Source organism: Oryx dammah, unplaced genomic scaffold (genome assembly GCF_014754425.2).
Source record: "Oryx dammah isolate SB20612 unplaced genomic scaffold, SCBI_Odam_1.1 HiC_scaffold_12, whole genome shotgun sequence".
In the NCBI taxonomy this organism is placed as follows: Eukaryota; Metazoa; Chordata; class Mammalia; order Artiodactyla; family Bovidae; genus Oryx; species Oryx dammah.
The window spans coordinates 69,609,905-69,672,906 of record NW_024070196.1 but is presented as its reverse complement, the minus strand read 5'-3'; the positions used below and the strand labels follow the sequence as shown (position 1 = coordinate 69,672,906).

General features: G+C 46.1%; 1 protein-coding gene across 1 annotated transcript; it reads right to left on the bottom strand.

Moving 5' to 3' along the window:
• Positions 1 to 6,441: 6,441 nt before the first annotated feature.
• On the bottom strand, positions 6,442 to 61,361 carry SLC5A1 (solute carrier family 5 member 1). The gene is made up of 15 exons (XM_040251156.1): positions 61,056 to 61,361; positions 57,512 to 57,583; positions 38,991 to 39,095; positions 38,080 to 38,139; positions 36,609 to 36,713; positions 27,055 to 27,160; positions 25,965 to 26,045; positions 24,552 to 24,772; positions 24,170 to 24,305; positions 22,837 to 22,944; positions 20,309 to 20,459; positions 12,683 to 12,851; positions 11,386 to 11,601; positions 9,581 to 9,686; positions 6,442 to 7,505 (listed from the first exon to the last, which is right to left on the bottom strand). The coding sequence occupies exons 1-15, from the start codon at positions 61,188 to 61,190 to the stop codon at positions 7,282 to 7,284; spliced, it is 1,995 nt and encodes a 664-aa protein (XP_040107090.1). The 5' UTR covers positions 61,191 to 61,361; the 3' UTR covers positions 6,442 to 7,281.
• Between the last annotated feature and the right edge of the window lie 1,641 nt (positions 61,362 to 63,002).

Here is a 63,002-nt window from a genome sequence, read left to right as displayed (position 1 = left end):
CTCAACCAGGGATTAAACTTGGGCCCTGGCTGTGAAAGCACCGAGTCCCAGCCACTGAACCACTAGAGAACTTGCATGATTTTTAGACTACTTTTTAAAATAGTTTGAGTCTATTTTTATCGATTTTTAGGCTACTTTTTAAAAATAGTTCACATAATTCATCTATTTACAATTAAGTGTATTTTAGACTAGTCAGAGTTGTGCAATAATTACCAAATCTAATTTTCTATATTAACAGTAATTCTTTACTTGCTTTGTTACTGGAATATGTCTTTCTCTGTATTTGTTTTGACACTGTGTGTTGTTCCGTGACTGACTTTTCAGCATAAAATTTATCTTGGAGCTCTTCACCTATTAGTACATATAGGTATCCCTCATTCTTTTCAGTAGCACATTATTCCATAAAGTCATTTACCATAATTTGACCATTTTTCTACTGAGAAACATTCACATTTGTTTCAATTACTTGGTATTATCTATAGTATTTGACTAATGCGTGCATGCTAAGTCACTTCAGTTGTGTTCAACTCTTTATGACCCCAGGGACTGTAGCTTTCCAGGCTCCTTTGTCCATGGAATTTTTCAGGCAAGAATATTGGAGTGGGTTGGCATTTCCTCCTCCAGGGTGTCTTTCCCCCTTGGTAACCATAAGATTGTATTCTACATCTGTTTCTGTTTTGTAAATAAGTTCATTTGTACCATTTTTTAAGATTCCACGTATAAGCAATATCACATGATATTCGTTCCTTTCTGGCTTGCTGCTGCTGCTGCTAAGTCGCTTCAGTTGTGTCCGACTCTGTGCGACCGCATAGACGGCAGCCCACCAGGCTCCCCCGTCCCTGGGATTCTCCAGGCAAGAACACTGGAGTGGGTTGCCATTTCCTTCTCCAATGCATGAAAGTGAAACGTGAAAGTGAAGTTGCTCAGTTGTGTCCGACTCTTCTCGACCCCATGGACTGCAGCCTTCCAGGCTCCTCCGTCCATGGGATTTTCTAGGCAAGAGTGCTGCACTCAATATGACAATCTCTAGGTCCATCCAGGTCAGTGCAAACGGCATTATTTTGTTTTTGTTGGTGAGTAATATTCCACTGCATACATGCACCATGTCTCCTTTATCCTTTCAGCCACTGATGGATATTTAGGTTGTCTCTTGTCCTGGCTATTGTAAATAGTGCTGCAATGAGCAGTGGGTTGTGTGTATCTTTTCAAATTATGGTTTTCTCTGGAGTGGGATGCCGAGGAGTGGGATTGCTGGATCATATGGTAGCTCTATTTTTGGATTTTTGAGGAACCTTCATACTGTTCTCCGTACTTGCTGTACCAGTTGACATTTCCATCAACAGTGTAGATAGGTTCCTTTTTCTCCACATCCTTTCCAGTACTTATTGTTTGTAGATTTTTTGATGATGGCCATTCTGACTGGTGTGAGGTGATACCTTCATTGTAGTTTTGATTTGCATTTCCCTAATAATTAGTGATGTTGAGCAACTTCTCCTGTACTTTTGGCCACCTGAATGTCTCCTTCGGAGAAATATCTATTTAGATCTTCCACCCATTTTTTGATCAGCTTGTCTGATATTGAGCTGCATGAGCTGTTTGTATATTTTATTCGTTGTTAAATGGTGTACAAGTCCATTTGTTTAGTGACTTTCCCAGACTATTGTGGCAATGCCCATATTCTTTATTGATGTGGCCATGGAAGTCTTTTTTCCTTAGCTTCTGTTCAGTTGTTTTGATAGAGATTTCCTTGAATTCCAGGAGTTCTCCCAGTTTTCCAGACTGACTATTCTGAGGTCCTTCTTCAGCTCCTAACTAGGCTTGTACTGGATCTGACCCAGATGAAAGCTTAGGGTCTTCTCAGGCCTTTTCTAAGCATGTGTCTTACCCTGGTCTTTCTAAACATGGCTTTCTAAATTCCCCAGTATATATAGTTGCTTTTGGATGTCTTAATTTCCCAATGACATCTCCCCAAGATTCTGTCTTAAGCAGTCTATGCTATACTTTTTGTTTTTAGGCCATGCTGCATGGCATGTGTGATCTTAGTTCCCAGACCAGGGATGGAACCCATGCCCCCTGCCTTGGAAGCACGGAGGCTTAACCACTGGACCTCCAGGGTACTCCCTGTTGTATGTTTTGAAATAACAGGCCTCTGCGGCTGGTTAGTTTGGCTTGCAGTGTTTTCAAGCTTTCTGGCTCTGGAGTCCAGTTAGGTGAAACAAAGCGCCACCTAGTGTCAGTCCTTCAGGTAGCCACCCAGGGAGGAAAGAGAACAGGCTTAAACAGTAATTTGTGAACATGTCTGCTCTGCCCTCTCCGGACCTAGGGAAGTGGTTCCACGCTGGGAGCCTGGGCTACCCCTCCTCTAAGACTGGTGCCGCTTAATGACAGATGCTGTTCTACGACTGCCACCACAGAGACGGTGAGGGAAAGGAGTAAGAGTGCCGCAAAACCTTCCAGCCACTTTGTAGTGACTTTTTCTTGCTTCCATGCTTGTTTGTTTGCTATCAACTTTCATAAACCATTTTCGAGAATTCTCACAAAACTGGTTCTGACAGTTGCTGTCCAACTTTCCATGTTTTTATTGGAGGATGAGAGTATGGCGTGGCCTCCTCCACCATACTGCAGACGTCACCATTTTTTAATGTTTGTGTATTTATTCTTGGCTGTGCCGCGTCTTCATTGCTGAGTGGCTTTTCTCTAGTTGCGCCACGCGGCTGCTACCCTCTAGTGGGCTTCTCGCTGCGGTGACTCCTCTCGTTGTGGCGCACAAGTTCTGGGGCGCCTGCGCTTCAGTAGTTGCGGCATGTGGGCTCAATAGTTTCAGCTCCCCGGCCCTGGAGCACAGGCTCAGCAGCTGTGGCTTAGTTGATCTGCGGCTTGTGCTTGTGGGATCCTCCCAGATCAGAGATCGAAACCCATTTTTCCTGCATTGGCCCCCCAGGGAAGCCCTAGACATCACCATTTTTAAAGCATTTATTTTCTAAACTTTATTACCTGGGGGCGGGGCGCCACACCAAATGGCATGCGGGATCTTAGTTCCCATGACCCCTGCAGTCACAATCTGAGGCACTAGGGAATTAGACTTAACCAAATGAATGAGTGGGAGAAGAGAACACAATTAAGCCTACAGCACAGGTAAAGTCAGTTCTGCAGCTTATGGATTTCCAAGTCATAGTTTCCTGTGGAAACAATCATCTGACGTGGATGTCATACAGCAAAAGGAAATAGAATTACACACTGAACCCACAGGGCCTGAGGGTGAGAGAAGGCAGGTGGGGCAGGGCCTTTGGATGGCAGGATCACAGAGGTTTTCAACAAACAGTGAAAGAGAAAGCATCGGGGGCTCCCAGAACTCCAGCACCTTGACTCCGGGACTATCAGAAGATACAAGCCAGGCGTCAGAATTCTAATCTGACTTTTTCCAATCTGAAGCATCTAATGTTTAGTTTGGGCTTTGAGTGTGATTTAGGAACACAGGTCCACACAAGGACCAGCTCCTCTCAAGCTGGCTGTGCCCTAGAGCCAGTCAGCATCGGCACGTGGCAGCATCAGCCAGGCAGCACCTGTGTCCTGGGAGTCTTGGGAGAGCCCTCACAGAAGACCAGAAGCTAATGCGACAGAGAAAAGCTGGCTGAGTTATGGATGCAAAGTGAAGCTCAGGGCCTGAATAACACTACCCTGAACCCTCCAGAGCCAGCAAACAATCCCGCCCTGTTAACCTCACCCACATCACCTTAATTCCATCCCCACCAAACCGGCAAGGCAATAGCACCTCATTCAAAACCTTGGTTCCCCGAAATCCAATTTGAAGGTTAGAAGGAGTATTCTTGGGACTGGGTTGGGGGTAATGTTAAAAAAACAATCTCTCTCCTCCAGCTAAGCACACATGTGTTTTCCTTCCAAGGCTTGCTTTTGTGAAGCAGGACACACTGTAGCAGATCTTTCAGGAAATGGTGATTTCAGTACTAGTAGAAAGTGAGAGCTCTAATGAGTTTCAAAGGTAGAAATTTGATTAACAGTAGCACTGACATATACACACAACCACGTGTAACATAGCTAGCTAGCAGGAAGCTGCTGTATAGCTCAGGGAGCTCGGTTCAGCGCCCTGTGACGACCTAGAGGGTGGGATGGGTAGGGTGGGAGGGAAACTCAAGAGGGAGGGGATATATGTATACTCATGGCTGAGTCACAGTGTTGTACAGCAAAACTAACACAACATTGTAAAGCAATTATACTCCAATTTTTAAAATAATTTTTTTAAGGTAGAAATTTTTCCATGTAAACACCAACGCCTGACTCAGTTGTACAGAAGTAAGAAATGCTACCAGGTCTGTCAAAGGCCCCAGGACCAACATCATTCTGCACAGAAGGAGCTTTGTCTTCTCATTTTGAGAGATTCCCTTTAAAATGGTCCTCCATGTGTTCAGTTCAGTTCAGCCGTTCAGTTGTGCCTGACTCTTTGCACCCCCATGGACTGCAGCATGCCAGGCCTCCCTGTCCATCACCAACTCCTGGAGTTTACTCAGACTGATGTCCATTGAGTTGGTGACGCCATCCAACCATCTCATTCTCTGTTGTCCCCTTCTTGAGCCCTCACCTCCCCTCCCCCCCCCCACCTGGCCCAAAGGGTACACCCTTCAATCTTTCCAAGCATCAGGGTCTTTTCAAATGAGTCAGTTCTTTGCATCAGGTGGCCAAAGTAACAGAGTTTCAGCTTCAGCATCAGTCCGTATGTAAAGAAGCTCCATACATAAAGAAGCTTTTTTCCTGACAGGGCATGGTATTTCAGTTCTATAAACTAACATTAATGAGCAATCACTCTGCCCCACAGCACATGCCTTCCATCTGAGGAAAGAAACATCTCTTTCCTGCATCCCTGACATCATTCTAATACAATTTATCACTTACTGGGCCCTGGTTACCCAAGTGGTTCTCATGGAACGCTGCATTGAAGGTAGAGTGACTCACCTCGTCTTTACTCGAGGTTTTGAAGTTGAAATCCTCTCCAAACTTTGCTACATGTGGTTAACTTGCTCAAGATGCTAGATTCTATTCTCAACTTTCCTGGCTTCTGCTTCCTAATCTGGATCTTGTGTCAACTAATTCTCACCACAGACATAGTCAGTATTTGTCTAGAATGGCTAGAAAACAGGATATCAAGATGTTATGGCTTTTCAATGGTTTTATTTTTTTTTACCAAAGTAATAAATTTTAATGAAAAGGACTAAATGCAGTTTAGTATAACATCTGTTGGCATTCTTCATGTATGAAAGAAAGATGCCACCCTCTTTTCACTCATCCACTTTTCAAAGTGACCTCGTCACACCTAGAGGAGGTAGGTATATGCTGTAAGCACCAAGGTCCTCATTTTTTCAAAGAGAAAAATACACAGTTGAGAAAAAAATAATTTATCACAATATACACAGAGGCTCATTGGCAAGGCCAGAAACAGAATCTAGGACAATCTAGATACTTAATGCCTGCTCCATCCACCAGCTTTCAGTCATCATTCTTTATCCTCTCTGAGCTCAAAAATATCACAAACTCCCCACAAAGCTGAGTACTCTGAGTAACACTGGCCATGTGAAATTCTCCACTTTTCCCTCCTCTCTGCCTGGCTTAAGGGGAATATGAGGGCACACCAAATATTTTCTTTTCCTTTCATAAGAACAAGCCATTCTTTACCTGTTGAACCATTTTTACACCCCAGGAACTACTCTCAGCTGCTCCACAAAACCTCAGATCCCACCTATTTGCTAAGCTAGCCTCAAATCAGTCAATACAAACATCATGACTTCCACAGGATTATATTACAAAATGATTAAGATTTCACAGGTGGAACCAAAAGGATTAATCAAATTTAAATTTAATTTTTAAAATTTCTCCTTAGGAAAGAGGTACAACAGAAAATAAAAATGTTGAACACTACCACCTGGAACAGAGACTGCCCACGCTAACCTTGTTCAATGGATGATCACCAATCAAGACACATAAGGAAAAAGAGCTGTGGCCATCTGAACTCATAGGGAGGAGGATCTTGGGCTAAAAGAATCAGTGTTTCAGGAGAGTCTGGCTGCTCTGAGATGACAAGTGCCCCCAGAGGCCTGTTTGCTCAGTATGGGACACAGAATCAGTTACATCAGCGCCGCGAGGAAGTGGAGCCTCTGGAAAAGGCGCCCCGATTCATTATAGTCACCAGAGAGTGTGCTCTGTGCAGCCACAAGGTTGACCAAAAAGAAAAATGAAGTCGCTCAGTCGTGTCCAGCTCTTTGTGACCCCATGGACTGTAGCCCGCCAGGCTCCTCTGTCCACGGGATTCTCCGGGCAAGAATATTGGAATGTGTTGCCATTTCCTTCTCCAGGGGATCTTCCCGACCCAGGGATCAAACCTAGGTCTCCTGCACTGCAGGCAGACTCTTTATCATCTAAGCCACCAGGGAAGCCCAAAAAGAAAACAAGCATTTATTAACAAATACACATGTCATCCATTATGTCCACAAACATTACTGAGTGGCTAAGATGGTCCAGGCACAGGAAATGCCAAAATAAATGAAATCTCAAACCCAGGGAACTGCCAATGAACACTTTCAAGAAAGCCAGAAAATCCTCTTGGCTCAAGATTATCTGCTCTCCCCCCTGGCCCGAGGCTGGTGCTTGGATCCCTCTCATTGGACTGATACTGCCATGTCCAAGCCTCTCCTTCAAAGAGCAAACACCCAGGACACAGACCCCATCAACCTCCCATCCTCAGCTTCAATATGTTCATCAATTTATCGGGTTGATTTTTCTCATGCCAGGAAAACTTGACAAGGATTTCATGAGGTAGGGTGATGCTTTCTTAAAGTAAAATAAAGTAAAAAAAAAAATGACGGGGGATGTTAGATAGAGAAAGTGGTAGTAACCAAGGGACCACAACTCTTTAAGCAGTATTTAAGGATCACAAACAATGTTAACATGCTGAATCTACCTGAGGAAAATTTGCATCAGACATCACAGGGCTTCTGTATCTTAGCCTGCCTTTTCCTAGACACTAGGATGAGTGGGATTTCCTTCTGCAGCTCTGATATGTACAGATGACTGTACCACACTGGCCTCAAATATATAAGTTAACAGCAGATCAGTGATTTTTCTCTAGCTAGCCTGTAATTACAAATGTACACATTTATCAACAGGGCAGTTTACAACTGGCTGGTGTCCCTTCAACACCACTGAAAGGGACCAAAGAGAGACAGAGTGAAGACTCCAGCCTCTGCAAGCACAGCCTGCAGCAGAAAGCAGGACTCAGGCAAAGTAGGCATGGCAGAAGACAGCCACGGCCAGCAGAATGATGCCATTGATGTTCACTACCATCCGCCACAAACGCTTCTCCGAGGTGTCTGTCATCTTCAGCTTCATGGCTGCCTCCTCTTCCTTCGTCATTTTGGGGCCCTTCTGCTGGTCCAGGCCACAGAACATGTCATAGGCCCGCCTGAAGCATCCTTTTTTCTCCTCAGAAGCTTCTGTGTCTGGGGAAAGGAATAAAAGGACTGTTGGATACAGAAGCAGGAGGTACTAGAAAAGATCTCCAGAGGAGAAAGCAGGCCGTGGCACATCTGCCACTTTGCACACAGCTCCCAATTTTCTTGTTTGCAGGAATAAAAATGGTGCAGATTAAGGTTTGAATAAATGTAATTAATTATAAGATGATGTTAACAGATGGATTCTACATAATATACTATGGTGGTATATTTTACCTCTGTTGGGCCCAAAGGAAATACATTTTGATTTCAGACACTCAGAATCAAACAAGAAATAATAGCTTATGAGAGAGAAATGTTAACCATTGACTGGGGGACTGTGACACGTGAAGAATGTGGAAAACCTACCTCTCAACCAGAGAAACCCATATCTGTTTGCCACATCACTGAAAGCAATGAGTTTGGCATGACTCAAGAGTGTACTGACTGCACCTGGAAATCCCAAGGCTTCACAACAGATCCAGTCATGTGGCAAGGATTGGTCTGTTCAGTCCCTGATCCAGGGCAGCAAGTGAGCAACACTTCAAGGGCTTAAGATCTGATACTGCTGAGTCAAACCATTCAACTGACCTTGCCACTAAAAAGTGGATGCCCACCAAGGGAACTAATTCTGTCCTCTGAGCCCAAGTGTGGCATTAAAGGCGAGCAGACCTGGGTTAGAATCCCAGGTTTGTGACTCACTAGATATGAAATCAGAGAAGGCAATGGCACCCCACTCCAGTACTCTTGCCTGGAAAATCCCATGGACATAGGAGCCTGGTAGGCTGCAGTCCATGCGGTCACTAAGAGTCAGGCACGACTGAGTGACTTCACTTTCACGCATTGGAGAAGGAAATGGCTACCCCCTCCAGTATTCTTGGCCTGGAAAATCCCAGGGACGGGGAGCCTGATGGGCTGCCGTCTATGGGGTCACACAGAGTCGGACACAACTGAGGCGACTTAGCAGTAGCAGCAGCAGCAGGTATGAAATCAAGCCCACTGTGTTTTCAGCACCATGGTCAGAGACCACTGCCCTCCCCTCTCCAGCCCAGTACCAGTAAACCACACATGACCTTGTGCTTCCACACCTCTGCACAGCACACATCACCATGACCATCCTCCATGTGTGTACCCCTCCCATGTAGGGAGGAAAAGCTCCAACACAGAAATTGAGGAAAACATTGCTCCATGATCAGGATAAGTCTCTAAGCATTGACTAAGCATTATCTTAGAGCTCTGAAGAATTGATGCTTTTGAATGGTGGTGCCAGAGAAGACTCTTAGAGTCCCTTGGACAGCAAGGAGATCAAACCAGTAAACCCTAAACAAAATCAACCCTGAATATTCATTGGAAGCACTGGTGCTGAAGCTGAAACTCCAATACTTTGGCCACCTGATATGAAGAGCTGATTTATTGGAAAGACCCTGATGCTGGAGAAGATTGAAGGCAAAAAGAGAAGAGGATGGCAGATGATGAAATGATTGGATGGCATCACCAACTCAATGGACATGAGTTTGAGCAAACTCCAGGAGAGAGTGAGGGCGGGGAAGGCTTGTGGGCTGCAGTCCACGGGGTCGCAAAGAGTCAGAAACTACTTAGCGACTGAACAACAAACAACAACAAGCATTATCTTAGTGGACTTGCAGGGAAATCTGATATTTTAAACATGATATGGTAAGCCAGCAAGACACAAGACCCTAAGAGCCTCTGTCTCATCCCCCTGATATCACTAGAACTGACCATAGCTTTGGTTCCAACTGCTTTCAGTTTATAAGCTAGTGTCTACCCTTGTCCCTAGCCAAGCCCCAAACCAAGTCAGGGTGGTGAATATCTCACCTGTGCTTACTCACTGAGCACTGTAAACCAAAAAGGGAAGAGCTGGGATGATTCTGCATCCTCCTCCTCCCCTTGACAAGGCCTTGATTAAACTGCCCCAAACCCATTTATCCACCTCACCCATACCCCGCTCCTCACTCCCCTCCAGAAGAGAGATCTGAGTTTTGAAGGCACTTGGTGAAAGCTTCAGGAAGGTGGTCTTGTGGTTAGAGGAGTAACTTGGGAATAGGCTCTGAGCCACAAATCACCTATTTCTAGGGCATCCTCCCGGGCGTCCTGAATGTCCTCGTCTTCTGCATCCAGGTCAATACGCTCCTCTTTGCTGTTGCGCAGGCTCCAGCACAGGCGGTAGAGCTGTGGAGAAAGCAGAACAGGTTAGCAGGGAGATCCAAGCAGTGTCCTGGGCCAAGAAGCTGGGAGAACAAAGAGATGTGTGTCGAGAAAGGAAAAGGAATGTGGCTCTCAACTCCATCAACAACACAGATAACAGTTCCTGTCCACAGCACTCTCTCTGAATATGTTGGGAAAGTGGATATAAATCATATACATGCACATACCATCCCCTAGGATATAGGCATATTCGGAGGCTGAGACTGTCGTGAGCATAGAAATGTTTTGAATAAATGATCTCTTGTTACATATGATAAATGAATTTGTTCCTTTTAGCATTCAGGCTAGGAAAGAAGGCCAGGCACCCATTTATCCAGACCAGCAGTGTAAGTAAGATCAGATTTTTGTACCATATTAATTGTAGATTCATGAGCCAGTTAGAATAGGAAGAGCTAGAGGTATACTTTCTATTGACGTGAAACCAGAAACTACTTTATTTCAAGAAGCATGGAACTAAATGTGTTTAGGGCTACAATATTTTAAAAAACTGAAGCATCAAGAAGCAATTAATACAACATAAAGAGAGTCTGTGACAGATTTGGCCAATAACTGTGATGGCAGTTCTGCTGCTATAAAAGCAATCTTTGTTTGACATTAAGGTTAGTCACAGTTTTGAAAATTTGGTGGTGAGGTTAAAGGTCTGTTAGGGATTCCTATTTTTATGTATGCATGAGAAAGGGACCAACAAAACCCTTTCTCTTTATCTTCAGACAAATGTGATCTTGGGTTAACTCTCTAGCTCTGTTCCCTGGAAACCTGAAAAGGGTAGAATGCTAGCTGTGCTGGGTTACCAGACTTCACTGCTTATGGTAAAAAGTGACCCATAATTGGTAATCTTCATCTGCATTGGGAGGGCTGCAAACATTCCCTAAACCAAGGGCGACATCTAGAGCTAAAGAAGAGTACTTGTCATCTTTGAAGTCTTGAATCAATTAGACTTTGATACTGTTTGAAATTTCTTAAATTCCATGGGCAATTGTTTGGAGGCTTCATTGGGGAAAAAAAAATAAAGGGTATATCATGCTTCAGATTTCCCTCAGCGTGGTGATTTTTACAACTAGGTATGTCCCTTGCTGGGACCTTTGGAAGCTATGACCTAGAGTCTGTTACAAGAAATATGCATTCCTATCTGGGAAATAAGCATCCAAGCTGGGGTAACCCTGTGTCAGCCCATGTGATCTCATTGCCGTGCACCTAAGCCATCACTCGGGCAGCAGGATCCAGAGGACAGTCCCTTGGGCTGAAATGCAGCCTGCTGAAGATACTCTTGACACTGCTCTGCTGGCAAACCGCGCTCCCTGTCCTGTCCTTCTGTGCATGCTCAGTTGCTAAGTCATGTCCGACTCTCTGCAACACCATGGACTGTAGCCCATCAAACTCCTCTGTCCATAAAGTCTCCCAGGCAAGAATACTGGAGTGGGTTGCTATTTCCTCCTCTGGGGCATCTTCCCGACACAGGGATAGAACCCAGGTCTCCTGCATTGCAAGTGGGTTCTTTACCACTGAGCCACCTGGAAAGCCCATGTGTCCTTCATGTGACACCAGAGACGAGGACAGCCTATTTTAGAGAGTAAGAGGCCTCTAACTGAGCCAAAGCAATCAAGTTGAGTGCTGCAGCATGAACACAAAAGCAGGCAGGACAGCCTCCTATATGGATACTCACATGCACATCTGCAATGGGCTTGGTGAAGAGGGAGACGGCCAGGATGACAATGATAGTAATGACAAAGAGGATGATGGCAAAGTACAAGTAGTGCACACCACAGATAATCGTGGGACAGTTGCTGGGCTCCATGCAGCTCCCGGTTCCATAGGCAAACTCGGTAATCATACGGGACACCCCGATCAAAAATCCTATGATCAATCCCCAAAAGGCTCCCTGTGAAAGAAAAGCCTGGATGATGAACACTGTATTTGGGAAACAGCTGTGCATTCACTGGGGGACAGAGACGAAAGGATAACAGTGAGAGAAATACGAGCTCCGGGCCATCCGAGACAGGAACACTGGGGTTCAGAATACGACTGGGGATGTTAGGTCAGGCCTTCAGTGGCTCTGTTTACCACCTCTTAGGAACTCGACTGGGTATTTGAGTGTTCTTAGTTGCTCAGTCATGTCCAACCAGCTCTTTTGCGACCCCGTGGACCTGCCAGGCTCCTCTGTCCATGGGCTTTTCCAGGCAAGAGCACTGGATTGGGCTGCATTTCCTGCTCCAGGAGATCTTCCCAGGGGAGGGACTCGACCCATGTCTCCCACATCTTCTGCACTGGCAGGTGTATTCTTTACCACTGAGCCACCTGGAAAGCCCTGGGTTAGAATAGCACCCAAGTTCTCAGTACCAAAAAAAAAAATCCCTTTAACTTTAAAAATACTTTGAATTTCTCTACCTGCAGCTACTATTACCATCAGACTCCAGATTTAGGCACATTCAGTTATAACACAATTACTTGTGAGCTAATCTGTATTCCTTGAAGACATTGAAAGAAATTGGGTCTTTTAGAGGAAGCGGAGAAAGGAACTTTCCCATCAGCCCCTTTTATAGATCCAAAGTCCCCTCATCCTTATCCCTATCTGGCTGGAGTATCACTTCTTGGTCCTTCACTGGGCCCTGAGAAATGCTGACTGGAAAACCTAGCCCCCTGCAGAACCCAGGAGGTAGCCTGTGCTAGCAATTCCCATGGAGCTGTTTGCCCAGAGGCTACAAGCTTCCCAGAGAGAGCCACACAGTGAGAATCACCCAGAGTAGATGGAAAACACACATCATTACTTGGGAATTAATTTAGAACCTGCAGCAAGGGGAAGGAAAGTCCCAAGGTCCCTGGAGGATTTTCCATATGAACCCTCACCAGCACCTTCATTCCTGCTCAAGATCTCTGGAAATAGAATTCCTCCCAAAGAATATACAAATCCAGATGGGAATTTCTGTTCCCAAATGACTTTTCTAGACATTCTTGATACCTACCGGCTCATTGACTCTCTTGCAGAAAATAGCAAGCAGGAAGACTGCTGCAATGGGTGGTCCCAAGTAACTGGTGATGGACTGGATGTAGTCGAAGAGCTGTCCGCTTTGGGCTGACTGCACGATGGGCACCCAGGCGATGCTGACACCGATCAGTACCAGCATGAACAACCTGAAATCAAGCCCCACAGCAGGGCGTCAACAAACGGCAACACTGGAATAGTTATAGACAGAGAAACTGCCTGCAACACAGGAGACTCAGGTTCAATCCCTAGATCAGGAAGATCCCCTGGAGAATGAAATGGCAAAGTACTCCAGTATTCTTGCCTGGGAAATTCCACATACAAAGGAGCCTGGAAGGCTACATTCCATGGGGTCACAACGAGTCAGACGTGCTGAGCGACTGAGCAACAGCAACAGTAAAGATAGATAGATAGAAAGGTTTATATGACCAGAGCAGGGAAAAATAATTAGCAAATTCATTGAGACTCTTTTCTTCTGTATTCTGCTCCTTCAGCGGCTTCCCTTGTGGCTCAGACAGTAAAGAATCCACCTGCACTGTGGGAGACTTGAGTTCGATCCCTGGGTTGGGAAGATCCCCTGGAGGAGGGCATGGCAACTCACTCCAGTATTCCTGCTTGGAGAATCCCCATGGACAGAGGAGCCTGGTGGGCTACAGTCCATGGGGTCACAAAGAGTCGGACATGACTGAGCAAATAAGCGCATAGTACTGTTCCTTCAGGAAAATCTTCTTTGCCTGTAAGTAAAATGCACTTGATTTTCCATAGTAAAGTCAACCCACTAACTCCCAGGAAAGAATCCACTTTGAGAGGCAATGGAGTTTAGGAACAAAGGTGTGGACTTTGGAGCCAGTCTCCTTTTTTGGGTTTTTTTTTTTTGGCCATGCCTCGTGACTTACGGGATCTCAGTTTCCCAACCAGGGATTGAACTTGCACCCTTGGCAGTGAGAACATGGAATCCTAACCACAGGACCACCTGGGAATTCTCTGAAAGTTAAAGTGAAGTCGATCAGTTGTGTCCGACTCTTTGCAACCCTGTGAACTGTAGCCCACCAGGCTCCTCCATCCATGGGATTTTCCAGGCAAGAATACTGGAGTGGGTTGCCATTTTCTTCTCCAGGGGAACTTCTTAACCCAGGGATTGAACTCAGGTCTCCCACACTGCAGGAAGGAAGACTTTATTATCTGAGCCACCAGGGAATCCCTAGCTCTCTTCCTTTTGAGTTTTACTTCAAGTCCTGAAAAGACAGGATGCGTGCTCAGTTATATATGACTCTTCACAACCCCATAGACTGTAGCCTGCCAGGTTCCTCTGCCCTTGAGATTTTCCAGGGAAGAATACTAGAGTGGGTTGCCATCTCCTCCTCCAGTGGATCTTCCTGACCCGGGGATCAGACCTGAGTGTCCTGGAATTTCTGCATTGGTAGAGAAATTCTTTACCACTGAATCCCCTGGGAAAGATGCGAGGGTTCCTTTTAACCTCTTGATTTAATTAGAAAGAAGGAAGTGGTTCTCTTATCTCTGGAATTTAAGGCAGAAGAGTCTTAACCTAACCTTCACAAAGTAGTGTTCTTGCTCACGTATTTCTCCCTCTAATGTACCCCTCCCATTGCCTCCCATTTATTCAGATCCTATCCACCATTTAGACATAGATTGGGGTCTCCCTCCCCCAGGAGCCTTGCTCAGCTACTGACTAGTACAGTCATCTCTCCCTTCTCTGAGCCTGTGATTGCTCTTACAGGCACCACAGCACAGTGTAGAATTGTTTCTTGTAACTGTAAGCTTATTGAAGACAGGGACAAACCCCAGAGCAGCAATCATTGGATGCACAAAAAGTGTGAGCCCCAACACAATCTCAGGGCCAAGAGATCCAGCCCTGAGTAAAGCAACAAAATGATTTTCTTTCCATGTTGCATCTTGAGTCTTATACATAGCAGAGAATGCCAGTAACCATCTTTCAGAGGAAAACCCTGTCAGGGAGCCATGCTGCTTCCTGTGAAGCAGAGGGCAGACTCTGGCCCAGTCTGACCTCCCCTGGGTGCCAGGTGTCTCATCGCCTACAAGGGGCCTGTCATGTTCCTTTCCTTCCTTTGCCCCAGTCTTGCTCATGAGATTTAGGAGGCAGCAGCACTCCCCGGGAAACTTTCCCTGGACAGACATCCCAGGGAGTTTTTCCCCTGCCCTGAGGAGGCTGGCCTGCCTTTGCCCCCGAGAGAGACACAGCAGAGCTTCTGCTGATCCTCTTCCCAGAGCCTCTGCTCCATGGATAATTGAGATAATGGGCACACCTGGCCCACAGATCCATACTTACGGGGTCCAGTATCCTGTTGTGTCCATTAGCCCACTTGACAATAACAAGTGTGCACAGAGTATGGTGTTTTAGACTGTGCAAAGCACATTCACAAGCATAGTATCATCTGACCCTCACAATGGTCCTGTAAAATGCTACAGCAAAAGGTCAAGGCATTGGAGGCACCTGGGCCTAAAAGACGCCCAGAGAGGAGAGTTGCAATGTGCAGGCCTGAGCAAGACAGTGTGGTGCTGGGAGCCAGCATGAGGAAGGAGGCTTGGCATATGCAAAGGCATGATCAAGCCTCAGGAAACCCCATTCCCGAGCATCTACCTCCAAAACCAGAGTCTATCTACTTTACTGTTTCATGCTCTCGCCTACACCTCTGACTTTATGGGGGGCTGTTCCCCCCCAGTTCTCTTGGAGAAGGAGTAAACGTGCAGCTCCAAGTCAATAAAAATTCCTGGGCATGACAAGAGTGTTTCAGCTTACGGACTCCTCTGAAGGTTATCTAGCCCACCTGTATAGGTTCCTCCGGCCACATGTGATTGTTTACAGCCTCCCAACCTGAGAGGCATGGGATGTATTAGACTTACTAAAGGTAAATTCTTTTGGGAAATTGTCAGTATAGTGGGTTGGTTAGGAATTATATTGGTGAAGGGTTTTTCATTTGTTGTGCCAATAATTGCTGCTAATTCCCTGCCCTGGGTGTGACAAGGGTGTCACAGGTCAAACCTCTCTGCTGACAGGCTACCTTGTGTGACAGGAATATTGATACTCCTGCCACTACGCACATGACTGTTTCAGTTCAGTTCAGTTCAGTCGCTCAGTCGTGTCTGACTCCTTGCGACCCCATGAATCACAGCACGCCAGGCCTCCCTGTCCATCACCAACTCCCGGAGTTCATTCAGACTCACGTCCATCGAGTCCGTGATGCCATCCAGCCATCTCATCCTCTGTCGTCCCCTTTTCCTCCTGCCCCCAATCCCTCCCAGCATCAGAGTCTTTTCCAATGAGTCAACTCTTCGCATGAGGTGGCCAAAGTACTGGAGCTTCAGCTTTAGCATCATTCCTTCCAAAGAAATCCCAGGGTTGATCTCCTTCAGAATGGACTGGGTGGATCTCCTTGCAGTCCAAGGGACTCTCAAGAGTCTTCTCCAACACCACAGGTCAAAAGCATCAATTCTTCGGCGCTCAGCCTTCTTCACAGTCCAACTCTCACATCCATACGTGACCACAGGAAAAACCATAGCCTTGGCTAGACGGACCTTAGTTGGCAAAGTAATGTCTCTGCTTTTGAATATACTATCTAGGTTGGTCATAACTTTTCTTCCAAGGAGTAAGCGTCTTTTAATTTCATGGCCGCAGTCACCATCTGCAGTGATTTTGGAGCCCCAAAAAATAAAGTCCGACACTGTTTCTACTGTTTCCCCATCTATTTCCCATGAAGTGATGGGACCAGATGCCATGATCTTCGTTTTCTGAATGTTGAGCTTTAAGCCAACTTTTTCTCTCTCCTCTTTCACTTTCATCAAGAGGCTTTTTAGCTCCTCTTCACTTCCTGCCATAAGGGTGGTGTCATCTGCATATCTGAGGTTATTGATATTTCTCCCGGCAATCTTGATTCCAGCTTGTGTTTCTTCTAGTCCAGCGTTTCTCATGATGTACTCTGCATAGAAGGTAAATAAGCAGGGTGACAATATACAGCCTTGACGGACTCCTTTTCCTATTTGGAACCAGTCTGTTGTTCCATGTCCAGTTCTAACCGTTGCTTCCTGACCTGAATACAGATTTCTCAAGAGCCAGGTTAGGTGGTCTGGTATTCCCATCTCTTTCAGAATTGTCCACAGTTTCTTGTGATCCACACAGTCAAAGGCTTTGGCATAGTCAATAAAGCAGAAATAGATGTTTTTCTGGAACTCTCTTGCTTTTTCCATGATCCAGTGGATGTTGGCAATTTGATCTCTGGTTCCTCTGCCTTTTGTAAAACCAGCTTGAACATCAGGGAGTTCACGGTTCACGTATTGCTGAAGCCTGGCTTGGAGAATTTTGAGCATTACTTTACTAGCGTGTGAGATGAGTGCAATTGTGTGGTAGTTTGAGCATTCTTTGGCCTTACCTTTCTTTGGGATTGGAATGAAAACTGAACTTTTCCAGTCCTGTGGCCACTGCTGAGTTTTCCAAATTTGCTGGCATATTGAGTGCAGCACTTTCACAGCATCATCTTTCAGGATTTCAAATCCAGCTCCACTGGAATTCCATCACCTCCACTAGCTTTGTTCGTAGTGATGTTCTAAGGCCCACTTGACTTCACATTCCAAGCTGTCTGGCCCTAGATTAGTGATCACATCATCAGGTTTATCTGGGTCGTGAAGATCTTTTTTGTACAGTTCTTCCATGTATTCTTGCCACCTCTTCTTAATATCTTCTGCTTCTGTTAGGTCCATACCATTTCTGTCCTTTATCGAGCCCATCTTTGCATGAAATGTTCCCTTGGTATCTCTAATTTTCTTGAAGAGATCTCTAGTCTTTCCCATTTTGTTGTTTTCCTTATTTCTTTGCATTGATTACTGAGGAATGCTTTCTTATCTCTTCTTGCTATTCTTTGGAACTCTGCATTCAGATACTTATATCTTTCCTTTTCTCCTTTGCTTTTTGCTTATCTTCTTTTCACAGCTATTTGTAAGGCCTCCCCAGACAGCCACGTAGCTTTTTTGCATTTCTTTTCCATGGGGATGGTCTTCATCCCTGTCTAGTTCATCAGGCACTCTATCTATCAGATCTAGGACCTTAAATCTATTTCTCACTTCCACTGTATAATCATAAGGGATTTGATTTAGGTCATACCTGAATGGTCTAGTGGTTTTCCCCACTTTCTTCAATTTAAGTCTGAATTTGGTAATAAGGAGTTCATGATCTGAGCCACAGTCAACTCCCGGTCTTGTTTTTGTTGACTGTATAGAGCTTCTCCATCTTTGGCTGCAAAGAATATAATCAATCTGATTTCGGTGTTGACCATCTGGTGATGTCCATGTGTAGAGTTCTCTTATGTTGTTGGAAGAGGGTGTTTGCTATGACCAGTGCATTTTCTTGGCAAAATTCTATTAGCCTTTGCCCTGCTTCATTCCATACTCCAAGGCCAAATTTGCCTGTTACTCCAGGTGTTTCTTGACTTCCTACTTTTGCATTCCAGTCCCCTATAATGAAAAGGACATCTTTTTGGGGTGTTAGTTCTAAAAGATCTTGTAGGTCTTCATAAAACCATTCATCTTCAGTTTCTTCAGTGTTACTCGTTGGGGCATAGACTTGGATTACCCTGATATTGAATGGTTTGCCTTGGAAAAGAACAGAGATCATTCTGTCGTTTTTGAGATTGCATCCAAGTACTGCATTTCGGACTCTTTTGTTGACCATGATGGCTACTCCATTTCTCCTGAGGGATTCCTGCCCACAGTAGTAGATATAATGGTCATCTGAGTTAAATTCACCCATTCCAGTCTATTTCAGTTCGCTGATTCCTAGAATGTTGACGTTCACCCTTGCCATCTCTTGTTTGACCACTACCAATTTGCCTTGATTCATGGACCTGACATTCCAGGTTACTATGCAATATTGCTCTTTACAGCATCGGACCTTGCTTCTATCACCAGTCACATCCACAACTGGGGGTTGTTTTTGCTTTGGCTCTATCCCATCATTCTTTCTGGAGTTATTTCTCCACTGATCTCCAGTAGCATATTGGGCACCTAATGACCTGGGTAGTGCTTCTTTTGGTATCCTATCATTTTGCCTTTTCATACCTCTCAACCATAAACAGCACAGAGAGTTTGGAGTATTTTGAAAGTATTAATTAGCATAGGGCTTTTCTCATTGTTGAATCAATGATTGCCACCAGGCCTCCATATCCTTAGGCACCTGGGAATATATTAATCAATGTATTTGGAATATAGAAAAGGAAATATAGTAGTTTTTAAGGTTAGCAATACTAGACTTTTTGAGTTAATGAATTTTCTCTTTTGTAATAGATCACTGTACTTTGTTATAAATCACTGTGTCCTTGCTATGTAAAAATGTAACTTTATCACTATCTTAAGACTAAATAGATCTTAAGGGGAACATTGGTGAAAGGATTTTCATTTGTTGGGCTGATGTTTGCTGCTGAATCTCCATATTCCCTGCCCTTATAATGAATATAACTAACATATAGGAGAAATAAGTATTAACCTTTAAGCATATAGGAGAAATAAGTATTAACCTTTAAGATTAATCATGTTAACCTTGGGTTAAATAAATTCCTTTCTTGATTGTAACTCACTACATCCTCACCCTATAGGAATGCAACTTTATTTGGAGGGTGGTGCCTGGTTTGACAAAAAACACCCTTGGAAAAAATAAGTTTTTTGGTTATCAGAAAGAAAGGGTCATAAAATGTCAGCAGGTCTCATGGCCAGAAGATGATGTAAAACCCCTAAGATCTTTTTTTATGTAAAGCACCTGATTTTGATACAGGTCAGGACTGCTGACCCCCGGGTGACTCTGTATTCATCCCTATGTGTAACAAAAGGTATATAAGCAAACCCCAAAATAAAGAAATCGGATCAGTTTCCGGAAAGACTGATTCCCCCATGTCGTTCTTTCTTGCTCCCTGTTTTTCTGGCCGAATTCCCATCTGGTGCATGGGTACTCACCAAGCCTACTAATTTTGCCTGGGCTTCTAAGATTGGACCGGGGAGGCCTCAGTGCCTCCTCTCCTTCGAGAGAACAGAAAGATGCCTGTGGCCTACGTAGGTGGTGATTGGTATTCCATGTAAACCAAGTTATTCAGCCTCTTTTTCTCTGCTAATTTTCTAATCCCTCTCTATCTATAATTAAATAAGTTATTTCCAAGGACGCTGACTCCATCCCCCACTTCGAATCACCCTGGATCCACTGGGGCTGGACCCCAGCAGTGTGAGATGGTATACAGTGCCTAGACAAGGACTCAGTTGGCCATGGGTTCCAGTCCTGGTTCTGCTGCTGTCCAAACTTCTTATTTAGGTATGACAAGCCTCATTTTGTTCACCAATGAACTGAGGTTAGATTAATGATCCCTGATGTTGTTTTGTGCTCCAGATTAAATGATCTCTGATGTCATTTCATGTTCCAGAGAGACACTGTTTCAATGATCTTGGATTTAAAGTTAAATGCCACTGAGAGCAATATAACTTGCCACGGTGGTTACTCTCATTCTACCCAGCATCTACCAGTCTTCCCCATCTAGAGGGAACCTCTCTGGTCATTCAGGTTTTCATGGGGCTTAACAGGGGTAGCTGTACTTACCGTCCTGCAATCATAAGCTCTTTCTCAGATGCTTTCTTCCGGATCTTGGTGTAGATGTCCATGGTGAAGAGGGTGCTGGCACTGTTGAAGATGGAGGTCAGGGAGCTCATGAGAGAGGCCAGCATGACCGACAGCATCAGGCCTCGCAGTCCTGGAAGAGAAGGAGGTTCTGAGTGGTACCTGCAGCATTTCAGCTCTTTTGTGCTTGAAAAGTGTGACAACTCAAGGTTTTTTGCCTTCTGACACCATGCCATATTATTTGATTTATCTCTCCAGGGAGATTAGATGTTTTAAGGGAGGGACTGTGTCTTTAAATTATATTGGAAGTCCACAGCAGTCAACAGAGCTAGGGACAAAGTATACATGCAGAAATGCTTTCCAGTTGGATTGCTGGTGGTAGTGGTAGTGATGGTAGTGTGTGTGCATGTGTGTGTGTGTGTGTGTTTCCATCTGAGCTTTTATAAGGTCTCTCATCTGAAAGATTAATGAAAATGGAGAAATATTTAAACTAGGATTCAAAAGATGAGGTTTCAAGAAAGTGAAAAGACAGCCATAGAAAGGGAGAAAATATTTTCATATATCTAATAAGAGTTTTGGAAAACTATTCTATCATCCTCTAGGTATTGTATCTGTAAATAATTTTATAGCTTTATTTTAATCTACAGACTAACAAGAAGAAAAATAAAGGTTGCCTATTCTGATCACTTTGTCATGTGTTGGGAGGGTTTTTTAATGGTTCCTTTTGAGAGTCTATCATGTAGACTACAGACTATAGGAGCTACAAAGATCACCCAACTTTCTCATTTTTCAGTAATAGAATAAAATGTCCATTTCAAGGAATTAGTCTGTAGGGCTTCTAGTCTTAGTTCTGCCCTTTGCTCAGAGTAACTCACTGGTTAATTGCTAAGCTGGGCTATAGCTCTCTCCTTTTTGTATTACCTCTTATCAAGCTCAAATTCATTTATTCACTCGACAAATATTTGTCGAACACAATTTTACAGCAGTCCAGGAAACAGATAATGGCATATTAGAGTAGCATGATGGAGACAAGAAGAAGAGGTAGATGAATATAAGGAGATAACATTAACAGACTTTGGTGAGGGATTGGTGGGGTGATATTTACCAGCTAAGTGAAGAAGGCTGAATCCGCAAACAAGATTTAAAAGGAATAGCTGGAAAGGATGAGGAGAAAACAGGAGAGGATAGTATTATAGAATCCAAGAGGAGGGAATAACTCAAGAAAGAGGAGCGATCAATAATGCTGAATGCTACTGAGAACATATGGAAAATATCTATTTGATCTAGCATAGGGAGGTCACTGGGGAATCTGGTGTTTACAGAAGCCAGGTTCCAGCCAAAAAGACTGGCAATGGTTTGTGCAGACACAATATTTTGTCTTGCATGCCACGCAGCTTTCTATCATGCACAATTCACTCTGTTGTAGTGTTCAGAGCTACCTCACTCAAGATCTGCAGGTCTAAGGAAACAGCATAAACACCCCAAAAGAGGCAAGAATCCCAGCCAGAACTCTAAAAGAGCCATGATTCTTGCTAACTGCAACCTTAATTAATAAGCAGCCCAGCTCAGTGGAATTGTTAACTATTACTCCCATTTTTATAAAAGTTGAATAAAAATGATTTGCCCGAGGTCATATATCAAGTCTGTGGTTTAAAAATATATATACAAATTCCTCAGTTCTCACCTTCAGCAGAGTTAACCATGCCAGACACTGAGTTACTGAGTGACCTTAGAAAATCACTTTCTCTGTGTAGGCCTCAGTTTTCCCAACTGTAAAATGAACAGGTTTGCCTAGATGATCTTCATGTTTCTTTTCAGTAAAAAAAGAAGTTGTTTATTCTAAATTTTCCTGATGAATACCTTTGAATTTTTGGTCTCCTGGGGCCCCTAACCTAAAGAGATTTCCATGCCTTGAGCCAGAATTAGATTTTCAGTCAACATGAAGATGAACAGTAAACACACAGGTCTACCCCAAAACTAACTATTCTGGACTGTAAGTCCTCACTCTCCTGGATTCCACATTCTCTATAGTGAGACATCCCCTTGTATCTGATCTACCTACTGCCTTGAACTCCCTCATTCTAGAGCTAAAATTGCTCTTTGCCCTTCTCTCCATGTTTTTCCTTGGAAAAACCTAGGAGTCAGTTCATTCTCCAGGTAGAATTCCATTTAGTTCAAGCCTCATGTTAATGTCTGTTGGAGAGCATCAAAAGACCTTAGAGCATGAAAAAGTTGTGTTTTTTTCCTAACACATTTTCAGATGGTCTCCTTCCCTTGCCTGACTGATGGATGAGTGCCAGGACTCACAGAGCCCAACCAAGCCAGAGGCCTCCTTCCCACTGAAGCAAAGACAAGTTCAAATATTAAGGACCCCGGAGTGAGACTCTCTCTCCTAGACCCCCAGGCTTAGAAACAGCTTTGCCCCAGAAGGCCCACAGACAGTTACGTAGATAGAGCCCAAGTCCAATCAGCCTCCCAAGAGAGACCCTGCCAGCCAGGACAGCTCTCACCATTGGGCATGAGCTCCACCACCAAGGTCGGGTAGGCGATGTTGGTACAGCCAACCTTGGTGCCGCAATATTTCTCACACTCTGAGGGGACGGTGCAGGCAACTTTCTCTGAGGAGAGATGAAGAGTCGTGTCAGCAAGCAGACATCAGAAATGTTTCCAGGATTCACCTTGTTAAGCAGGCGTGCATGCTAGGTGCTCACTCATGTCTGACTCTTCGAGACCCCATGGACTGTAAACCAGCAGGTTCCTCTGTCCATGGGATTTTCCAGGCAAGAAAATCATTGGTAGCCATTTCCTTATGCAGGGGATCTTCCCAACCCAGGGATCTAATGTGCGTCTCCTGTATCCGCTGATTGGGCAGGTGAATTCTTTACCACTAGCGCCACCTAGGACAGCACTTCAAACAGGACATTCCTGCCCACAGCCCTGAAGTGGTTTCACAAAGAATGCAGCCCCCAAGAAGCCCTCCTATGCCATCCCCCCACCTTGCCGGTCCTGACCATCCCAAGCTCTGCCTGGGGAGGAAAGACAGCTGCTAGGCAGAGGAGGGAAAAGCAAAGAAATGCTTAGGGAGGAAAGCAGAGGGAATAGTCCCCATACTTTAGCTAGCTACAGATGTGAGAATCAGACCATAAAGAAGGCTGAGCACCTTCAAATTGTGGTGCTGGAGAAGAGCCTTGACAGTCCCTTGGACTGCAAGGAGATAAAACCAGTGAATCCTAAAGGAAATCAACCCTGAATATTCATTGGAAGGACTGATGCTGAAGCTGAAGCTCCAGTACTTTGGTCACTTGATGTGAAGAGTCAACTCATTGGAAAAGACCCTGATGCTGGGTCAGATTGAAGGCAAAGGAGAAGGGGGCGACAAAGGATGAGATGGTTGGATGGCATCACCAACTCAATGGACATGAGTTTGAACAGACTCTGGGAGATGGTGAAGGACAGGGAAGCCAGGCATGGTGTAGTCCATGGGGTCGCAAAGAGTCATACAGGATTTACAAGCAAACAGCAACACACGCCATAACCTGGCGGTGGGGGGGGGCGGACACAGAGCAAAAGATGAGTAACCGTTAGCCAGAAGAAGCCTTGACTAGAGGCACGTCATGACTTCAGAGAATCTGCAAAAGGGGAAACTGTAACTGTCCGTGTAAAGAACCAGGGAACACAATTACACAAGTTCTGTGACCTCAAGTCACTCAGTGTCTGGGGCAGGGGGACAATAATGCTTTGTAATCATGGCAAGAAAACAAGAGGGCAGAAAAAAGGAAGAGGGAGCCATGGGGGTTTTTGAAGTGGGAAAGAGAGGTTGGCGAGTCCAGCAGGAGGTGTCACCTGTGAACAGGATGCGGCTTATCATCCCTGGCATCACCATGAGGAACATGGGCAGCAGCTTCATGTACCCACACATGATGCAGCCAGCCTTCACGTGTGACATGTTTTTGGCGGAGAGGCAGCGCTGCACAATGACCTGCCAGGGAAAGCCCAGTGAGGGGGGGCGGTAAGCAAGAGACCCCCACAACATGTCCTGACCACCCCAGCTCCCACCACCACCCCGGGTCATCAGCCTGGCGCTCCCACATCACCAAGACTCAGCAGACCTCAGACCACAGGAGCCTGCCCTGCCTTCCCCAACCCCACAAGCTGCACAAAAGGCAGGAGGCTCTGCAGCACCCTGGGCAAGACCCTCTCATCCCGGGTCCAACAGCATGGGTACCTGGTCTGTGCACCAGTACCACAGGGAGATGATGGTCAGCCCAAAGATGAGCCCAGGCCAGGGCAGGTCTCCCTTGAGAGGATCGCGGAAGATGTGGAAGGAGTCAGCCCTCGGGGTGTAGCACTCTTTCTTGACGGTGGTGTTTCCATAAGAGGTCACAGTTGGAATGGCGTTCATGTATTTTGTCACAAAGGCACCGTACCCTCCCACTTCGTGGAAAGCTGGAAAACATTGGTGGCAAAAATCAACTTCCTGAAACTCTCAGCTCTTCACAGCAGCTTCTTCTGCGGACACCCGAGAAGCCCACAGCCAGCACTTGCACTGCGCAATCTCGTCCCATTCTGGGCCTCAGCTTTCTCATCCATAGAATGGGATTATTAACCCTGCCCAGCCCCATCAGGGACTACTGTGTGGGTCCAAAGCAATAACCCGTGAAAGTACTGCAACCACGAGCTTCTTTACAAAGGGCGAGTATTTGAACTATTAAAAGATAGACCTTCGTTTTGAACCAGATTCCGAGATTCTGCTTTGCCCCTCACCACCTGCTATCTGCAGTGGCCTTTGGGGTCCTGGACACGGACTAGGCCTCTCCCCACATCCCAGCAGTGTGGTGGGATGGAAAAGGATGGGTGAGGAAGTCGGGGGTGCTGCTGCACTTTGGCTGTGGGAAGAAGGTATTCCAGCCCCTGCCCTGCGGAATAAGGCTTTTCTTTCTCCTCCCCCAGTCTCCTGAGGACACCAAGGAAAACCAAATGGAAGCTCTTGGAAAATCCAGTATAGAGAGAGAATAAGAGGCTTCACAGGACACCCAGAAAGCATGGGCCCCCTTAAAAGTAAAATGGTGTTTTATATCCTCCCATAACAAGTACCTCTATTTGCAGGGTTTTCGGTCTTCTCCTTAGGATTTTAAGACAAATAAAATTTCAAGACTGGGGGGATGGGGACTACAGAGTTGCTGTTTTTTTTTTTTTTGTCAAATAGGGAAGTAAATAAGAAAATGGTCATTTCACCAAAAAAAGGACATTTAACATTAAAATGTAGATGACACAATCCAAGATTTAAGATATGACATTTAAATATATTTAGTCTGATAGATATTTAGCCTTATCTTCTTTTTTTTTTTTTTTGGTCCAGTTTTTCTGTGGAGAGAAGACCATAACATCAGAGGCCCACCCTGGGGCCCACTAGCCCAGACTGTGTAGAGAGAGCAGCAAGGAATCCAGATGTTGCCTGGGCCAGACCCAATCTGAGACCTCCAGGGCTGGGGAAGGTGTCCCCCGCACACCCACGGTGATGGCCAATCCAGGCCAGTCCACTTCCCCAGGGAGGGCAGAGTGTGCCCAGTTCACTGCCCAGGCCAGTGGCCTCTAACTCTGCCTCCCCACCTCCTCAGCCTGCCCCTGCCCCACTTACCAAACCCAGTCAGGATGAAAGACCCCAGGAGCATAATCACCGTCTGCAAGGTGTCTGTGTAAATCACAGCCGCCAGGCCCCCTAAGAGCAAAGGATGCGATGCGTCTGACCTCAGGAGGGAGGGCACCCCGTCGGCCCCCCTCCCCACCCCACCCTCTCCCCGACGCCCACCCCTCTCCCTCTGCACATCTGCACCCTCAGTCTCCCTCCTGCCCTCCTTTGTCCTGTGACAGCTGTCTGCCACCCACATGTCCCAGTAGCTCCACTTTTCACAGAAAGGCTGGGAAGGCCTTGGAAAGAAAGCTTCTCCCTATTTGAGGATGGAGAGTTTGATGTCATGGTTTAAGCCAGGAGAAGCATCCACCACAGACAGAGCAGGGAAGAGCAAAGAGCTGACAGCTCACAAGATGTCTGGGGACATGAGCAAATCAGCACATTTCACAGGCTACTTGCATGTCCACTCTGTTTTCTCAGACCGTCTGAACAACTTGTCCCCAACACTATGGGACTCCAGCTCGGCACCAAGTTCCATCACCGACCCTGCCTGCCCCTAATCAGAGTAGAGCAACACCTCTGCAAAGGTGCCCCCAATGGCTACTAATGTCTCCAGCTTCTCCAGTCACATCTTGAGTCTTCCTCTAAAATCTGTGTGTGCCCCTCACCCCCTGTCATGTCAAACCCAAGGTCTCTGTAAAATGACTTTCAAGACCCCCACATTGTGACCCCACTTCAGCCATCAGGTCTTACCACCTACACCCCCAACCCTCGACTACTTCCCGCTGAGCACCCTCCTCCCGCAGGATGCAGCCACTTGCTCACCCTGCCCAGCCCCGTCACTCCCACTCCTGACTCCCTGTTCCTGCCTCTCCCTGCACCTGGCCCTCCCGCTCTGCTTCTCCTGACTAGGCCAAGCTCTCTCCTGTTCCCACAAACACTGGATTTTTCTGGGGCACCTACAACTGTTTCCTCAAACTGTCTCCTGCGTGGATCTCTTCCTCCAGAGGAAAAGCCACGTCTGCTCCTTCCTTTCACCCTTCAGAAGTGCCTAACCCTGAGCTGGGTTGGGGCTGATCCATTCAAGGGGACTCACCTGTGATTGTGTAAAGGGCGGTGATTGCCAATAAGATAAAGATGGCCAGGTAGAGATCCAGGCCCAAGGCCAAGTTGATGAATATGGCCCCAGAAAAGATGTCTGCCTGGAAGGAGAGGAAAGGTGGGTTTGGGGTGAGAGAGACCAGCTGAGGCACGTCCATCAGCTGCAGGGACAGGTAGGAGGGCTTGGAGAGGTTAGCAGAAACCGATTCCTAAGTCATGTTGATGCCTGTGATTTCTGGGGCCCCACGCTGGCCCACAACCCCTTAACCTTTGACTGAAATTTCACAATTAGTGGTTCATATCCTTATCCCCAACTGAGAATATGAAAGACAAACAGCGCACAATTCCATGTATATGAGGTTTCTAAAATAGTCAAACTCATAAAATCTGGGGCTGGAATGCCTGTTACTAGGGGCTGGGGGAAGGTGGAGTTGTTAATCAACAGGCATAATCTCTCAGTTAAGTAAGAGGAATAAGCTCTAAAGATCTGCCCCACATCGCACCTGGTCAACAGTATGTGTTGTACACTCAGAATCTGTCAAGAGGTTGGATGGCAAGCTAAGTGCTGACCACAATAAAAGTAAAAATAAAAAACAAAAGGAGGACTTCCTTGGTGGTACAGTGGATGAGAATCCACCTGCCAGTGCAGGGGACACTGGTTCAATCCCTGTCTGGGAGGATCCCACAAGCCACAGAGCAACTACTGAGCCTGTGCACTGCAGCTACAGCAGCCCAGGGGCCTAGAGTCTGTGCTCTGAGATGAGAGAAGCCGCCGTGATGAGAAGCCCATGGGCTGCAACAAGGAGAGGCCCCCACTCACTGCAACTAGGGAAAGCCCGAACACAGCAATGAACACCCAGCACAACCAAATAATAATAATTAATTAATTAAAAATAAATAAAACTAATGAAATAATAGAAAAATAAGAATATGTATGAAAGAACAAAAGGATATGAACATCTGAAAGAGAGTCCTGCTCTATTCCTGAATTTCCCAAAAAGCTTTATTCAAAATGATAATAAATATTCCATGATTTTAAAAAAAAGAATAATTCTGTAAAAGAGACCTGTGAAATTCTGAATTAAATGAAGTTAAGGCAGTTTCTTTACCACACAACTTCTCTGAGCCTTCAGTACACTGTGAATCCCCAGGAGGGAAATGTAGTCAACGACCCTTAACAAACTCACTCAACTGTGGAACTCTGTGTGCCAAGAAACAACTATTAACACCTTGAGGTGCCTCACAACCCACTTTGTGGGCTGCTGCTGTGAGCTGTTACCCTTCATTTACACCTCAGTGTAAAAGGTTTATCAGATCTACTCCCAAATACAAGTGTGAGGGCTGGAGTCCGTGAGAGGGAAAACCACCCTTACCCTGGAATGGAGAGAGATGTAAACACCACCAAAATTTTATCCTTTGTCTAGATGGGATCCATCTGGATTCAAACACAGCCAGAGCATCACCAAGAACCTCCTGTGTGGCAGGCTTGGTGATAGATGGCTTTATCTAGATCGGAGGCGCCCAACCTCTGGGCCAGTACCTCCTGTCAGATCGATGATGGCATTAGATTAGAAATAAAGTGCACAATAAATGTAATGCACTTGAATCAACTTGAAACCATCCCCTGCCCCTCAGTTCATGGAAAAAGTGTCTTCCGTAAAACCAGTCCCTGGTTGCTTGGGGACTGTGGATCTAGACTATCTCATGTAAGTTTAGGGGGAATCACTCCCTCTTCACTCCTGAATTCACTAGTGCTTGATGAAGTTATTTTTCTCCCTGCCTCATTTAGCGCCATAAAGAACTTTCTACCTGGCTGGTTGGTGCAGTTAAACCAACAGAGAGCCCTGGAGTCACCCAAATTGGGTGTTCATGTGTTCTCCAAAATACTACCTGCTGCTGCTGCTGCTGCTAAGTCGCTTCAGTCATGTCCGACTCTGTGTGACCCCATAGGCGGCAGCCCACCAGGCTCCCCCGTCCCTGGGATTCTCCAGGCAAGAACACTGGAGTGGGTTGCCATTTCCTTCTCCAATGCATGAAAGTGAAAAGTGAAAGTGAAGTCGCTCAGTCGTGTCTGACTCTTTGAAACCCCACGGACTGTAGCCTACCAGGCTCCTCCATCCATGGGATTTACCGAGCAAGAGTACTGGAGTGGGTTGCCATTTCCTTCTCCACCAAAATACTACCAGAAGGACAGTATTAAGGGATGATGGTGGTGAACCTTTTGTTTTCAAATCTCTAGATGCAAAAGAACTAGGCTTTCCCTAGATGCAGTGCAAGGACTGTTTTATTGCATAAAACTGAACACATTTCAGAGCATGTAAGGGGCCACCCAGTCAGGCCCTGGGGAAGGGCGCCCTTGCATCTTCTCTCGATTCTTTTTGTCCCCTCTACTCCTCCTCACAGCTCCTTGGGGCCTCCAGTGGCTCAGGTCCCACCGACCAAATCTTCTATTCCCTGCCTCTTGGTTGGCAGAGAGCTCATCTTATACCAACTCCGAAGTCGGGCCTCCTGAGGACCTAGTGCCTTAGCTCCCGGCAGATTCTCTAGTCCCAGGGCACCTACTGTCACTGTCTTCCCTGGAAGAGGAAGAGGGGCTGATCCAGGACGTGGGGAGAGAGATGGTGATTTAAAAAGAGACCCCTGCCCTTACGGTTGGTGGTGAGAGGACCTGGGTTTTATGCCCAATACTGCCAGGATAGGTCTGAGTGACCCTGGATGAGACATTTCACCTGTCCCTGTCTCAGTGTTCTTCTCTTTAAAGTGGGAAGTTCTGACTCCTGGGGCTTGTGATTCTTAGTGGCTGGACCTGGAGAGGATCTGCAGCTGAGGAAAGCATTCCCCTCCCAGGTCTGAGACCTCTTCTACCTTGCCTTCTGGAGCAGCTAAGGCTGAAGAGGAAGAAAGAGCCCCTGCTGCACAAAACCCTCGCTAAGGGTGAAAAGGCCACTCCTGCTAGACTCTGCACTCTGGGCCACATGGAACTGTGGTGAGTGTTCACAAAGTCAGTCTCTCCCCTCTGAGGCCTCTAACTATCACTAAAGTTATTTCAGTTTGAGGAGTTCCATTCATTGGAATGCTGTTAAATGTGCACACTGTAGATTCAGTGAATTAGCTAATAAGCATAAGTGAGCTATAAAAAGATTACAAGGCTGTTTCTCCTGCCTTTAAAATGCCCTTGGTTGATTTTCCAGAGGAGTTAATTTGTAATGCTTTATGACAACAAGCCATAGCAGACTATGATACCCTCATTAATATTTGCCTTGCCATCATTAGTCACCAACAAGTAACACAATTCCTAAAATAACATTATAAAACAAAGTCTATAGAGACTGTGGGAAGTGTTGGGCTAATCGAAATTTTGCTCTTATAATATGCACTGTTTCCAGTTAACAGGACAGATAAAGAATTTCAAGAAAAACTCCCTCATGAATTGGAAAAAACTCTCCCTTGAAAAATTCTTCCTCCTATGAGTCATTCTTAACTTCAAGAATGAATTCTCTCTGCCCTTGGAACCCTGAAAGTCAGCAGCTGTGACCAAGGACATGATAGCTAAGCTTATTGTTAAGCCTAGGCACTCTGACATGTCTTGGGGTCTCTTAAGTGCCCACACATTTCTCCACTTCATAAGAATAGTTTTTCCTCCATTTACAGTTGACCAAGGACTTTTAGATACATACGTTGTTCTGATTCTCAAAACAAAGTAACAGGACAAGTAAACTGACTCCACTTTATAGATGAGAGAGAAAAACTCAATGACTTGCTCAAGGGCTAAAGTCCAGGTTTTCCATCTCCAAATCCAATGACTTCCCACAACATTCAAAGGTAAATGTCTTCCTTTTTGGAATATTTTCTGCAGAGAGTAAGGTCTTTTTTTAATTTAAAAAAATGTGTCTACTTCTTTTTAAAATAAAATAATTATGTTGTATGATTTCAAAACAATAGCACAGAAAGTTATACATTGAAAGTTAATACAGTCTTGCTTCTATCACTAGACCCAAAGATGACCACTGTTGAGAGCCTTTCATCCACCAGAGGATTTTTAGGTGGCTGGCTGAAATCTGTATATCAGCTATTATGCTCCATAGCCCCTAAAAAATAATTGTGAAGGTGGAAATATGGGGAAATGTTTACAGTTTGATACTAAGAAGGGGGAGAATGACCACAAAATGGCTTGCATATTCTGAATGCAGATCTCTAAAGGAAAACACACACTATAGGCCAAGTCAAACTGTGAAAATGTCTGTGCCTGCCATAATTATAGGGTTATGGGTCTTTTCCCCTCCAGATTTTCTTAAATGCCATCATTATATTTTTCTTACAGTTCCAAAGGTGAGGAAACAGAAATTTAACAATACAATATATTCCCTATGGAGATATGAATAATACACATTTTATAGTAAAAATATTCTTAAAATAGACCAGAAGAATACATACCAAGTTCAAGATAATGTTTACCTTTTAAGAAGAAGGAAATGGGGTCAAAAGGTTATAGATGAGCCTTATCTATTATATTTATTTTTTTAAATGATAAGCTATTTAGATCTATAGAATCTTGGTGGTAGTACTAGCTATATTATTTTTTTATACTTTACTGTATGTTTGAAGCATTTCATTACTTTTTTATTCATAAAATTTGAGGACTGGATGCAGAATATACCACCAGCTTTGATATAAAAAAACTTGCCTCTAATCCTATGAGATCAATTATTTCATAGCTTATCCCAAATTGCTTCTTCTCTAAACCCCTCTTAGCCCTTACTAAAGAAGGAAGGAAGGAAGTGAGGGGGTGGGGGACACAGAAATTTTTCCCAATGCTGCTAAGCAAAACCAACTTGAAGTGAACTAGACATTTATGGTCCTCTGGGTGTTCATCAGAAGGACTGATGCTAAAGCTGAAACTCCAATACTTTGGCCACCTCATGCGAAGAGTTGACTCATTGGAAAAGACCCTGATGCTGGGAGAGATTGGGGGCAGGAAGAGAAGGGGACGACAGAGGATGAGATGGCTGGGTGGCATCACTGACTCGATGGACATGAGTTTGAGTAAACTCCGGGAGTTGGTGATGGACAGGAAGGCCTGGCGTGCTGTGGTTCATGGTGTCGCGAAGAGTTGGACACGACTGAGCTACTGAATTGAACTGAACTGAAGACCAGGGGCCAGCAAACTTTTTCTGTAAAGGCTCACTTCATACGTTTTAAGCTTTGCAGGACATACAGTTTCTGTCCAACCTGTGCAAAGTCATCTACTGTTGAAGCATGAAAGCAGCAAAAGATGATACATCAATTAACTGGCATGACTGTGTTTCAATAAAACTTTATTTGCAAAAACAGGAAGATGGATTTAGCCTTTGAAAGCTTGACTGAACAAGCTCTATGGAACTCACAAGGAACAATAAACTACAAATCCAGTTGGAAACCTTCTTAGAGTAACTAATCTCATTAGCCTTGGGCAGGTTATTTAGTCTTAGTTCTGATGGTTTGAAATTCTGTGGTTTTACATGCATGCATTTGCTGCCCATTCTAGTCCGAGCTATATCAGAGTACCCAGTAAATTTTGCCTGACAATGAGGTTTGAGATGGAAAACCCAGTTATTCAGATTTCTCTACTTGTGAGTGAATGCACAAGGTGATAAGCATGCAAAACTTAAGCAAAAGCCAAAGCTCTTATTTTCAACCAAAGATACAGAATAGATAGCCAAGTTGCTATAGACGTTTATTACGGTTGTGATTTGTGATAAGAGTCTCAGGAAACATACACAGGGATGTTTGGTCATCACAAGTAATTCATAAAATGTCAGGCTTTATCTCAAGTGATCCTGTACATTTGAATAAGAGACATGATGCCAGGAAATCTTACAGCACAGACTGCTTCTCCGAACTTGATAAGGCAGGGTGCTAGGGTGGAGTGGGTGGACGGGAAGGAGCCTATAAAATTCTCAGGAATCACTCAGTCACGTCCAACTCTTTGTGACCCCATGGACTATAGTCCACCAGGCTCCTCTGTGCATGGGATTTTCCAGGCAAGGATACTGGAATGGATTGCCATTTCCTTCTCCAGGAGACCTTCCCAATCCAGGGATGGAACCCGGGTCTCCTGTATTGGCAGGCAGATTCTTTACCACTGTGCCATCAGAGGAGCGCATGGAGGAATAATCAAGTCTGGGTCTCAGAAACTCCGAGTCCAGAAGGACATGGCCAGAAGATGGCAGCCAGACTCAAGGCTCCAGGGCACCGGTGGTCAGTGGCCCGGGCCGCACCTGGGACACTGCCCCTGAAATGCATTCCACTTTTTCTCTCCTGTCAGTTCCATGCCTGCTGGACCCCAACACCCTCCCAAAGCCTTCCTGTCAGGTCCCCGGATGTTCCCTGTCTGAACATGGACCCCAAAAGGCCACTCTTCTCTTCTTATCCATCAGAAGCTACCCATGCCTCCACACACACAATAGTGATTAATCTCTGTTTGTGTGCGATGACCACCTTATTTTAATTAATGATTCCTTTTGTCCACAAGCCCTGAACTCATGTGCACCTTAATGTGAGCTCCCAGCGAGTACAGTCACTATCAGTGTAATTCTTTTAAGGATTTCATGCTCTGTGACCCATGGTGAATCTGAAGTCAGGCTAATTTTTAAAGACAAAGCTTTGCCTGTCTGGCCTTCCCTGTCCCTCCCCACTGCCTAAATGGCCCACCTTCAGACCCTTCATGCACCCAGTGTGAGCTGACTTCTCCCTTCTCCCTTCAAATCCCACTCTCAGAGACGTGGTTATATTGGAAGGTCACTTAACTGGCTATTTTACTTTTCCCCAAGGTCTTGAATTTTGATCCGTTTATACTGGACTTAGAAGACCCAGGGGACATATTGTCTAAAGTATCAGAGACTCTGCTTCTCAACCTAGCTCTGCTATTATTTAACCCCACAAAGCCCCTTCTGTTCTCTGGTCCTCAGTTTCCCCACTGAAAAATGGGAGCATCCATCATAGAACTAGATAATCTATCCCACTCTGTTATCCTATGTCTTCATGTCTTTTCCCATCCAAGCACAGTGCAGAATTGTGAGAATACAGACAATGGAACTAGAGAAACCCAGACTCCAGTCTTGTCTTTGCCTACACTAGCTACACGACTAGAGACAAATTACTCAATTTCTCTGAGACTCAGTTTTCTCTTCCATGAAGGGGAAAACAAGTAAAAATCCCCACCCATGCCATACTCTTATGAGGACTAGCGATGGAAGAAGTCAAGCCCCTATTGGAGACTAAATAAAAAGATTGGCACAAAACAAAAGGCAGAGGTCATCCTTCATATGCATTTTTCAAGGGATCACTGGCTCTGGGCATTGGGTGGACATTGGACAAGGCCTCCAGTAAGCAGCACCAGAAATCACACAGAAAGGGTGCAAGTTGCTTCAGTCATGTCTGACTCTTTGTGACCTTCTGGACTGTAGCTCGCTCAGCTCCTCTGTCCATAGGATTCTCTAGGAAAGATTACTGGAGTGGGTTGCCATATTCTCCTCCAGGGAATTTTCCCAACCCAGGGATTGAATCCATATCTCTTATGTCTCCTGCACTGGCAGGCAGGTTCTTTACCACTAGCACCACCTAGGAAGCCCACAATCCATACTAAGTACTATTCAAAAGTAAAATTCAGAAGAAGCCAAGTGCTGGGGAGAGGATGGACTCCATCAGGATCTGAGCTGAGGGAGGCTGCCCCTCAGGTACCTGTGGGCTCCCACATCCAGGAGGTTTAATCAGTAACCTGGACTATAGGTGAGGCGACTGGGAAGGCAGACAGAGAGGCTGAGCCCTGAGCTTATTTATATGACTGCTGCTACATTGCTCCAAGGGCAAAGCTCAGCCAGCAGACTTTCCCCCACCTGAACTGTGGACTTGGAGAAGGTTGGCTTCCAAGAAAGGGAATGCCGGTGCCCCCTTCTACATGGTCACTAGACAGGTGCCACCTCACAAGCTGAATCAGGGAGCAAGGAGCAGTCCCCATCAGCTTCTACAGGTGCCAGGGTCACCTCTGCACCTTTCTGCTTACATTCCTTTCCCCCTCTCGCCCCTGCCCTCCCCTCCTTCAGGAAGCCTGATTTCTCCACTCCTCCTAGCAACTCCTAGTCCAGTCCATACATACCAGTCTCTAAGGAAATAAGACTGAAATGACTGGGGTTTTCATCTTGTAACTAAATCCTTGAGGCATCTAGTTACAAGTGAAGGAGTGGAATCATCACACAGGCACCAGTCAAGGGGAGCATCCCCTGACGTCAGGAAGCTGGGGAGGGAGAGGACAGGGAGGCTGGGTGTCAGCCCCAACTCCAATCAAAGCCCTACGGGCCCAGTTCCTGAGCCCATGTCCCCGGTGAGACCATTCAGTCAGGACATAACAATCACTTCAGTGGTTCTCGGAGAACCAGATGTCCATGTGCAAAAGAATGAACCTGGACTCTACTTCACATCATATACAAAGATCACTCAAAATGGATCAAATACCTCAATGTAAGAGCTAAGACTATAAAACTCTTAGGTACAAACATAGCATTCAACCTTCACGATCTTGGATTTGGCAATGGATTCTTAGAAATGACACCAAAAGCAAGAGCAAAAAAAGAAAAAACATAAATTGGACTTCGTCAAGACTTAAAACTTTCATGCATCAGAGTACACTAAAGTGAAAAGATAACCTACAGAATGGGAGAAAATATTTGCAAATCATATATCAGATAAGGGTAAGTTATTCAGAATATATAAAGAACAATTTCAATGCAACAACAATAAGACAACCCAAACAAAAAAAAAGTATAAGAATGTAAAAGGTGATAATATAAAACAGAAAAATTATTGTGGTAGTCTGAAAAATATATATATATATTTCTTCTAGAGAAAGAAAACAGTCAAATGCCAAGTGTAAATTTCATGTGAACCCTGATTCAAGCAAATCAACTGAAAGAAGACATTTTTCAGATAATCAGGAAAATCTGAATATGGACCAGGTGTTAAACTACCTCAAATAAGAAATTACTATAAATCTTGTTAAGCATGATAACAGTGTAATGGTTACGTGTTTTCAAAAGTTAAAAGTGCATTCCAAAGAATCTACAGTGAAATGACATGATGTCTGGCATTTGACTTAAAATACTACTGAGAAAAAAAGGTGGAAAGGAAGAGATGAACCAAGAATGGCAAAATGTTGTTCACTGTGAAAGCCAAGTGACAAGACTAGGTCCAGATTCTGACCCTGACAGGGTATAAAGGCTTACAGCTTTATGTCAGGGCCAGCCCTCAGGTATCTGTTACTTCCTTTTAATCTTCTACTAAGAACAGCTTTCACCTTCTTGAACCACTTATGTCTTCAACCTTCCCCACAGTAAGCGGGCCTGTGTGTTCACTCCTTGATGTGTGAAATAGGACTTTACCCTCAGAAGCAAGAAGGGCTAAGGGACCGAGTTAACAGCAACACAGCACTACCCTTTGTGGGCCAGCATTTGCTGAGGAGCAAGAGCGGGCAGGTTCTGAGCCAGCCAGCGCCCAGCTCCTGGGGTGGGGACTCACCGAGATCTTGGTGAAAATGTACAGCACCAGGGACAGGACAGACAGGTAGACCTGGATCCGCTGGCCTCCAAATCGCTTCCGCAGGTACTCCGGCATCGTCACCACCTGTCCGGACGGAAGGGCGGTCACTGCCAGCCTAGGTGATCAGAGGGCCCAGAGCAAGCAGAGTGGGGCATCCACTCTGGCGTCAGAGGTGTGACCCTGCTGGTCAGAGAAGTCTGAGAGGTGTCCAGGAGTCCCTGTCCTCCAGCCATTTGCTCATCTCAATTCCACACGCCCGACCACTGCAGAAGCAACTTGGTATTATCCCTGGACATAGTAGGTGCCCAATAAACAATATTCTAATGAACACATGACTGCATATAACCAAGAAGACAGATCCTTGCCTTGAAGGAGGGAGGGCTAGATAAATAGATAGGTGTGCATCTGTGCTCAGTCATGTCCAGCTATTTTTGGACCCCATGGACTATAGCCCCCTAGGCTCCTCCGTCCGAGGGATTTTCCAGGCAAGAATACTGGAGCAGGTTGCCATTTCCTCCTCCAAGGGCTCTTTCTGACCCAGGAATTAAACCCGCATGTCCTGCATTGCAGGTGGATTCTTTACCACAGTGCCACTGGAAAGGCCCTAAATAGTCATTTACAAAGCACCTACTGTAAACAAGATGCCATAACCACGGTGGGACCTTTTCAACGCACTGAAACAAGGTGGCCAGGCCAGGTGCTTCACCCTGCTCTGCGCAGAAGCCTTGCCAAGGGCCGTGGCTGCAGGCCAACTCAGCTGCTCTCCCAGCTCCTGTCTGCAAATTCCAACCACACTCTGTCTCGTCCTCAACCCTGAGCCTTGTCTCCTGGAATCAGACATGTGTCACCAACAGTCCCTGAGCCTCCAGGAGAGCCATGGTCTACCTGTGTTTCCTCTCTATTGCTTTCAGCTCCCAATGCACAGATGTACAGGGAGTAGATGCTCATCACATCTCACTGGATGGGTGATGCTAAAGCTGTCTTATGTAAAATGTCAGAGGTTTAGTCAAGAGACTGAACACGCTGTTTGGTAGATGAGTGCCAGCTGCATGCTCAGCAGACAAGGACTGCCGATGTTTGTAAACCAAAAGAAACTATGGTTCTTTTTCTCGTGCTGCTTCCCTTCCATGGGCAGAGGCAGACGGTTATGAATCATGAGCAATGCAGGGCAGTACCTTGCAAGTATTCATTCACCCAGTGTGAGGGAATGTGATAATTTACGTGCTGAATAGACTGAGACTGCTTAGGAGGGCTTCCTAGAGGGAAAAGTAGTGGCCAAGTGGATCTATTTAATGCCTCTGAGAGCAGTCGGGAACTTTATAGCCAGGAAAGAACCAAGTCATAGACTCTTGTCCCAAAAAGTCTCCTCTGCTTTCCAGGAGGACCAAGATCACACAAATACTTGCCAGCAGGAAAATACATCTTACCTAATAACAGAGCAGATACTTACCCCTGCCTTAATGTAAATGGGGACAAACACCCAGCCCAGCACAACCACCAAAATCAGGGCCTAAAACCAAAAAGGAGGCGGAGTCAAACCAGGAGGAGACTTAGCCACACTGCTCCCTGCAGGGCCTACAGCTGCTCCAGAACAACCACCTGGCATTTTCTCTTTGAGCTCTAGGGACATCTTCCTCAGTGACATCAGTGACTGAAGGAGGCCTGTGACCCCGATGGGCCCGTGGGAACAATAGTTGGGCAACAGTGGACAGGGACCCAGGCAGCTACCCACTGGTATCACAGTCCCTTCGGCCTTCTCCCTGGTTTACAGGAGTAAAATACCATTTAGAAAGCTTTTAAAAATAATAATAATAATATTGGAAATCTGGTGGTAAGTATTTCCAAACCTATAATGTGGCTGAAAGGGTACGAGAGGGCTTGGCTTTTTTAAATTTATTTTTAATTGGAGGATAATTGCTTTACGGAGTTGTGTTGGTTCCTGCTGTACAACAACGTGAATCAGCCGTAATATACATATATCCTCTCCCTCTTGAACCTCCCCACCACATCCCATCACTCGAGGCCATCGCAAAACACCAGGCCGAGCTCCCTATACTTTATAGCAGCTTCCCACTAGCTATCTATTTTACACATGGTAACCTATACATGTCAGTGCTACACTCTCAATTTGCCCCACCCTTTTAAAAGAAGAAAGAAGCACTAACGCCGTCATGTCAGCGGTTTCTCGTGGTGGAAGAGGAGCAGGGCTCTGGGGGCCTGAAACTGAGCCCCTCGCCACTGCACTGCAAGGGGGCCCCGGGAGGTTCTCTAATGCCTAGAACATCTCTGAGTGTAAACTGAGCTGGCCGACTACTGAAGCTGCTTCCGGCACCAGGACACAGTGTCTCTAGAGTTACTCACATTCCATTCAAAGCCCCCAGTGGCAATTCCTGCAGCTGCTCCGGTCCCTGCCAGTCCCACAAAGTGGCCGCTTCCAATGTTACTGGCAAATAGAGAGGCTCCAATCTGGAAACACAAAAAGTTCAGGTGAGGACTCTGTGCTTCACCAGGACACTCAAGGCCAGACCAAAGATAGAAGAGACATGGCAACCAAGAGAAGGATAAGAAAGATCTGAAGCCGGCCAGGAACCTGACTGCTAGAGTCTGCTGGGACCACTGGTTCGGAAGGTGAATGTGGGGACTTGGGGAATGGTGAAGATAAAGAGGGGAGGACTGGAGGAGCTGTGGGATGTATCCCCAGATGAGATCTCTGTGAGACCTTTGTGAGCCCAATGCTCAATAGTTAGGGAGGTCTGGCATGCCCCACAGCCCGTCAGGCCTCCTCTGGAAGTCTCCTCAGAGGCTGGGCGTGCAGGTGCCGGCCTCTGCTATTCATCTCAGTGGTCTCCAGCGCTGCTGACTGGGGACCTTGACCAATTCAGGCTCTCAGAAAATGGGGACAGTTTCGCTGAAAGACGTCATTTAAAAGGAAGCCTCTGGACCTCAGATCACTTGTTACTTGTCAAAGAAGGCACGTAGGGCCAATAATTTCCAAGTGACTCCTAGCTGTTACATTCTGTAATCCTATTAGCTCCCAAGTTATAAGGGATGCTACTAGTGATAATACTCTCTAAGGTGCCCAGCTGCTCAGTCATGTCTGACTCTTTGTGGCCCCATGGACTGTAGCTCACTAGGCTCCTCTGTCCGTGAAATTTTCCAGGCAAAAATACTGGAGTGGGTTGCCATTTCCTCCTCCAGGGGATCTTCCCAACCCAGGGATTGAACTCATATTTCCTGTGTCTCCTGCACTACAGGAGAATTTCTTTACCACTGAGTCACCAGGGAAGCCCAATATCTCTCTAAATATATATACATATATATATATATTTGGCCTTATTGCAAGGCTTGTAGGATCTTAGTTCCCCCACCAGGGATCAAACCTGAGCCCCCAGCAGTGAAAGCATGGAGTTGTCACCACTGGGTGGCCAGGGAATTCCTTCAATATAGTATTTTTATTTTCTACAAAGATCTCAAAGACCCCGTATATATATGTACAAAACACTGCATTTTTCAAAGATATACATATATCTAATAACATAAGCTAGAAGGCAAATTGGAAGGGTGTGTATTAAATACCCAAAAATGGAAGCCTGAGAGAAGAAAGGAGAATAGGACTGTGACCAGGAGATGATGGAGGAAGTATCAGGGGAAACGAGAGAGGGATTTTGCACTGACTGATCATGATACTGTACCATCAACTCAACTGCATCTGAGATCCAAGAGAACTCCAAAAAGTTCTAGAGTTTTTCTACATCCAGGAGGAGAAGGCAGAACAACATTCGAAAAGCACCACACTAGTATTAATATAATTATCTCCAGTCTTGCTGAGCAATGCAGGGAGGTTCTATTTGTCTAAAAATCCCTAAGATGGTTCAAGTCTGAAACAACACACATGTTTCCCAAAAGGCAGATTATTGTTCCAAGGAACTGTCCTAACTCTCCCTCAACATATGATTTATAGCTGATATGCTTAGTGCTATATGCCAAGTCATAGGAGAGGGTCTGGAGGTCTCCAGAATGATGAGGAGATGATGGTGTAAGTGGCTTCATTCATTCATTCCACAAATGTTAATTAGCACCTATTCAGTATGTCAAGCTCTATTCTAGACACTGGGGATTCTTCTATGAAAAGCGCTGACGAGAAAACAAAAAAAAAAAAAGAGAGAGAGAGAGATCAGTGCTGTGAAGAGAATAGAAAAGTGTGATAGAGTGATCCTCTGTGGGGTGTCTAAACTGAGATCAAAATGATAAAAGAAGTCAACCACGCTGAGATCAGAGGGAAAGCATTCCAGCAAAGATCACCCCTCTGGCCAAGTAGGAAGGTCATCATGGTTGGAAAGCAGAAAGGTCAGAGTGGCTGCAGTGTGTGTGTCAAGTGAGATGAGGTTGGAAAGCTGGGAGGGGTACTTCACGTAGGTCTGAGTGGGCCGCAGTAGGAGTGTGGGTTTCGCTCTGTGATGGGAAGCCACTGGAGGGTTTCAAGCAGGGGAGGGACAGGATCTAGCCTGTTTTCAAGGCTTTCTCTCAAGCATGTGGAGAGCGCAGTGCCGGAGGCAAAAGAGAAAACAGAGACATGCAGGAGGCAATTGCTGCTTGCAGGTGAGAAGGGGCAGTGGCCTGGCCTCCGGTGGTGGCAGCTGAGACAAAGGCAAGCACAGACGCTGGAGCACATTTCAGAAACAAAGTTGATGAGCCTTGTTGATGGGTCAGCTGTAGGAGACTGGAGAGAGGGGTCATCAAAGATCATGCCTACAATCAGGACTCCAGTGACTGGGTGGATGTCATTCACTGAGAAGGCAAACTGTGTACTTTAATTATTGCAGCTTAAGAATTTTCATCTTTTGTTCCCCATACTTTAAAGTGTGTTGAACAACATATGCTTACTTGCCTTAGTTAAAAGAATATGACCCAGTAAACTCTGCATAAAGAAGTAAATTACCAGGGACTTCCCTGGTGGTCCAGCAGTTAAGGATCTGCCTTCCAGTGCAGGGAACACAGGTGCTATCCTTGGCCAGGGAACTAAAGCCCTCATGTGCCACTACTACTGAGCCCACATGCAATGAAAAGATCCCAAATGCCACAACAAAGACCCAGCAGCCAAAAATAAAAATAATAAATTAAGTAATCAGGTAATAAAAAAAGAAGTAAATCACCATTGCCTCTGATCATAAATTGAATTCTCATGATATGCAAATTCTATTGTTTCACATTGTGTTTTGTCCTCATTAAACAAACATTAAAATACTTTGTGAAGGTAAAAGGAAAAAGAAAAGGAAAGAGGAGGAGGGGAAGGGGAAGCTAAGAGGAAAGCTGGCTGTTTAAGCACATCCACCTCCTCCTCAAAGCTTGGTGGGAATAACAGTCTACATTTAATCAGAATTCCCTTCTGCATGTAGCCTGCCTGTCATGATCCATCATTTTTTTTTTTTCATTTATCATCTCTTACTCAATAAATGATTAAGCCTAATGTTGTACTATTAAGGGCACAATTATCAGTAATGATTAACTGCGTTAGATTAACCTTAAGTTTAACAAGTCCTCTCCAAGACCCCCCCAAAGGGACAGTGGACTTGAAGCAGCTGTAGGCTTTCCTGAGGCCGCCTGTCACCGTTTGATGGAGTGGCGGCCAGGGGAGCTCTCGGGACGCTGGTCCAGATGCAGCTCACTTCTATCACAGTCATCACTGCTCTCCAGTCACTCACCTTGGCCTCATCTGAACTCCTGCCCGTCGCCGCAGGACCTGCACTGAATCATTTTCACCTGACTCTGCCTTCACAACGGCACTGGCACCCAGCACTTTTCACATAGTCCTTGTACAGGCTGTCATTATCTCCCAGTTTTTCTTTTTAAAAAAAATTTTTAGTTTATTGGCTGTGCCAGGTGTCAACACTCGGGCTCCTTGATCTTCGTTGTGGTGTGCTGAATCTTTAGTTTCGGCATGAGAACTCTTAGTTGTGGCACATGGGATCTAGTTCCCTGAACAGGGGTTGTTGTTCAGTTGCTAAGTCATGTCTGACTCTTAGCAACCCCATGGACTGAAGGATGCCAGGCTTCCTTGTCCTTCATCATCTCCCAGAGTTTGCTCAAACTCAGGTCCATTGAGTCCGTGATGCTATCTAACCATCTCATCCTCTGCCACCCTCTTCTCCTTTTGCCTTCTATCTTTCCCAGCATCAGGGTTTTTTCCAATGAGGTCTTTGCATCAGGTGGCCAAGTATTGGAGCGTCAGCTTCAGTATCAGTCCTTCCAATGACTGTTCAGGGTCAGTTTCCTCTAGGATTGACTGGTTTGGTCTCCCTGCAGGGGACAGGGGTCGCGCCTGCCCTCACACCTTCCGTAGGCTAAGCTTTGTCTTCTCATCTGCCTGCTCCTCAAGGGCCACCTTTGTCGCGCTCTGCTGCCTGCAGCCCCAGCTGTGACCCCAGAAGGGCTTCAGACCTGAATAGACCAGTCCAGACATGACTGGGCTGAATAGCCAGCCTAAGCAGGCTACCCTTCGTGACTTCACATCTGTTTTTGACATCATGTGGCCTCAGGTACTCTTTCAAACCTGCCGCTCAGCACTGGGTTCTTGGCAGTGCTGAGGACAAAGCCAGTGCCTCTGGTTCCCATCACTGTTGGAGACTCTGCCTCTAAATTATCTGGACTATTTAACAAAAACAGATTTCTTCTCATTGCAATTTAGATTCTTGATAATGTGCAATTATCAATACAGTGGCTCTATCACTTAAAAGTCTTTCCTTTAATCCCCCCAGGATTTGGCACAAATTTGATGTCTTTCCATGAGCCTTCTCTAAAGGGACAACTACTGAAACCACAAGGAAAACATCTGGCCAGATTCATTTCTCCATACCAACTACAGTCGGTCCCCTACATACAAACCTTCAAGTTGGGAACTTTCAAAGATGCAAATGTGCATACCAGCCCCTGTACGCCAGCTGTTGTACTACTGTAGTTTTCAACGTATGTGTGTGCTTAGTCACTCAGTCATATCTGACTCTGCAACCCCAAGGACTGTAGCCTGCCAGGCTCCTCTGTCCAGGGATTTCCCAGGCAAGAATACCAGAGAGGGTTGCCATTTCCTTCTCCAAGGGATCTTCCTGACCCAGGAATTGAACCCACGTCTCCTACATTGGCATGCAGATCTTTTACCACTGGGCCACCTGGGAAGCCCTTTCAAGGTTCTATACTGTAATATTAGAAGTGTTTTCTTTATTTTTTGCATTTGTTTTTATGTATGTATTATTTCTGTGAAAAGTATTATAAACTTATTACAATACAGTACTATACAGTTGACTGTGTTAGTTGAGTACCTAGGCTCACTTACAAGCATGCTGCTACGTATGTAGGGGACTTACTGCATTAATGTCAGGAGTTGGAAGCTAGCAGGAACTACATCTATCTCTCAAACCAAAGGAAAACCTCAGTTCATCTAACGATCATTCCTTCAGTGTTCAGCCCTAGGGCTCCCTGAACCAATGCTACTAACAGAGTGCCCTGTGGGCCTGGAGCAATGGCTTCAGCCAGGTGCTCAGGAGAACTATGAAAGTTCAGTCCCCAACCCAGACCCACTAAATCAGAGGAGTAAGAGTGGTTCTTATACACAGTAAAGCTAGAGAAGCCTGCCCTAGACTGTACTGAAAATCGCTATTCCTTCTTAAACTTGTTTTGACCTCTTTTAGGGGGAGCGGAAGTGCAGTGACTAATTACAATCTTGGGATGCTAAGATGTGGAGGACAAAAAATTGGGGGTGAAAGAATCTCCTACTTACCTCTAGAGTTGTCTGGGGGGGGGGGTTAGTATTATTTTTATTTTAACACTTTCAGAGTTTTAAAGGCCTATTACCATGGCACTCAGGCTACAAAGTGGAAGACACTGTCACTTCCCCATATGCCAAGATAACAGCACGTGAACTGGAACAAGCTTTGGCCAATCTCACTGGTGAAACCCTAGAACCAGCAGGCTCAGTTGAATAAAGACTGCCAGAGGATCCTCACACCACAGGAAAGTTATTGAGACAATTCAAATGGAAATCTACACAAGCCACTCAAAGGCTCTTTGGGAAATTCTTCCACAAACACTTTGTCACCTCAAGAGATGGAGTCATAAGAGTTCTCAGAGGGTGATCTCAACCACCAGAGTCAATCAATAGTGCCAACTGGAGGGCTCTTCTTTCCTGCTATGGCATGCAACTGGGAAGAGGACTTACAGGCTCTCAATGGCCTTTGTAAACTAGCCCCGTCCTTCTTCTCCAGTCCCAGTAGCCCCTCACCTCCACCGCTAATGCCTTCCAAGTCCTCCGCACTTCAGTTAAATCACACAGACCCAGCCTCCTAGACATACTCAGGAGGCTTTCCTGCCTCCTGCTTCTGTTTGGACCATTTCCTTCTGCTTGGAATTCCTTCTCCATCAAGTTTTACCTGCAAAAACACTACCCCCATGTTCAAAGAGAAGCCCAGTCCTATCTCTCTGCTGACACCATCCAGAGCCAGGCTCTTCCTCCCCTGACATTGCCCCGTGTGTTGCCTGTTGCACTTTCCCGGTGCCTATCAGGCCCCATTTTGGTAACTGCTTCTGTATAAGTGCTGTTCCCCAAACATCCTCTAGCTCTTGAAGACCATTCGTGCTTCCACTTTGCACAGGACCTTCCTTGCACATGGCAAGCACTCTGTAAAAGCCTGCTGAGTGAGCATGTCGGTGGGTGAGTGACAGCAAATCCTTGGAGCCTCCGCTTGGGGAGACAGCAGGAACCAAGTGACCAAATGCCCCTGTGTTGCACTGATTCCCGCTGGCCGCATGGCATCAGGACTGTTAGTGGGGACATGCCAAGGATGGCTCTCTTCTGAGGAAGAGACAATAAACCTGTCCTGCCAGGCCCACAAAGAGTCCATAAAAACAGTGGGGTTCACTAGAGACTATGAGCTGCTCTGAGATGTCAATAGGGTGACCTGGAAGCTTAGTGTTAGGAAAAACAAGACCTCAAGGAGGGGTCCGTCCTTGTGTGCATCTGGATCACACTTGTGTTTCTGATTCCTCCCTCATCCTTTGGGGAACTGGTCTAATCTAAATTAACATCTTGATTTCCTAGTAAAGAGTCTTTTCACAGGGGAAGTTGAGAAGGTTTAATCTTTGACCCTCACCATCTCTTAGGGATGACATTTCCTGGTTGGGGACAGAAAAGAAGGTGGGGTTCCTACCTTCAGGCTATTTCATTTCTTGAGGCTCTGGTAAATATTTAGACACAGGCCTTCTCAAGAGTCATCATAATCTCTGTTTACTTTACGTCAACTCCACATTCCCCATGGACAAAGGTGGCCTTTCACTTCTTATCTTCATGAACTCTCTCTTTGTCCCAGGAACCAAACAAGTGTGAAATCAGGAAACCACTGCCAAAGCTGTCATCCTCCCAGAGGCTGTAGGTGGGTGAGGTCTTCTGCCGGCACTTATAGGTCAAGGAGGCTGGAGACCAGTCCTCTCACAAACTCAGACAAATTCATCCTTGGGATCATCGACAACTCAGGGCCCCTCACCTGAAGGGGCTGATCTGGATGCATGATCTCTCCCCTATGCTGGCCCTCCTTCAGTTCCCAAGTATCCCAAGCTCCTCCCCACCTCAGGCCTTTGACCATTCTGCTCCTTCTGCTTGGATTGCTCTTTCCCCAATCTTCGCATGGCTGCCTCCTCCTCATCCTTCAAAGCTCAACCTAAAAACGGCCTTCCCTGATCCTCTTGTGTAGGTTAAGACTCAAAACACTGCCTTATTACCACTCACCACTGTTTGCAATTTTAGATACATTTTGTAAGAAGTTGTGTCACACACACACACACACAAATATATACCAGGACCTATCTCCTCAAGAAAATTAGAGATACCAAGGGAACATTTCATGCAAAGATGGGCTCAATAAAGGACAGAAATGGTCTGGACCTAACAGAAGAAGATATTAAGGAAAGGTGGCAAGAATACACGGAAGAACTGTACAAAAAAGATCTTCACGACCCAGATAATCATGATGATGTGATCACTAATCTAGAGCCAGACATCTTGGAATGTGAAGTCAAGTGGGCCTTAGAAAGCATCACTACGAACAAAGCTAATGGAGGTGATGGAATTCCAGTGGAGCTGTTCAAATCCTGAAAGATGATGCTGTGAAAGTGCTGCACTCAATATGCCAGCAAATTTGGAAAACTCAGCAGTGGCCACAGGACTGGAAAAGTTCAGTTTTCATTCCAGTCCCAAAGAAAGGCAATGCCAAAGAATGCTCAAACTACTGCACAATTGCACTCATCTCACATGCTAGTAAAGTAATGCTCAAAATTCTCCAAGCCAGGCTTCAGCAATACGTGAACCGTGAACTGCCTGATGTTCAAGCTGGTTTTACAAAAGGCAGAGGAACCAGAGATCAAATTGCCAACCTCTGCTGGATCATGGAAAAAGCAAGAGAGTTCCAGAAAAACATCTACTTCTGCTTGATTGACTATGCCAAAGCCTTTGATTGTGTGGATCACAATAAACTGTGGACAATTCTGAAAGAGATGGGAATACCAGACCACCTAACCTGCCTCTTGAGAAATCTGTATTCAGGTCAGGAAGCAACGGTTAGAACTGGACATGGAACAACAGACTGGTTCCAAATAGGAAAAGGAGTACGTCAAGGCTGTATATTGTCACCCTGCTTATTTAACTTCTATGCAGAGTACATCATGAGAAACGCTGGACTAGAAGAAACACAAGCTGGAATCAAGATTGCCGGGAGAAATATCAATAACCTCAGATATGCAGATGACACCACCCTTATGGCAGGAAGTGAAGAGGAGCTAAAAAGCCTCTTGATGAAAATGAAAGAGGAGAGTGAAAAAGTTGGGTTAAAGCTCAACATTCAGAAAACGAAGATCCTGGCATCTGGTCCCATCACTTCATGGGAAATAGATGGGGAAACAGTGGAAACAGTGTCAGACTTTATTTTGGGGGGCTCCAAAATCACTGCAGATGGTGACTGCAGCCATGAAATTAAAAGACGCTTACTCCTTGGAAGAAAAGTTATGACCAACCTAGATAGCATATTGAAAAGCAGAGACATTACTTTGCCGACTAAAGTCCGTCTAGTCAAGGCTATGGTTTTTCCTGTGGTCATGTATGGATGTGAGAGTTGGACTGTGAAGAAGGCTGAGCATCGAAGAATTGATGCTTTTGACCTGTGGTGTTGGAGAAGACTCTTGAGAGTCCCTTGGACTGCAAGGAGATCCAACCAGTCCATTCTGAAGGAGATCAACCCTGGGATTTCTTTGGAAGGAATGATGCTAAAGCTGAAGCTCCAGTACTTTGGCCACCTCATGCGAAGAGTTGACTCACTGGAAAAGACTCTGATGCTGGGAGAGATTGGGGGCAGGAGGAGAAGGGGACGACAGAGGATGAGATGGCTGGATGGCATCACGGACTCGATGGACGTGAGTCTGAGTGAACTCCGGGAGATGGTGATGGACAGGGAGGCCTGGTGCGCTGCAATTCATGGGGTCACAAAGAGTCGGACACGACTGAGCGACTGAACTGAACTGAACACAGATGTGACACATAGAAGCTAATCAGCATGCAAATGTGGGATGAAATCACAGCAATGCAAATATAAGTAAATGGTTGAATTCATACTTTAACAAGGAGGATTTGGAGATGAGACACAGGGATAAGGAAGATGATAAGGGATAATGATGATGACGATAAGAATGGCCAACCTGGGTCGCACTAGCTGTATACTATTCTAAGAGATTTACATGTATTAACTAACTCAATCCTCAAAACAACTCTATGACGTAGGCGCTATGATCTCTATTTTGAAGATGAGAAAACTGGGGCAGGAGAGTGTAAGTAACTCACCCTAGGCCATGGCGATAGGAATGGATGGAGCTGGGGTTCAAACCAAGGCAGCCTGGTTCTTAATCCCAACTCCAAATCACCCATCTAACATAAAGCTTACCCAAAAAGAAACAACCTCAAAATGAGCCATGTCACTGGTAGACAGGGAAAGCCCAGATACATTTCTAACTTGAGTGATCCAAAGACTTCATCTTGGCTGATAGTTTCAGCACTCTTCTGACTTCCACCAACTAGCAACATTGATTATAGGTTACTTTTCCCTTTCTCTGTCGGTGAAAGTACTAACGTGTTAGAGAATGCTGGGAAGGCAGCCAGAGGCAGAGGAGAAGCCAAGAGCTTGGGTACAAACTAGAGGACAGGAACTTGGCTACCCTCCAGGCAGCTGAGGCCTTGGGACACAAAGAATACATGGGGGAGTGACCACCTGCATGGGAATCAAAGAAACTCCTCTGAGGAGACCAACAAGCCTTGAAGAATGGGAGGGAAATGGGTCCAGAAAAGAGAGAGGGAGAAGGATGAGGGGGAGAGCAAGAGAGAGGAGGAGGAGGCAAGCAGAGGGGAGGAAGAGGAGGAGAAGGAAGAGAAGAAAGAGGAGGAGGAAGAGAGAGAACAGGTTCTTCAAGAACTAAGCAGACACTGACACGGCAGGCAAAAAACTCTTACCAGGAAGGCAACACAGATATGCAGAAACTGACAAGTTTTGCAAAATCTTGACTCGAACTGAGAGAAACTACATGTCTGAAATAACAAGGAAGCATGGTCACAGATTTTACCATGGTGTCCTGTATAGGCTAAAATCGGACACTCTGATTAGGGCCAGTCTTGGTTTTCCAGTTTTACCACTAAAACTGAGCCTAAAAAATATACCTAAAGGAAAAAATGAGGTGTACATAGTTACAGAAATGTGGAGCACTGCTAGAGGCAGGTTTTTACTGGGACCTCCTGAGTTCTTAACACTGCCTACACTGTGCAATCACTGCGCCAGCATAGAATGTAGGCTGAGGGCTCAGGTGACATCAACAAACAGATCTGGCCTGAGGGTCTGGAGACACAGCTCTCCTCCCTCTCACTCTTTCAATTCAGTACCTACTGGATGCAAGGCCTTAGACTAGGTGTTGGAAGAGATTAAAAAAAAAAATGATTAAGGAAAATACAGTTTCAGCTCTGAGATAAATGAAAGCACACACAGCCTCATGCAACCAGCAGGAAGAGAGGGCTTCCTGGAGACTTGGCAGTCACCTCCACCCAGGCTCATGAAGGTCAAGTACCTGCTCCCATCTCACATTTTCCCGACCTTGCTCCCTGGGTGAGCTCCCTGCTTCTCCTGTGTCCTTTCACTTCCCTCCTGCTTTCCCTCTCACTCATGAGTTCCCACTTAGGTCTCAGGCTTACCAAACTCTTCCCAGTGGCCACTCCTAAGTGGCTGACCTTTGATCTGACCCCTAGGTTTTAGACTTAGCGACAAAATCAGATACATTTCACTCAAAAGAGTTTAAGAAGTATGAGGAGCTGTCCTCTTTTCTCAGAAAACTCCCATCAGGGTCTCTGGTCAAACATAAATGAAAGAATGTCTTGGTTTTCAGATAAACCTGTAGACCATGCCTATAGATCTCATAAATTTCCATCTCAAAGAATAAGGAGAAAGAGACCTGAGCAACCAGAAGAACAGGGAGAACCCTAGCTCTGTTCTTATCTTGTGGGAACGTGGGTAACTCATGGGGTTAATCGGCATTCTTGCTGGATGGCTGAAGATTCGATCAGATAAATAACTGAAGAAAGAACAAGAGCTAAACCTGAGAGTTTATCATACGCCAGATTCTATTCTGAGACTGAATGTGCATCTTCACAACAACCTCAAGTAAGTGCTGTTTCTGTGTTATAAGAAAACAAATGTAAGTCACCAAGGTATTCAATAACTCAAACAGGGTCACACAGCTAGTGAGGGGCAGAGGCTGAATTTGAACCCAAGCAGCCTGACTTCAGAGCCCAGGCCTGAATAAGAGGTCAACAATCTAGAGCCTATGGGCCAAATCTGGCCCTCTGCCTGTTTTGTAAATAAAGCTTTATTGGAACACAGCCATGCTCCTCCATCTTACTATCCATGGCTGCTTTCATGCTGCAACAGCAAGGTTAAGTAGTCATGGCAGAGATTGTATAGCCTCCAGAAATATTTACTCTCTGGGCCTCTGCATAGAAAGTTTGTCAACCTGTGGCCTAAACCACTGTGATATGCTCCTCTCTGATGATTCTCAAATAGTAAAGGAAGGAAAGAAACTATGGCTATTGAGAGACACACAGCCATCCTATCTCCACTGGTGATGGACTGGCTAGGATGCTGGTTCCTTCCTCTGTGGTGTGGAATCTCAGCATTTCAGCCCTGGTCAAGTCTTTGAGATCTTGATCTTACTATCTCCCACACAGAGGAGACTCTCTGAGACTCAGAGAAGCTAATGATTGGCCTGATAATAAATCTAGGACAAGGCAAATCCTCCAGCTCCTTGTGAGATCCCCACTCCCTTTGGATACTAACTTCTGAAGTGTTTCAAAATGCCTTGAGGCTTGTTAAAGGATTGGCTCAGCCCTGTTGTACCTGCTGCTCCGTGAAGCTGGCTCTTCCAGTGGTTCTGGCTGGTAACCAAACTCTCCTCCAAAACAAAAGTTCTCTGTGGAGCTGTGTACATGGTGCTCTACCTCTCTGAGTAATTTCTGCTGCCACTAGCCAAGGCATGGGGAATTTCCCCTTCAAAGCTCACCTTCCTGGTTTCACATCTCCTACGCCCTCAAAAAATCATTACGACACAGCACCCAGGCAATTGTTCATCAACACACCAAGTCATGGTGCTATAGAAAAGGGGACTCCTGGCCCACAGTTACGTAAGGTTTCATTTTACTCACGAGGTTTCCGTGTTTCTCAGTGGGCTTGGCTTGCCTCAAGTGACTCACACTTCTGAGTCAAAGACCCCTGCCTGGCTATCTTTGTGAGCTAATTCCTCCTATAACGCAGCCCTGGAGTCCTTGCTCTTCCTCCAGATGGTCCCTCACTTCTATCCCCAGGTCAAGCACAAACTCTCTCTCTCTCAGCCTCATTAACTTTTTAGGAATGGAATCTTTTTCCAGAGTGCCTGGACCTCCACCTGTTACAAATCACAACTGTACCATTCAAAGTCACCAAAACCCCCAGGTATACCCAAAAAAAACTGGTCTCTCCTCTGTCCAATCTTCTTTCAGACTTTATGAGCTCTGATTTCCGCTTGCTTTTCTCGTGGAGGACTATCCAAGCCCTTGGGGTTTCAGGTATATCAGTCCAAGGTCAGTGCAAGTCCTCTCCTCCTAACCCCCTGGGACTATCATTCTGAAGCTTCTCTGCTTGCTCACCCTTGTTGCTGTTGTTTAGACACTAAGTCGTGTCCAACTTTTTTGCAACATCATGAACTGTAGCCTGCCAGGCTCCTCTGTCCATGGGATTTCCTAGGCAAGAATACTGGAGTGGGCTGCCGTTCCCTTCTCCAGGGGATCTTCCCAGCCCAAAGATTGAACCCAGGTCTCATGAACTACAAGTGGATCCTTTACCATCTGAACCACCAAAAAGCTCGAAACATAGGTTGGGGGGTTGCTCACCTTACTACAGCACAAAGCAACAGAGCTAAGGGCAGATGAAGGGGACATAGGAGCCACTGGAGACTGAGAGAGACGTCAGCTCTGAGAGCCTGTGGTCCCTGCGATGTCCTCCTTGAGCCAGTACACTCGAGAACTGATATTCTGACAATAAATTTACAGACCGATGACAGGTTTAAACTGACTTTGTATTTTTGTCCAAAGGGAAATTTAGAAGTATAAAAGTATAGTTTTGATGCAGTTTAGACTATTTTTCAAGTTTGAAAAGTACTTTGATTTGCATTTTCTTGCATGCTGTGTTGTCCTTTCAAATGTGTACTGCAATAGTTTTAAAATCATTTTAAATTTTAGAATGGAAATCATTATCATTTTCTTCTAAATTAGAGGTTTTTAAATTTCATAAGTTAACAGAACATTGACCTCAAACAAAATCTTAGTAGAGTCCCCTCATATAAAGTATGAAAAAACCGGGTTGTCAGGAAGGAGAGCAAAAGCAGCCCCTGAAGCATCTCTGCAGCTTCCAAAGGTGTTAGTCGCTCAGTCGTGTCCGACTCTTTGTAGGTGGATTCTTTACCACCTGAGCCACCAGGGAAGCCCACGGGTTGTAGTGAACATGCTTTTAAGGACGATATCTTAGAATATAACCACACTTTGAAAGTGAAAAGTGAGTGTTTGTTGCTCAGTCACGTCCAACTCTTTGGAACCCCATGGGCTATAGCCCGCAAGGCTCCTCTGTCCACGGAATTCTCCAGGCAAGAATACTGGAGAGGGTAGCCATTCCCTTCTCCAGGGGATGTTCTTGACCCAGGGATCGAATCCGGGTCTCCTACATTGCAGGTGGATTCTTCACCATCTGAGCCATCAGGGAAGCCTATAACCACACTTTAGTGAATCTAAAACACCAACTATTGTAAGACACACCACGTAGCACAAAGCTTGCCACTTAAAGTGTGACATGCCACTGACTGCCAGAGTCAGTCTCAGAGCTGTAAGAATGTGGTCAGTGTGTAGCTGGAATCGATGACTTACAGTAGGTATAAATAAATTGCATATAAATCGTGTTCATTTACTCACACAGTCAATGTGAAAGTTAAATTTAAGTGATGTGGCAGCAATGGCTTTATGCAAATGCCAGCTTCCAGGTACTGGGCATCTGACAAGTGCCAACTGAGGGGTTCTGTCCTGAGTCTCCTAACCTTCCTTCTACATGTTAACATTTGCATTTACTGAGCCCCTGCCAAACACCTAACCTGCCTCTTGAGAAATCTGTATTCAGGTCAGGAAGCAACGGTTAGAACTGGACATGGAACAACAGACTGGTTCCAAATAGGAAAAGGAGTACGTCAAGGCTGTATATTGTCACCCTGCTTATTTAACTTCTATGCAGAGTACATCATGAGAAACGCTGGACTGGAAGAAGCACAAGCTGGAATCAAGATTGCCGGGAGAAATATCAATAACCTCAGATATGCAGATGACACCACCCTTATGGCAGAAAGTGAAGAGGAATTAAAAAGCCTCTTGATGAAAGTAAAAGAGGAGAGAGAAAAAGTTGACTTAAAGCTCAACATTCAGAAAATGAAGATCACGGCATCCGGTCCCATCACTTCATGGGAAATAGATGGGGAAACAGTGGAAACAGTGTCAGACTTTATTTTGGGGGGCTCCAAAATCACTGCAGATGGTGACTGCAGCCATGAAATTAAAAGACGCTTACTCCTTGGAAGAAAAGTTATGACCAACCTAGATAGCACATTCAAAAGCAGAGACATTACTTTGCCGACTAAGGTCCGTCTAGTCAAGGCTATGGTTTTTCCTGTGGTCATGTATGGATGTGAGAGTTGGACTGTGAAGAAGGCTGAGTGCCGAAGAATTGATGCTTTTGAACTGTGCTGTTGGAGAAGACTCTTGAGAGTCCCTTGGACTGCAAGGAGATCCAACCAGTCCATTCTGAAGGAGATCAACCCTGGGATTTCTTTGGAAGGAATGATGCTAAAGCTGAAGCTCCAGTACTTTGGCCACCTCATGCGAAGAGTTGACTCACTGGAAAAGACTCTGATGCTGGGAGGGATTGGGGGCAGGAGGAGAAGGGGATGACAGAGGATGAGATGGCTGGATGGCATCACGGACTCGATGGACGTGAGTCTGAGTGAACTCCGGGAGCTGGTGATGGACAGGGAGGCCTGGTGTGCCGCGATTCATGGGGTCGCAAAGAGTCGGACACGACTGAGCGACTGAACTGAACTGAACTGCCAAGCACAGTGCTGAGTGCTGTACATGCATAATCTCATTTAATCCTGACAAGAGTCCTCCACAGTAGGTATTGTTCTCCTACTCTATAGGAGAAACTGAAGCTCAGGGAAGTTCAGTGACTTGCCCAAAGTCATACAACTAATACATGAAGCAGGTCAGATGGGCTGACTTCAAAGCCCATGTTCATTCTACTCCAGAATTTTTTGGAATTAGAGCATTTTCAGAATTGAGAGGGACTTAGAGGTCACTGCATCCCTAGTCAAAAATCCCCTTGGGGTTTCCCTGGTGGCTCAGTGGTAAAGAATCTATCTACCACTGTAGGAGACACGGGTTCAATCCCTCACACGGAGGATTCCACGTGCGTTGGAGCAACTAAGCCCATGTGCGACAACTACTGAGCCTGTGCTCTAGAGCCCGGGAACAAGAACTATTGAGCCCACATGCCCTACAGCCCATGCTCTGCAATGAGAGAAGCGGCCGCAACAAGAAGCCTGCGAATGCAACCAGAGAGTAGCCCCTGCTCGCCCCAACTAGAGAAAGCCTGTGCACAGCAGCAAAAACCAGCACCACCAAAAATAAATAATTTTTTTAATAGAGCTATCCAGACAGGTTAGATTTTTAATTTGTTGCCCATGGTTAATTTCCACAAAGAACCTTCTCCTAGAGCTCTGGGCTTCTTGCTGTTCTCTATGTTTAAGACTTTGAAGGAAACAAAAGGATTCCCCTATTTTAGCACTGGGAAGTGTAGAGTCTTAACCACTGGACCACCAGGGAAGCCCCTGAGAAGATTTTAAAGAAAAAATGCAGATTCTTGGAGCCTTCTTTCAAGGTGTTTTAATCTAGTGGAACCCTGGAATGAGGCCCTGGAATCTGTATTTTTTAAAAGTACACCAGGTGACCTGGATACATGGGTAGTTTATAAACCTTTCATATAATCTCATGAAACCTTAGATACCATTGTTAGAAGAAGAGTAAAATTTCAGCCTCATCAAGGAAGCAGGGACTTCTCCACAAAAGAGGAATGATGTCACATTGGTCGGAATAATCCAACACTGACACAGGAGTTAGGAAGACAACACCCACAGGAAACCCACATAAACCTCTGAACCTGACTTGTTTGGTCAGGGTGGGGTGGAGCCAATTCCTCTTATCAACCAACACTCAACCCAGATCCAAACCCAAGTGTCATCAGGAAGGAAGACATCATCACTGGTTAAGATGTGATGTGTTCCCAGGCCTAACCTAAAATGTCTGTCTCCTAGGGTGGTTCTGCCCCATGCCTCTGCCTTCTCATCAGCTTCTCCAAGACCCAGAGAGTGGAAGCTAAGGCCTTATCCCTAATGAATCAGCCCTAGGAAGTTTACATGAAGAGATATGAGTTTCCTGTTAAGGTGGGGGGAAGGAAGAAAAAAGAGGTCTGGATACAAACCGAGCGTATATGAACACATGGCAGGCTTACTCTTCGGGGTGCTGAAGCATTCAGTGGGGTGGGGTGCCAGTTTCCAAACAACTAAAGTAAACTTGAAAGTCCTACTCAGTTTTCTAATTCAGCAAATCTCAAGTCCACTGAGATTTCATGCCAGCCTCTGCTCTGAAGTCTGTAGAGCAACAGTGCCCGATAGAACTCTCTAAAATGATGGAAATGTTCTAGATCCACAGCATCCAATATGGTGGCCACCATCCACATGTACCTATTAAGCACTTGAAGCATGGCTAGTGTGGCTGAGGAAATAAATTTTCGATCTTATTTTAATTTCAATTTAAAAAGCCAATGTGGTTAGTGGCTACCATATTGGACACTGCAGTTCAATCTTGTCTTGAACTTGGTGGTCACAACTTTTAGAAAAGCATCAAAGGCCAAAGCATGAGAAGATAAAATGTGTCATGAGAGACCACCACAAGGGGCCCCCACAGAAGTCAGCAGCTGCCCAGTGATCTTGGCCACCTTAAAGATAAGGAGAAATGACTTCAGGGATAAAGCTAGCAACTGTGAAGATACCAATTTACTTACTTGCTTGTTTTACATTTTGATGGTGCAGTGCAGTGTATGGGCTCTTGACTCCCCAACCAGAGATCGAACCTGTACCCTCTGTTGTAGAAGCATGGAGTCTTGACCACTAGACTGTCAGGCAAGTCCCAAGATGCTAATTATTAACTCCCATCTCCGAATAACTGATCAGAGGGCAGCTGCAGGAAGGTCACGGCTTCCTCCTACCTTCTGTGCCGTGTGTTATGACGGTGACAGTCTCTACTTTCTCACTTCTCTTCCTCCATAGCTGTCACTCTCTTCTCATTGTATGTATGCTTCATTAACCCCCCTTTCACCAGCCAGTCCTGCTTCTATCTTAGGCCCAAGGAATTGCACAATTTGGTCAATCTGGTCAACAGTAGTTTCGAAGAGAACTCTGGATAGAACCGGTCATTGGGCTGACCTGATAACCCAGCAAAGCCCTGGGGTGACAGGATGGAAGGGCCCTCCCACTTTCTCTTCCACCTATGCACCTATGCAATCCCAATGCTATGATTGGGATTCTTCTGCCCATGTGCAAATGTCAGGGAAAACACCGCACATACATACAAAATACAAAATCCACCAAGAGATGAGGAGAACTGTGACTGGGGACAGTAGGGGCTCCTCCTCCAGCTACTCTTCAAGTATTTGTTGAGAGCCTCCTGGGTATCAGGCCCAGTGTTAGGCTCCTGATGTAGACAGAGAAATTCTCTCCTCTGTAGAACTTGAAGCAAAAAGAACTACTATTTACTGAGTTTCTACCCCATAAGAGGGTCTCCACTTCTATAATCCTCCTAGAAGGTAAATATCATCACTACCATCTTATAGAAACTGACGTGGAAGCTCAGACGTGCCCAAGATCACCTTAGGGCTAGGTGCTCTTTTTGCTCTTCCACACTGTCCTCCTTGTGAAGTCTTTCCTCTATTTATCCCTTGAAAAAAATGTCAAGCATTATTTCTTTAAAGCTTGTTCCCTTACCACTGCAGATTAAAGTGAATGGGTGACCTGGTGAGAAGGTGATCCACTTTTCAGGATCAAAGGCAAGAAGAAAGAATCACCACCTCCCAGAGCGAACAAGAAAGTGGGGAATATCATAGTTCAGGGAAATATGGATTTCAGAGAAAACTTACCGGCCACCACACCATACTTCGACCTGCCAGGAAGAAGCCTCCAACAGTCCCACGGTTAGTGGAAAACATGGCCTAGGGAGGAATCGTCAAAAACTTAATAGAAAACCAGAACAGAGCACCCTTGCCAGCCAAGAGGACACCCCCCGTCTCCCCATTTACTTGCACTTTCTTCAACCTACTTTACTTTCTGAAACAATTCCACACTCTAGGACATCAGGTCTTAGCTCAGTACCAGGAAGAATTTCCTTGCCACCAGAGTCATCCAGGAATGGAAATAGCACCCCTGGGGGAAGTTTCTGCTGGAAGTTTTGGAGTCAAGCGCTGACAATTTGGAGGCTTTCCAGGTGGCTCAGTGGTAAAGAATTCATCTGCCACTGCAGGAGATGCAGGCTTGACCCCTGGGTCGGGAAGATCCCCTGGAGGAGGAAATGGCAACCCACTCCAGTATTCTTGCCTGGAAAATCCCACGGACAGAGAAGCCTGGCGGGCTAGAGGCCATGGGGTCGCAAAGAGTTGGACGCAACTGAGTACACACACGCTGACAATTTGTCAAGGTGATTTTGTCCAGTGGTTTAAACAAGAGATTTGCGAATAGGATGAAGAGGGTTGAACATGATCAAGTTAGGCCCCCGCTTTCTGAGAATATGTGAGGGACACAGTAGCAGCAGTGGAAGCAGTGGTAAGGACCATGGAGAGGGTGTCCCCAGAAAGGACAGAGTCTTAGGGAGGGGGAAGGGTGACATACTGCAAAGAGCACTGCCTTTGGCATCGAAAGTTCTGGGCTCTGGTCCCAGCCCTGGGGCTGATTCCTCTGAGTGGCTTCTAGTCACCCTCTCTGCTCCTCGTCTGTTAAATAGTAAGGTTGGGCTCCCCTACTACGACTCAGGCATCCAATGATGCTATTAATGCAAATGCTGCATAAAGCAGGGGTCGGTACGTGTTTTTTCCATTAAGAAAAAGGACATGTGACGTGAGTTAGTGCTCAGCTGTGTCCAGCTCTTTGCGACCCCATGGACTGTAGCCCACCAGGCTCCTCTGTCCATGGGATTTTCCAACCCAGGGATCAAACCCTCATCCCCTGCATCTCCTGCATCAGCAGGCAGATTCTTTACCACTGAGCTACCTTGGACACTCTAAGAAAAAGGGCCAGGTAGTGAATAGTTTAGGCCTTGTGGGATATATACGATCTCCACTACATATTCTTTTTGTTTGGTTTGGTTTTCTACAACCCCTGAAAAGCATTTTTTTTTTTAAATCTTAACTTGTAAGCCATACACAGATAGACTGTGGGCCAGATTTGGTCCATGGGCTATAGTTTAGCAATGCAAACACAAAGGGTTTCAGGATATCTTAAGTCTTCCAGAAGGAAGAGTCAGCTGAAAAGGATACAAAATTCCCCATAGAAAGTGGTGAAAGACACATGGAACTATACCCTAAAGAAATAAGGAATGAGACAGCATTTTCCAATGATTAAAAGGATTTTTTAAAAAAGAAAAAATATTGGAAGTGACCGGGATGGACAAAGGGATGTTGGCCTGGGTGCCTTTTCTAAGTTGGGGAAGCACAGTGGGCCTGGATTGCTGTTTCTGCAGCTTGGAGATCACACAGGAGTCAGGATATCCATCCCTGAGCCAAACCACTCTTGACACTCCATTGGAAAAAAGAAACTTAAATTAGAAGAAAGCCAGCATGTTAAATGATCAGGGGGTCAGAGGCACTGACTAATAGTGAAAGACTAACTGTAGACAAACACTAACAGGCTCATTAGGCAGCATTTAACAAGACAAGTAATAAGAATTCACAGACATCTGAGAAGCGTAAACACCATAACCATCGGGACTGGCAGGGCTAAAATGAGATTGGTTAGGGGAGTTGAGCTCATCGACAATTGTCAGGGAGACAGGAGGTACAGCTAGCAAACGATGGATCTCCAGCTCACTTGCAGCACTTACTGACACAAGCTGGGGTGAGGATGAAGGCAGGCAGGGTGGACGAGCACACGGTGCCATGGAAAACTGAGTCAGTGACCCGAGCTCCGCGAATCATAATCACACTGAGCTTCGATTTCTCATTCCGTAAAATGAGGATTAGCATTCCTGCCCTCCTTGTGGTAGGCTTGAGATGTCCTACCCATCTGACCACTTTTGCCCATTTTACTTAAAAGAACAAAAATCATTCAGGGTCCGACTCATACCCTGGAGAGCAAATGATAGTATTGTGTTAGCCAAAAAGTTTGTTTGGGTTTTTCTGTAAGATGTTAGACAAACACAAATGAACTTCTTGGTCAACCCAATTATATTTTTAAAAGATTCCCAGAATCCATAATGAACTTTCAGATGCATCTCCCAAACCCTCACAGCCATTTATGAGGAGTCATAAGAACAGGTAAGATTGTACCCATTACACAGCTGAATAAACTGAGACTGGGCAGAGTTACCAACATTGAAAGAACACTGGAAGGTGTAGAAGCCAGTGCTAAACCTAAGAACCTTGGCCCCTGGCTGGACTTTCCACAGAGTCTAGGAAGCTGAGGCTACTGGGCAAGAATCAGTCACATAGACCCCTTGTGACACTTAAGGCCTTCAGTCACATCTGGTTTCTTTTTAAATTACACTTTTCTTTTTAAAAATCAATACTTCCCTTTTTCTGTTAAAAAGAAAAAAAAAAACAACAACACTCTATGACCATGAAGGGGTTAATGTCCACTCTCTTCTCCTCTAAGTCAAAAGACTTCAATCAGCTGCTAGCACCTTGGCTTCCTGGCCTGTCGCCCCCCATGAAGGCCTTTGAGAGTGACTGGAAGATGTTCGCACTTAAAACACCTGTCTTCCAGTTGCTAGGTGTGCCAGAGTCTGTCCCAAGTGAAATTTCCAGGTTCAGGACTGCTAAGAACAAGTTTCTCTGGTTTGGTGTGTCCCCAGAGTCCCGAGAGGGAGCCCAGTCGCTTCCCTCTCCCCAGCCCAGCCCAGGCCATGCTCCGGCCTTCCTCCTCCTCCTCCTCGTCTCCCTGGGCCCAGCTTTCCCAGCTCGCTCTCACCCCAGCCCCTGCACGGGGCACAGGGCCTCTCCCAGGAGGGGCCGCCCCAGAGCATCTGCAGCTGGCAGGTGCAGTGTCCTTCCCGACCCACCTGTTTCTCTTCCATCTGACTAAAGGCAGGAGGTAGTCAGCTCCCTGGGGCTCACTGCTCAGCCCTGGGACCCTCCCTGCAGCTTCAAGCGGGTCCTCTGCTGCCTCTCAAGCCCCCAGCCTCTCCAATCTCTCACTCTCCTTCTCTGCCCACTGGCCTGGGATGCAGGAGCCTCCCTGGACACTGACCAGCATCCCTTCACTTCTGCTCACCCTTGCTTGCCCCTCACCTCACATGGTGCCCCCTGAACTCCTCTCAGACGTTTCCAAGTCACTTCCACCTGGCTCCACACACCCTCAGCCCACCCTCCCCTCCTCGGGCTTCACCAAGACCGTGGCTTCTCCATAGGCCCCCTTCTCCCTCCCTCCCCTTGGCCCTTGCACCTCAAACCCTGTGTTTCAGAACCCCCCACCTACCCACAGCCCGACAGCCATCACCACCACGAAGTAGATGACGATGACAGAGATGTCAGCCGCATTGCGGATGCGCTCGTAGGCCTTGAGGGGCTCGGCGGTGCCCGTGGCCGGGGGGCTCCAGGTGCTACTGTCCATAGTGGCAGCTGCAACGCGTCCCTCCTGCCCGGGCTGTTGGTTCCTTATACGGCCTCCAGGTTAATCATCAGCCCAGGGGAGGGGACCCGTGGAGTCTGGCAGCAGGACTGTCGTGCAGGGGCCCCAGCGCTGGTCAGGGAGCAACTCTGAGTGCAGAATGAGGAGGAGCTGGCAGAGCTGTTGGCAGGAGGTGGGCGGGTAGGTAAAGGCTCTCCAGAGAGCGGGGTGGGGCCAGCCAGGGGGTGGTGCCCGCGGAGCACAAAACCCCACTGTGCTCCCATCGCTGGGCACCCAGCAGCCTCGCCTGGCCTGCTGTGGGGCCACACCCAGGCCAGGGCTCCAGCACTTCTATTGAGGAGCCAGGCTGCCTGGGGCTGGGGACCTAGAAGCTGCAGATCACCTGCCCGTGGACCAGTCTCATGTTCCCTGCAGACCTGGCTTCTCCATGTGTGAAAGGCATGCAGGACCGTCCCAGGAATCAGCCAAGTTCTTGGTCTCCATGGAGAACATTCTGGGGAAAATCAGAAGTTGCTGGATGTTGCTGAAGAAAAGTCAGCATGGTGACAGTATCTTAGCCAGAGGGATGACCACTCACCCATCCACCTTTCTGCTCCTCTACAGCCTGCAGCCCCCCAGCGCACGACTAACCCAACTTAAGGAAGGAGACACCGAGACTGGGAAAGGGAACCCCCCTGGGAGCTATTTCCTTGCCTTGCACCTCACCCAGTGATGTTATTTGGGACCTTTCCAAGGCAAGGAGGAAAGATGCTAGAGAATCCCTCCCAAGGAGCTCACCAAACCCTGGCCCTCTCAGGGGCTCAGCCTGTCCACCTGGAAACACAGGTCTAATCTGGAAGTCAAAAGAGAGAGGGCGGTGAGGAGAGGCGTGGCTCACCCAAGGGCACACGGTGAGCCAGTGACGGAGGTGATCATGCAGCCCAGGCCAAGGCAGGCCTCATTCAGAGGAGGGCTGGGATGCTTTCAGGGGCTGGTGCTGGAAACCCCCAAGCAGGACCTCTAGAGAGGGGAGCCTAGCTGGGTGATGAGATGCTTAGAGTGGGGAAGGTCCACCCAAACCCTGCCAGGGTGCTATGATGCCTCGGGCCCTCCCTGCCCACCAGACACCCAACCACTGCTTAAAGTCAAGCAGCCCATTCCTTTGCACCTCACTGCCTCCGAGGGCCACTTCCATCCATTCCCCAGGACAATAAACTCTATGAGGCTATGTCCAAGGCCCATCATAATACCTGTCCACCACGTGTGTACCTTGTCTGATTTTTGTTGCTGTTGATGTATGGCAGAAACAAACACAACATTGTAAAGCAATTATCCCCCAACTAAAGAAATAAATAAACAGTGAAAAAAATAATACCTGTCCACAGGAAAAAGAAGTTCCCCATCTGGGGATCTTGGGAGCAGGGGCTCTTCACCATCGATGCCTCCCGTGATTTAGAGCTCAGCCATCAGCCACAGCGTGGAGCCGCTCACCTTCAATCCACGTCTATTGGCTCCCGAATTGAGCAAAGCTTTTTTTCACCTGGCTCTGTGCCAAGCAGAGTCCTTCCCCTCAGGGAACTTCCAGTCTAATCTGGAAGTGAACGCACCCCCAGGAAAAGTCCAGCATTGAACCCTCAGCAGCAGGCAGCCAGCCCATGCCCAGTTCTAAAAGTGAAGTCTGCGGAAATGAGAAAACTTAAAACATGAGTGGGAGGAAAGCTCAGAAGTGCTAATGGACTGCAGAGGGGCACACAGCTGTTCTTTGACCCTTTCTAGGGCAGCACCCCTCCAGTACTCTTGCCTGGAAAATCTCAT

Bases quoted from the DNA above. Each gene is read 5' to 3' on its own strand.
- SLC5A1 (XM_040251156.1), bottom strand. From the start codon at position 61,190: ATGGACAGTAGCACCTGGAGCCCCCCGGCCACGGGCACCGCCGAGCCC. The intron at 57,584-61,055 runs GTAGGTGGGGGG...ATTCCTCCCTAG, and splicing joins TGATGGCTGTCGGGCTGTGG to GCCATGTTTTCCACTAACCG. The intron at 20,460-22,836 runs GTGAGAGCTGTC...CTTCTCTTCCAG, and splicing joins GGTGGAGCTCATGCCCAATG to GACTGCGAGGCCTGATGCTG.